Source organism: Betta splendens, chromosome 8 (assembly GCF_900634795.4).
Source record: "Betta splendens chromosome 8, fBetSpl5.4, whole genome shotgun sequence".
Taxonomy (NCBI): Eukaryota; Metazoa; Chordata; class Actinopteri; order Anabantiformes; family Osphronemidae; genus Betta; species Betta splendens.
The window spans coordinates 5,599,303-5,662,189 of NC_040888.2; the positions used below are offsets into that span (position 1 = coordinate 5,599,303).

The 62,887-nt window shown below is 45.9% G+C and overlaps 4 protein-coding genes and 3 long non-coding RNA genes across 8 annotated transcripts; 4 read left to right on the forward strand and 3 right to left on the reverse strand.

Annotated features, from left to right (window-relative positions):
- Positions 1–2,451: 2,451 nt before the first annotated feature.
- LOC114861056 (dexamethasone-induced Ras-related protein 1-like) lies at positions 2,452–4,331 on the forward strand. The gene is made up of 2 exons (XM_029160042.3): positions 2,452–3,330; positions 3,448–4,331. Exons 1-2 carry the CDS (start codon positions 3,060–3,062, stop codon positions 3,969–3,971), a joined length of 795 nt encoding a protein of 264 aa, XP_029015875.1. The 5' UTR covers positions 2,452–3,059; the 3' UTR covers positions 3,972–4,331.
- A 200-nt stretch (positions 4,332–4,531) lies between these two features.
- med9 (mediator complex subunit 9) lies at positions 4,532–5,328 on the reverse strand. The gene is made up of 2 exons (XM_029160043.2): positions 5,174–5,328; positions 4,532–4,987 (listed from the first exon to the last, which is right to left on the reverse strand). The coding sequence occupies exons 1-2, from the start codon at positions 5,296–5,298 to the stop codon at positions 4,768–4,770; spliced, it is 345 nt and encodes a 114-aa protein (XP_029015876.1). The 5' UTR covers positions 5,299–5,328; the 3' UTR covers positions 4,532–4,767.
- Positions 5,329–11,961: 6,633 nt separating this feature from the next.
- LOC114860059 (ubiquitin carboxyl-terminal hydrolase 22-like) lies at positions 11,962–31,427 on the forward strand. 2 transcript variants are annotated; one of them, XM_029158330.3, is made up of 14 exons: positions 11,962–12,469; positions 13,369–13,401; positions 20,915–21,047; positions 22,452–22,565; positions 22,667–22,768; positions 23,655–23,821; positions 24,946–25,105; positions 25,741–25,846; positions 26,942–27,100; positions 28,080–28,206; positions 28,737–28,828; positions 29,193–29,255; positions 29,335–29,484; positions 29,585–31,427. In XM_029158330.3, exons 1-14 carry the CDS (start codon positions 12,350–12,352, stop codon positions 29,625–29,627), a joined length of 1,569 nt encoding a protein of 522 aa, XP_029014163.1. In that variant the 5' UTR covers positions 11,962–12,349; the 3' UTR covers positions 29,628–31,427. The 2 variants fall into 2 exon arrangements, with proteins under 2 accessions (XP_029014163.1, XP_029014164.1); XM_029158331.3 differs by lacking the exon at positions 13,369–13,401 and having other exon boundaries at positions 11,964–12,469.
- Positions 16,203–29,790, reverse strand: LOC129604465 (uncharacterized). Its single transcript, XR_008695362.1, has 3 exons — positions 29,720–29,790; positions 19,584–19,685; positions 16,203–16,460 (listed from the first exon to the last, which is right to left on the reverse strand). It is a non-coding gene; the product is annotated as an uncharacterized LOC129604465 (long non-coding RNA).
- A 344-nt stretch (positions 31,428–31,771) lies between the features above and the next one.
- Positions 31,772–35,932, reverse strand: LOC114860060 (somatostatin receptor type 2-like). Its single transcript, XM_029158332.3, has 2 exons — positions 35,609–35,932; positions 31,772–34,459 (listed from the first exon to the last, which is right to left on the reverse strand). Exon 2 carries the CDS (start codon positions 34,425–34,427, stop codon positions 33,315–33,317), a length of 1,113 nt encoding a protein of 370 aa, XP_029014165.1. The 5' UTR covers positions 34,428–34,459; positions 35,609–35,932; the 3' UTR covers positions 31,772–33,314.
- Positions 35,933–35,988: 56 nt separating this feature from the next.
- LOC114861074 (uncharacterized) lies at positions 35,989–41,414 on the forward strand. The gene is made up of 3 exons (XR_003786707.3): positions 35,989–36,664; positions 38,748–39,021; positions 41,253–41,414. It is a non-coding gene; the product is annotated as an uncharacterized LOC114861074 (long non-coding RNA).
- A 1,958-nt stretch (positions 41,415–43,372) lies between these two features.
- LOC129604490 (uncharacterized) lies at positions 43,373–51,492 on the forward strand. Its single transcript, XR_008695408.1, has 3 exons — positions 43,373–44,651; positions 45,291–49,691; positions 49,795–51,492. It is a non-coding gene; the product is annotated as an uncharacterized LOC129604490 (long non-coding RNA).
- Positions 51,493–62,887: the final 11,395 nt, after the last annotated feature.

Here is a 62,887-nt window from a genome sequence, read left to right on the forward strand (position 1 = left end):
GTTGGACTTAGAGAGTTTCGTGCTGTTTGAATCCAGTTGGTTGCATTAATATGAACATACAGTATAAAGTGTCCTATCTACAGAAACGTTGCCTTTGTCCTGGATGAACTGCCCAAGCTCAAATCTGTGGTATCAACTAGCATGCAAGAATAAAAAAAAACAATAAAAGCTTTAAAAATACATAAAACAACATTCACTTTTAAGTGGTTGCATTATTTGTTAAATGTGAAATCAAAAATATTTTAGAACCGCTGCAGACACACACACTCAATTACCTGTGCTCCCGCTGGGCGTTAATTAGACCTTTCGCTTACCGACTGTGTGTTGAACACGTCACACACGCGTGGCTGTTCAACACAACGGAGGCCGTGACGCGACATCGAAAGCGTTGCCAGATTCATAGCGGATGCGATTTTATAGCCAATGCATGAGCGAAAGGAGCCAATCGCGCGGCCCGTCTGTTGGTCGTGAGCTTCGGCCGCTTATTGTTTCGTCCGTGACATTGCGAGCGATGTCGAGCCTCCTCTCCGCAGGCTGCAGCTGCTTCACCAGACCTTTGCAGCCTTTAACAGGATCGGCTCCTTCTCTATAAAACACGTTGTGCCTACACTGAAAGCCGAATGCAACGCACGCTCTGTTTTCACCACTGGTTCACTCAGTTCACCAGATCAAAACATGCTATTGCTCCTGCACATCAGCTGTGCAGAGCTGCTGTACATACTGTACAATAGCATCATCTTTTTTTTTAAACATCTCTTATGTCCTTGTTGCTAATTGATGAAGGCAAACACGGCTGAGAAGGAAATTAGTCTAATGTGAATGAGTGGCCATGGCCTGAGTGGGCTGCAGCCTGTGTTTACGCTGCTTGAGGGCCACGTTGCCAGGAGAGAGAGTGTGTCGAGGTCCAGCCGCGTAACAGAACAAACTGCAAACAGGCTGAAGGCAACGCTCTGGACGTCGGAGACACTGTTCGGCTTGTGTTTTCTTGGACTGAGTTGATTCAGCTGATGTGAGCTGGGTCTCAGGTGAGAGTTTGTGCGTTTTTGTCCTCGAGTCCTTGTGAGATTCAGCAAAGAACATGTTGATGTTTTCCTGCCTCGGGCCAAACAAAACAGACTCTGTTGGCCGGGTTCTCACCATGACCCGTTCCAACAACCACCACAAATTAAAGACATTTGTCAGACATCAATCGTAACCTTAATTGACGAGGCTCCTTTGACTTGTTGACCATATAACGTATTATATCAGGTCCATGTGGCACATGTCCAGGAACACACTGACATAGTTACTGACCGCAGGTCACTGGCCAATAGTTAAAGCTGGAGCATCGCTTCACTCCACCCAGATTACACAAGACTTGAACAACCAGGCTTAACACCTATCTGGTTTCAGCCTTGGTGCCCTGCAGACGGCTTAAAAGGTTATCCATGCCGGCAAGTTTTAAGTTTCACACAGAGTCAAGCTTAATAGTAAAACTTAGGACTATTTGTCTTTTACGGCTGCTGTGGATGTTGCGGCAAACAGGATTTTAAACAAAAAGGAAGGAAAGGAGGGCTGATGATTGAATTAGATACTGACCTTCTCAGTCGCGTTGTTGACATCTAGATTTTTAAAACATGTGTCCTTCCAAAACGCGCATTAGGTCGTATTTACCCAATGGCTTGTTTACGTCTGAACACGTAGAAGATCAAACAAACAGAGCACAGAGCTAATAAAGTCAGGTCAAATGTGAGTCATTGTTATACAATAGGCGGCTAATAAATGTTAACACAGATTCGATTTCCTTAATAGAGTTGGTTGAAGTGGGTGTTGACACCAACACTGATGAGGGTCACGAGACACGCAGTAATAATCGTCTCTTTCTGCACTGATGCACAGGTGAGGAGACAGGTGAGGCGGGTTGAGTCACGGGCGGTGGGCTCTATATTTAGACCCTCTGTGGCACTTTGATTAACACATCGGAGAAAGTCAATATAAACTGGATTGGCCCGCTTCCAGGCTCCGCTCCCACCCAGCTGTTCCTCACTCATTTTCCCTTGTGATGCTTGTACATTGTTACCGGCTTCTAAACTCGCAGAGATGAAACCCATTTGTATTTTAAAGGTAAAAGGAGAAAATATGATCTCATAGAAACGCACAGAACCTTCAATATTACTGTTTTCATTGTTACTTCAGGAACCTGCTATGTATATTCTGCCTATATATTAGGCAGAATAGGCATATACTGTTGTTGATATTATGGATGACACAAATAAATTAGTGTAAGACCAATGCATAAAAAATGTAAATAAGTGAGAGAATAAAGTAGCTATAGATAATAAGCAGCCTTTAGTGGAGTATGTGTGAGGCTGAGGATGTGAAAAGCATCTTTCGGAGACGCTCTTTCCCCCTTAGACGTGAATCGCGCGTGCGTGCGTGCGTACAGCTGCGCCCTCTTCGTCTTCATCACCAGCTGCTCGCTGTCTATTCGCTAATTACTAGTGATTGAGGAACCGAATGAAGCCCGTGTCCGTAGGTTATTTGACTTTTATTAGTGCTGCTGTAACTTCTACGGCGACTCAAAGCAAAAGCTGTCCGTGCGTAAAAGGTCATTATGTGACGTGTCCATGCCTGATTTTGTCTCATGCCCTCATAGTCTTTAGTTGAATATAGGTGAAAACTAATTTGTGGAAAACTAAATTGGCAACAGTTTTTTTTTATTTTTTTTATAATAAATCATATTTTTTTTATTATAGTTGTTGCCTTTCAACTAATCATGATACTGAAATCAGTGGACAATTAGATAGTTGATAGTTGTCCGTATCATTCCCGTTTAATTGTCGATGAGGACTGAACAGGGCTGACGCACAAAAACCAGCCATAGTAACGTTGTCATTTCGGGTCCTGCTCCCGGAGCCGGAGCGTAACGCGTGACGCACTGGGGAGGCGCGTCCAACCTCTCCCATAAATTCGCTGCCCGCTCCTCTTCGGGCTTCAAAGCGCAAGCGAGGTTTAAGACCCCTCACATCACTGAAGGGATATAAAGACACAGACCTGTCAGGGCACCGTCTGCTGCGGCTATGATTAAAAAAATGTCACCGTCCGAGAACGAGTTCGACATACCCGCCAAGAACTGCCACAGGATGGTGATTCTGGGCTCCACTAAAGTTGGAAAGACCGCGATCATCTCTCGGTTTCTCAACGAGAGGTTCGATGACCAGTACACGCCGACCATTGAGGACTTTCATAGAAAACTCTACAGCATCAGGGGGGACGTTTACCAGCTGGACATTTTGGACACATCTGGAAATCATCCGTTCCCTGCCATGAGGAGACTCTCGATTCTTACTGGTGAGTTAAAACTTTGAACCCACTTTAAGCCTCCCTAATGTTGGACTCTACGTAGTTTACTTGCTGTATTAATTCATGTTATTGGGCTCTAAACATACATGCCCTTTTGTTTTTCAGGTGATGTGTTCATCTTGGTGTTCAGCCTGGACAACAGAGACTCCTTCCAGGAGGTGCAGCGCCTGAAACGCCAGATTTACGAGACAAAGTTCTGCCTGCGCAACAAAACCAAGGAGAACGTGGACGTCCCGCTCGTCATCTGCGGGAACAAGTGCGACAGGGACGTTTACCGCGAGGTGCAGGAGGACGAGATCGAGCAGCTGGTGAGCGGGGACGAGCACTGCGCTTACTTTGAGATCTCGGCGAAGAAGAACACCAACGTCGACCAGATGTTTCAGACTCTCTTCACTATGGCCAAGCTGCCCGACGAGATGAGCCCCGACCGCCACTGCAAGGTTTCCCTGCAGTACTGCGAGGTTCTGCACAGAAAGTCATTCAGAAGCAAGAAGTGCAAAGACGGACACGCATATGGGATCGTGGCGCCGTTTGCACGGAGACCCAGCGTGCACAGCGACTTGATGTACATAAAGGAGAAAGCAGTAGGAGGCAGTCAGGCCAAAGAGAAAGGATGCGTCATATGCTGAGAACCTCTTTGGTCGAGACTTTCTGACAGACTCTGACACTCGTGCTGCAAGCAGGTGATCACAAACCTCAGACTTCAGTGCCGAAGGAGGCCGATCCAAGCTGTGCTGAGACACACGGGAGGAGCGGCTTAGCTTGTAGGCCCATCTCTGTATAGTGATGCAGTAGATGCTCTGAAAATGCTGTAAAATCTGCCTCTACATTAGCTTACAAAGACAAAACCAATGTTTACATTTTGCTATTTTTTTAAAACTTGGTGGAACTTGAACGCTTAAAGAACAAACATGGTTCTGAATGTGTATTTATTACATGTCTATGTCAATTTTGCATAGAACACTAAATAAAACCACTTGTTACATTCATACTTTGTCACTCTCTTTGCTTCTGTGGGAAACACAGCCCAGCATAAAGTGTTCGCTTTTATGCACATAAAGCCCAAATGTGCCAAAACACCCTGCACACCACTTTTAATCAAACCCATGCTATTAATAAGTCAAAAGATGCATAATTAATAAATGACTGACAGACAGCAGCCTGGTCAAACACTCCAAGTGAAGTCAAGTGATTCTTCATGTTGTAGCTTTTAATAAAAAAAATATAATTACATAGTAAGAAAATCTGACAGACAAAATTAAATATAAATGCCACATAAGCGTGCCTGCATTATTATGGCACATCTATAGGAAAGTCAGTTATATTCCTGAATATGAGCTCCACAGCTAAGGACGTAAACAGTCCCCCTGCAACTTGACTGTCTCTGAGCGTCTCCTCCTTTGAGCATTAATCCAGTTTGTATTGTCACGATGCTTTGGGCGCGTCAAACATGCACAGACTTTTGTACTTCTGAAGCAGCTGGTTCTTGGTGCGGACCTGCTCCCGCAGCGTGGCGAGCTGCTGCTGCTGGTCCACTGGGCTGCTGTCTATCCCGGGCATGTTGGCGATCTGCTCTCGAGCTTCTTGGATCTTTGTTTTCAGTTTGGCCAGTTCTTGGTGGACATCCTGGCTGTCTTTGTCCATGCTTTACAAAGGAGATATACAATCGAATTATATTCGTGTGTGCTGATGCTCCATTTCAAGCTGTGCTGTCGCCGCTAACGTTAGATTAGCTAACATGCCAACAACCGTGGCTTCAAGCGATGGTTTATGAGTAAACGTGATGCCACAGTTACGTGAATAAAATGTAACGTAATGTTACTAATCTTACCATTTGATAATGTCATGAACCAAAGGCAGCAAAGAGCACTCCTCTCGCTCTTTCTCTAGTTTTTGCTGAACCACCGCCATCGCTGCTTTGAGTCGCATGTATTTGACGTCACACGATGGCGTCATCAAACCGTGGCCTCGGTGATTACGTAGTTGCCTGAGGTTAAATATATTGTTTTATACTATACTACCAGCAATCATAAATTACAACAAATGGTCAATTTATTCATCTTGTAAAGTTCCACATATACAGATTCATTTTTAAAACCTGCCATCCTTTGAATTATTTAATATTGAAGTAGATAACTATATTAAATCTGTTAAATTGATAAAGAATAAAAAAAAACGCATCATACAATTGTATTCTATGAAGGAATTCAATATAACTTTTTTTTCTTTTTTGAAATGTTGTAATATTTTTCTGTCTCCTGTACACTGTCACATTAATATCTAAACATGATGTTACTTCCAAGTGTATATTGAACAGATTAATACAATTTGTTGTTATAATCAAGTTTAAAATAAAATTATTTTGGAATAACAAAACAATATAACAAGTTAAAACCGTGGCAACAAGCTGCTAATGGTTAACAAATGTATAGATGTATATGACATGGTGTCTGTGATGGGCAGCTGCGGATCCAACCATCCTGCCTGCATCCAGTCCCTGGTCCTACCATCCTGCCTGTGCTCTGTTGTTGCTTGTTGTTGCTTGTTGCTGTTGCTGTGCTTTTCTATGTCTCTATCCTCTCACCCCAACCGGTCAAGGCAGATGGCCGCCCACATCCAGTCTGGTTCTGCTGGAGGTTTCTTCCTCGTTAGAGAGGGAGTTTTTCCTCTCCACTGTTGCTGTCAAATTAAATGCTTGCTGTATGTTGGATTTGTTGGGTTTAGTTGTGTGAGGTTTTAAACCTTACTTTGTAAAGTGCCTTGAAATAACTTTGTTGTGATTTGGCACTATATAAATAAAATTGAATTGAATTGAATTGAATTGACATACAATAAGTTATATGTTAGTTGTGGAAATAGTACATAGCTATATAATGCTTTGATTTTTAGCTTTGTACATCACAAAAATTTATAATAATAACAAACAAAAACGCAGAAAGCTTTTTTCTGAACATTTTCATTATGGTTGTCTGGATCATGTCCAATAATTACACAGTTCAAGTCATATTTAATGTCAAACTCAAACCCAGCTGACCTGCAATGGTCTAGAATAAATGTTCTGAACCTACACTACATAGGCTTTATCTAAATTCAACATCCCAAGTCTGCAAGATTGACGCAGTTTGTCGTATACACGTACTGCGGTTAAACACGTTAACCTGTGTAAAGCATTTGTGTGCACTATGGCCTAGTTCTAATCTAATCGACCACCACAAGTCTGTATGTCTATCCTATAGATCCCTGAGGGGCATCGATAGACAGGTGTGACCTGGATAAAGTAATTCAGGTCATACTTGTCTATCTGGCTATTCCTTTTAATATTTGTCTGCGTGCACTGCTACCTCATGTTGGAATTAGGTTAATGACGGAAGATAAAAGAAAACCTCACAGCATATGGACAGGGAGCATCACTGGAGCTTCCTGTCCACTGCTTTTCTGAGCAACAGGGCACTGCCTCTCAAATACGCCTGATAACACGAACAAATCTCTCCTTGGCTATTACTATACCGCAAATAAGAACAGCGATACTATAGCTTGGCAAATATTAACCTAGCCTCCATCTTTTTCTCTTGCCTCTTTGACCTATATTCATGATGCATCTGACCTCAGTCCACCACAGGTTTTCATGCTTTTAAAGCCAGTTCTGACCCTCATCAATCTTGCAGCCTGAATGATTAAAGTGGCTCATGCAACGCTTGACTATACTGATAAGTTAGAGTTTATTAATAGTGATAATGGCTGTGTTCAGTGCAGTATCTGCTGAGTCACTTATCATTCCCCACCAAATGGAGGGATTATAAAGACAACTGCAATGGCTACTCATAGATTATATTGTGTTTGTAGTGTTAATTATTATATAAAATGATCTGCCAAATAACTCAGTGGTCTTTTAATGAATTCAAATGCAGATGTGAGTCTGTTTTTGCTTTTGTTTGCCTTTAATTGCATACTGATTTATTTGATTGAAGTAGTTTGAATGACATTTATCATTCTTCTTAATACAGCAGAGCTAAAACCTGCAGAGTCAGCGTACGTGACCTAGATCTGAGCTGGTATCGGATTATGTAGCACAGGTTTTTCACACACTTCAGGTCAGGGGACAATTTTTGACATCTGAAGACTTTTACAAATTGGGTCATTGTTTGACCCGCATCGTCACACACAACAACTTGACATGTTCAGCTTGAATAACATGCACATTATTACTGTAATTTGGATGATACTAGAAAATTATCCTACAAAATGTGTCATAGAGTAAAATGACGTGTGGGGGAAAAACTAAAGGTAATACAGTTACAGGTACAGTACATACTTTGTAAATCACGTTTGTTTTTATGCATAACAAATTCATTTCATTCAACAATACCTACACTTCTTTCATCCTGGTCCATTTGCACTTGGAGCATGGGCCAAAACACAGGAAGTAGCTTGTTATATGTCTTTCATCTCAATAGTTACGTTGGCTATTTTTATTTTTGTGTTTAATATCAAACATGTTGAAAAATATTTCTCAGGAGTCCAATACAGCTCCATCTATTAAACACACACGACAGATGTTCAACAGAGAATCAGTTGGAAGACAACATCTACATACTACGTACATATATATGTAAGTTTTATTAATTTAGATTCTGTGAACATTTCTCTTCACACTTGATGTCTTTTTCACAGTTGTCACATCTTTCCAAATTCATTATTTTTTATCACAGTGTATTAATATAATGGTTATAGTATATAATATATAGTTTCGTCTTTATTTATATCTTTATTTATATCTGTGATATACTGTACAGCACTTCCCCTAGTTATTATTTGTTTATTTTTATCATTGCAGCAACTTTCCATTCAATTCAATTCAATTCAATTCAATTCAATTCAATTCAATTCAATTCAATTCAATTCAATTCAATTCAATTCAATTCAATTCAATTCAATTCAATTCAATTCAATTTTATTTGTATAGTGCCAAATCATAACAAGGTACTTTACAAAGTAAGTTTAAGAACTTACACAAGTAAACAACTAAACCTAACAGATCCCAACACACAGCAAGCCTTTAATTACAATTTGACAGCAACAGCGGAAAGGAAAAACTCCCTCTCTAACGAGGAAGAAACCTCTAGAAGAACCAGGCTGAATGTGGGCGACCATCTGCCCCGACTGGTTGGGGTGAGGGGAGTGAGAGAGAGAAATGCACAGCAACAACAACAAGCAGCAACAGAGCACAGGCAGGATGGTTGGACCAGGGACTAAACACAGGCAGGATGGTTTGATCAGCAGCTGTCCATCACAGACACACAACTTTGAGTCTGATAATACCTGTAGGTGAGGACAGAGTGGGAGAAAGAGGGGGGTAGGCACAACTACTGGAAAGAAAGAGACAAGGTTAGTTAAACATGGAACGATGATGGGAGGTTATTGGACAGAAGAGGTAGAAGGAAACAGAGGAGCTCAGTGTATAAATGAAGTCCCACAACAGTCTATGTCTATTGTAACTTAACTAAGAGATGGTTTCTGTGACTAACAATCATTGCCAGTGACCTGAAACATCTCTAACTATAAGCTTTATAAAAAAGGAAGGTTTTAAGCCTAATCTTAAAGGTAGCGAGTGTGTCAGCTTCTCAAACCTGAAGAGGGAGCTGGTTCCAGAGGAGAGGAGCTTGGTAGCTCTAGGAGGTAAGACTCTAGGAACCACAAGTAGCCCAGCTCTCTGAGAACTAAGTGTTCTGCTGGGATCATAAGGAACTATGAGGTCTTTAAGATAAGAAGGAGCTTTATCATTAAGCGCTTTGTTGGTGAGTAGGAGAATTTTAAATTCTATCCTACATTTTACAGGCAGCCAGTGCAGAGAGGCTAATGTGGGAGAAATGTGATCTCTCTTTCTAAGTCCTGTCAGAACTCTGGCTGCAGCAGTTTAAATTAGCTATAGGCTTTTTAAGGAGCTGCTAGGACATCCTATGAGTAAGGAGTTACAGAGGTAACAAATGCATGGATTAGTTTCTCTGCATCGCTCTGAAAGGATGCTTCTAGTTTTAACTATATTTCTAAGATGAAAGTAGGCAGTTCTGGAAATTTGTTTAATGTATGATGTAAGAACAACTATAGAAGAGAAGAATAGAAAGAAAGAAGGACCATCAAACTTTGTTTTCATTATACTTCAATCAAAAAGAGTAAAATAGGTGAGAAAGGCCAAAAGTGCAGGGTTTGTATAAACTCTAGTTCCTGTCTGATATTCCCCTGTGACCTGAGACGTGATGGACCAAGATCTTTCTGGAAAACTTCGCGTGCATAACTCAAAATAAACTTGTGGTTTATGACTGACAAGGGAATTGTGCATATCTCTTGGTTCTGGGAGTCTTCTTCGGGACACGCGAGCAGCACCCAAGCCCGGACCAGCCTCTCCCAGGCTCTGTGGTGATGTAACGGGGCTGCTGACAATTTGCAGTAGACGTCTCATCCCTGATGGGCTCTGGCAGAGACCTGGCAGGATGCAGATGCCCTCCCTGATGATCTGGCCTCTATTCTTAGCAAATTCATCACATCAACTTTAACATTACATAATCAATCACTGAGCCTGTATTTCATTTTAATTGCTTAAACTGAAATGTAACACACAACCTTTTCTTTTGTATCATCACTGTGTTTAATAAGAATAATAAATACTGAGCATTAGGGAACTTCTGATCGCCTACAAACAAGGAAGAATGTATTTGAGAGGGAATGTTTTTCCATCATGTGAGCTCAGAGCTGGCAAAAATTTCTTGGAAATCCTCTTTCATAATTTGACTTTATTGGAAGTGAAAATAAAGTAGCTTATCAACTGCTGATAATCTTTCTTCCACAGTCACACTTCATTTATTAAATAATGCTCCCTAGTCAGATATTGAAGGTCGTTCAGTCATGACATCCTTGGGGAAGTTGACCAAGAGTTAAATGCCATAACTGGGTCCACTGTGGTGGTTTGTCCTGTGGAGCTTTTCTTTACTTGACCTCCACTTTGTTTTATGAGTTAATAACATCCCCTTTCAACCTTGGTTTGGTCAGTTGAGCAGCTAGTCGAAGCCTTTCTGCAGCAGATGTCTGTGTGTTTGGTTGTCATTCAATGCAAAAAAAGTGAGAATTGCTAAATGAATAGGTTTGATAACTGTACGCTATAAGACTAAATGACTGCACAAATTTCACATTACACAGAACAGTGTTGGCTACTAATTAATTACAAAGAAGCCAACCCTGATAGCAGGCCGTTGGGGGATTTCCTAGAAGGCGTACTCTTGGAGCCTTGACAATATTGTGGTTTTAGAACCTTAATTCCATTACAGCCAGTGTTATTGCTCCAAAGGGTTCTTGCAGGCTTTGAACAAACAATGCAGTTAATGTCAGTTAAACTCAATCTGCCAAACACTACAGGCTGTGACTATAAACACTCAGTGTGTTGTGTGGACTAAAAATCTTTCAGTCATGAAAGTAAGTCAGGATAACCTGATAACATTGTGTCATTTTTATCATCCTATTTTATAGGTTTGTCGTTATGTTATTATAGTATGTTTACTTATATCTCCCCTCCACGAACGACTGACGAGTTCATCAGTAATTCTAATGACATTTCGACCTACAGTAAAAGAATGATTTGTATAATTTGTATATTTGCTTTTACTGCTTAATACATAACCATCATATTTACAAACCACAAAATAAAATGAAAGGATTCCTTATTGGAGAATCACTATTTAAAACTTAAACAATTCAGACAGACAGACCCATACTGCCCCCAGGTGCAAAATCAGGATGAAATGAGTAAGAAAGGAGAATTAAAGTAAATCCACTCTTACAACTGCCATCTGACGATTAACAGGTGGATGCCCAGGAAATTATGTTACACATACCGACTTATAGGAAAAATCAAACAAACAAGATGAAATTATATTAAATTAGTTCAGTTCACAGCAAATTTCTTTTTGAGGTGATTTACAGATTACGTATACTAAAAATCCAACAAACCCTTTTTAAAGCAGAACAATAGTGCATAGGAAATAAACAGGAAAAAAATATCTTCATGATATGAAGTCTCAAGTAGAACCAAACTCAAGGTGGCCTCAAGCCACAAGGAACATACAGCTAGTATTTATAGCCACACGTTCCTTCATGTACATGCAATGTTTGACCACTAGATGTCAGGCTTTAACTGATGATCCTGAAAGGTAGGACAAAACACTATAACACCGAATTCTGTTAGGTTTATATGTTTAAATCATGCCGATTTAAATACCAAACCTAATACTTTCGAGTGTAACTAATGAATGTATTGAAACTGCATCACACAGAGAGCAGGCGTCTGTCATAAATAGCCCTCAACAATAGCATATAGTATAAGACATATAGTAAAAGCAATAACAAATGCGTTCCTATTTAAAATACAACAATATTCAGAATGCGAATCTATTTTTATCGTAGATAACGGTCCCAGACCACCTCAGTCGGACCTGGTTTAATCGAGGCAACAACATCGATGCACCCCGTGGTTCCAAACCAGAACCTGCTCGTACGGAACACCCTGGGCTGGAAACGAAGCGCACCCGACGTGCTCCAACGCCGACGTGATGACGCAACGCCTTTGTGTTGGCAAATCACGGTGTGCGCTGGGCGGGCATTGTAAAGCTGTAGTTGAGTGTTAGCAGCTAACTAGAGAAAGAAAGCTAACTAATCGTGAGAGTGGAAGTGCAGCTAACGTTGAAGGAAAAGGCAACTGTCAAAACAGTAAAAAGGGGAACAGGAATTTTAGCCAAGTCAAAACTGTCTTAGATGGTTACATGAAAGTACTTGTAGCTAGTTAATGAAAGACCGTGTTTGTCAGATGCCTGAGGAGCATTTTGGATACTTCTCCGCTTGTCCCATTTCCAAACGGAAACCATTTCTGGACATACAGTTCGTGCTAGCTTGCTAGCTTAGTAAATCATCCAGGAGACTTTTTATTGTCACCTAAAAACCCAAACTGAATGTTTTGTCTGTCATGAGTCCGGCCGGGTGCTCCCATGTGAACGGTTATAAGGTGGATAATTGGAAACAAAATCTTCGAGTCATATACCAATGCTTTGTTTGGAGTGGTACTGCTGAGACCAGGAGACGCAAGGTAAAAACACAGGAACTGCAACGTTAGCTTCGGCAACCTAAAGTGAAATAATGTGAATGTGGCACAGACAGACACTGAACCGGGCTGTAACTCGGGTCCCGCACAAGCACTGAACGCGCTGAATAAAAGTGTGGCGCTACAGAAAGTGTTCTCCTCAGCAGCACGGCTGCTAGGACTGCTTAGCTAGCTAGGTTATCGCCGGTAAGTTAGCTAGCAGGACCCTTTTAGGGAACTTATGTGACCGATCGTTTCTTTTGCGATTCGAGATGCAACTCTTTTGTGTGTGTGTGTGTTTTTCCTTTAAATCGTGCGAGCACGAACGGCGGCTCGTCGGTATTTCTGTCGTGAGTCAGTGGGTTCGATCGTGCGAGCGGGTCTGGTCCGCGGATGCGGAACCTCGATCCGAACGGCTAAACTTGGGTTTGATGAAGTTGTGGCTAACGTTGTCACGCCAAGTCGACCCATTGTGTGTCTACACACGCACACGCCAGGCTCGCAGACGACTTTTCCCACCGGGCAACGCGGGTTTCTGCGTTCTTTTACCCCCCGTGCTGTTCTTTCTGTCACGAGTTCGGGCGCCGGGACGCCGCGTCGTTACCGTCATTGCCAAATTGTCTCTCTCTCGGTTCACCCCACACCTGCTCGGCCTACACTACGAATAGCCCTCAGCGATGATGTCATCAGTGCACTGCCTTGCAGTTTCTCTCACTTTCCCACCGTTTCCCCTCGGTTTTGTCAACTGAGACCTGTTTTGTTTCCGTTCTGTGCCATACTGTTCATTTATGGGGGGGGCAGTAAATGCACAAATGTTAGTTAGTTATTGTCATATTGCAGATTGTCTTAAGATCCATGCTTGTCTTATATATGTCATACGTGTTTATGTCGTTATGATAAAATAGGTACTTCAGGGTGATGCAGGATGGACAGAGCTGGTAAGTTGAAGCTTTTGTTTTTTTTCCTCCCCCATCATCTTCACTGACCTAGGTAGTTCCGATTGCTGGCTTGCTTTCTCTCTCTCCTCTTGCTCATGTACCTTTGTGCCTCAGCGCCTCTTCATTGAATGGACTGAATGTTCGATTAAAACCTGTGCAGTGGAGGAGGTCAGGCAGCCTGTTGTTTTTCTGTAAGATCACCTGGTGGAAGGAGGAGCGCAGCGTAGGACACGCCAACGCAAATGCCTGGTGTATGATGGGTGATGACCCCGTTTAGAGTCTCAGAGTTCATTTAATGCTTTATCCGTTGTGAAGTGCACGGAATTTAAAGTGCAGGAATTCTCCAACAACATATGAGGCAGCAACAAAGACTGTCACAAGTATATTCACAGTGCAGCATGAATGAATTTTTCATTCAACTGTCTAGTGCCTGTCTATCACTTTACCTGAAGAGCGTAATCAGTGGCAGCTCAGTCAGCACCATCTGTGCCAGCTTCACACCTCTGCCTTATTTTGCCAAGATGACGTCTTCCACAAGTTTCTCAGCAGCAATCAAACACACACACACTAGCCTGGAATAAAAACTCTTACGTCTCCGTCTTGTCGGGAGGATCATGATGTCATAGGATTTGGTTAAGGTTCTCCATCATAACGCAAGCTTTAGCATGTTCTGTCATCAGACAGGTGTTTGCATGGATTGGATTTTTATGCTCTTTTCTCCACTGGTCCATGTTGTCTGCCAGTGCTTTTAATATATTAATGCAAGAATTACCATTGAGTTCCCCCTCACATTCCACAGCATGACAATCTGCCTGTGGTCTTGGGATCTTGAGTTAATCTTGCATAAATTCCATAAAATATTGAGGTGTGATGCTTGTACTGTATGTTTAGATATGGAAATTAATTGGTTATTTTTAAACAAATAGATGGTGTCATCTCAGACATCTCAAGAGTTAGCAAATAGCAATTAAAACTAGCTTTCCTGACAAGTTTATTAACAGCTGTCTAACATCTGTTACGCTGTGAACCTAGTGTTTCTGCTCTGCGCCTATGGAACCTGGCACCGATGGTGCAGGTGACTAATGCAGCATAAATGGAGACACATTGCACCCCTGGACAGCTACTGTATATGGGAGGGTGGGTTTTCACTGATCCTCCTTTCCAGCCAACTAATGTAACATGCAGAACAGGTGTTGTCCTGCTTCAGTGGTGCAGTGTATTCCCATGAGGTGAGACGAAAGCGTCTTTCATTTAGCTTTGAAATGTGAGTTAATTAGCTAAGACTCTAGACTTTTGCACCACAGGCTGGTCTCTTAATCATTTTAGCAGTATTTAATGTAAGTTAACATGCCAATTAAACATCTGCCCATGTAACCTGTATGATGAAATGATTATTTGAATGAATTGTGTTGAGTTTTACTTTGATTCTAAGCATGGAGGATAAACTGACTCATTATCACTGCACTGCTTTGTGCAAACTATTCTTACACTGTAATATAAGAAGTGTAGTGTTTACTATCCTTGTCAAATTTCTTTCCCCGTTTTTGTAGTTTGTCTGCCCTCCAAGTTGAACCCCCCCCCTTTGCTTGCATGCATGCCAAAATCATTTCCCAGGTCATGTGCAAGAACAGTGGCGTAAAATCTGTAACCTGCTCTGCACGCACCAAAGCGAATGTTTAAGAGTTGTATGGGATAACGCTGCAGTCAGTGCTCAATAAAATGCCCTATTATTTCAGAATGCAAACGTGAGCGAGCTACAATACACTACAGTATTTTTGGATGATTGCTAGACTGAAAATCCAGCCTGTTTGAGTATGGCACATAGAATTAGTGTGAAAAATTGTCTTCCACTCTGTGTAAATTCATAATCCACCGGATCGTGAGCACTATTTGTGGATAGAATGGGTGTGGGTATTTTTTTTCATAGCTAAATTCATTCTTTTTTAGGCCCCATCTCCCGACATATTCATAATTTATATTTTATGAATGGCTGTGGTGGTGGAGGGATAGTTTCTGCCTTATTTATGAGGGCCGTGCTTTTTGATTGTATGTGCTGCTTCCAGCATCCATCCAGCAAGATCGCCTCTGTGTCTAAAATTAAGGGTCTTTGTGTCCTAAAATAAAGAACTCTGCTTTCCCGTAAAGCAGCTTGATTATGACATAGGAGCAGCGCGGGTGTAACTGTCTGAGTTTTCCAGCCAAAACTACTTTGAAGAATTCTTCCCTCGTTGATTAAAGGGGTTTGTGACGAGACAGTTGACTGATCTTGCTTCCAGTCTTGTCAAATCACACGCTCGGACGAATCATAGCCCCACTTTCCCACAAGATCAACCCCCCTCGCTGTTTGTGAAGAGAAAGTCATCGCCTTTTTACCATTGTCAAATCCACTTCTTTCTGTTGCTCTTTCCTCCCACTTCCCATTTGCATGCCCTCCCATATGAAATGCGCTGGTGCATGGCCCATCCCAGGGAGCAGCTGATCGTTGTGTAGCGAGCAGATCTCGTTGTCAGGTCTGTCTCCATCACATCTCAGACGCACTCCCTGACTTATCAGCGTACGCTTGTAGCATCAGGAGCCGATCCGAGCTCTTGCTTGTTTGTTTTCTGCGCTCACTCCCACACGCCTTCCTTTCGCTTGCTTTGGCTTTTTCTATTCAAAAACCTGCTACATTATGGTTCTTGCTGCTTTCAGAATATTTTATGGCATATATGTCACAACGTAGCATTTCATCAAGCGACATTTAAAACCTCTTCTGAATGTTCTTGCCGAATCTGAAATCGCTTAGTTTGATATTTGGAAAATTAACTGTTTTATTATAAAGCCATGTAATAACGTAACATTTCAACAGTTTTACATAAAAAATATATGAAATGAGAATAAAAACCTCTTCTGAGCAGGTTAACACCAGAAGAATGGTGCAGTAGTTTACCATGAAGCCAGAACAACTGTAGGACTTCAGCTATATTTTATCACTGCTGTCATTACCCGGCCCTGATTCATTTCCTTCAGCTTTATATCCTGACTGGGCGACTGCACTGCAGCTGCAGAAACCATGGAATCTAAAGCAAAAGCCACACACAGTTAAATAAAATGACTTTATCATCCAATAAAAATCAGTTCAATAAATCTGTCCCGTCTAGAAATATGTGATGTTGCAGAGATTTGCACTTGGCTTTTGTGACGTTTACAGCACAGCCAGTAACCCCCCCCCCCCCCCCCCCCCCCCCCCCCCCCCCACTACAGTCTGCCTATCACCCAGGTCTTGTTTAATGTGGTTTTTGGTCAGTCAGTCAATCTGACCAGAGTCCGGTGACTCAGCCTACAGAACTGGTACCAGGCCCCTTGTAGCCACCTCCTTCAGTATGGATGATGTCCACATTTTTTTTGTTTGTTTGCATATTAAGCAAACATGAGTTATAAAATTTTAACTTGTGAGCATGACTTTGCAATTTGTAGATCCTCATACTAAGCTGTGTCCAGCTCTGCTCTCAGCCCTTCCTCCTCCTCTTCCTCAGATGAGTTCACTTTGACTGATTCCCTCTTCCATTTCTCCTTCCTAGTGATCATTCCTCTTCTTCCCCCTCCCTTCTAGCTATAAAGGGCTCTTCTCATTTGACAGTCCAGCAGCCTTTGAAAGGACGTCAGTGGGGCAAACGCACTGGTCACGGCCTGAGCCAGCCAATAAGTCTGCTGTCCAGCCCTCCCCTAATACTACCATCTGGCTAATGAGCTGTCAGTCACTCTCCAGGGGCCGATCGAGCCTAAAACCACAATGCAATCAATCTCTGGTGTGGACACTCGGTTATTTCCTTTTGTTAAAGCCTCACACCCATGTGACAGCTTTCCCTCAGACTACGCACTTGTTCTGGAAATGGCCCCGTCCTTGTGAAGAAGGGGAATATTGTGACATTAGACCCACACCAGATAATTTATTGGTTACTAATTTTTAAAGATTAGCCCATTAATCAAGCTCATTATTATGTATTTCTCATAGATATTACAGAAGTCATTTGTGCAGTCTCTTTAGACTGATTTGCACCAAAGGGATAAAGAAATTCACTTGTGATCAGAAGGGGGGTTCTGAAGCTCAGCTCAGTGCTGTGTGTTGGTCACATGAGCAGTTTCTGTGTGTGTGTGTGTGTGTGTGTGTGTGTGTGTGTGTGTGTGTGTGTGTGTGTGTGTGTGTGTGTGTGGGGGGGCATCTGGTGGCTCCAAGGTTTGACAAATGATCACGCCGTCCTTTGTTAGACTGGTAACCATCTGTGCAGTCAAACACAAAACACAAACACCCTGTTGTCTCCACAATCTCCTTTTTGCCGCACATTTCATGCTTATCACTGTAACTTGTTGGATGTTTTTTTTTTTGCGTCCTCTGTCAGTCCACACAGTGTCAGATTGGAGAAATGTTGGCATGGAATCATTCCTTATTCAGACAGAGCTGGTTTATAGGCTTGTGTTTATTCCACTATTCTCTCTTGCACAGTTATTCTACATAACCACAATTTCAAACTGTCCATTTATATGCAGCCATTTGTTGCCTCCTATTTTTCCCACTGCCTCATCTCTAGAAATCCACATAAACAAGCAGCCCGTCTTCTCCCTTGAGTGATCTTATTTAGATTCACACATGTAGAGCCAACTGCTGCGCTAGCATAACAAAATGCAAAACAAACCCCTATGTTGATCATTGCAGCAGAGCTACTGTATCACAGTTTAGTTCCTCTCCCTCATCATTTCATTTAGTTTTATTTCCTGCCGTGGAGAGGGGGAAATCCAGCGTGGCAAAGGCTGGGCTTTGGCTTCAGCTGGTATGTTTTTGAGGCACTGTGTGACAGTATGAGGCCAAACAGCACACACCACAGTCCTTCATCTCTACAACCAGTCTGGCTCATTTGGGAGGAGGTGGGATTTCATTATCACGCACAGACCACACAGCGTGTCCTTTTTTTTAAACGGAGGTTTCGATAACCTGATGGAGGACGAAAGTGAGACAAGGAAAGTGAAAGAACCGTGTTGTGTCTATGGAGCTGCTTGCTGAGATTGCGTACTGCAGGCCAGACGTCGTCATGTATAGATAGGCGGGATGGGGGGGGGGGTCTGACAATAACAAGATCACGCTGCCAAAGCGCAGACAGCCTGCAGCCCCATGGGGTCATTCTGCAGCACGATCTGGAACATCGCCATAGGTCCATTTCCCCAGCTTCCTCCAGCCAGTTCATATAAAATATACAATTAGAAATGACTGTGTGATAATTAGAAGTGCACGAGTTGGATTACCGATAGCAAATGTCTTCACATTTTCGTCCTCTCTCTGGAGAGATGAACCATGCCTGTGATGAGTCTGTCCTGCAGGGCAGCCGTTGTTGCCTCTCTTGCCGTATTGTGCACATGTGTGTGGAGGGCTATGCAGCGGCTGAGTAGGAGGCAGCGTAGTGAGTCATTCCAGCAGCCAGCGCTCTGCACCGACACACTCTCTCTCTCTCTCTCTCTCTCTCTCTCTTTCTCTCCCCCCTCCCCGGCTTGTTCCTTGCAGCAGCACACCTTGGTCCACGCCACAATCGCCATTGCGATCTGCCTCCCCCTTTTCTCGCACCTTGTTTCTATCAGGCTGCAGCGTTGTACATTACCATTCCCTGGACACTGAGCCCCCCCCCCCCCCCCCCCCCCCCCCAGATAGGGGATGCAGTCTAGCCCAGCATGACTGCGAGCTTGTACCTGTACAGCATTTGTTCCAGTCATCTGTGCCAGCAGCTGATCAATAGTAGATCTAATAGAACATTAGAAGCCCTGGGCCTGGATAGGTGCAGGGCTGCTGACGCTGAGGTACAGACGGCCTGTGAAATAGATTTTCTGCCCGCTAAGGGCGTGTTGAGGCAGAGGAGTACGAGGAGGAGGGCAAGGCGTGGCACTGGCAGAGTTTCTTAATTTTGATGTGGAGTTCTGCTGCAGTGGGGATTACCAGCATCCCTCTTAGCGTTTTTGCTAGTTCTTGTTCAGTTTCTGTGACAGTCGCGGGGTTCTGCAGGCTGTTCGCGGTACGTTTCATGTTAAACCCATCCTTAGCATCTTTAGTAAAAGGATGCCAACACATGAAGAAGTGAATATTGACTCACTGGTCCTCTGTCATCTGGTCCCTACAAATAGAGGACAGCATGGGACTGTTATTTCAATCGTGCACCCACCTGCTCATCCAAACCTTTTCCACTCACTCCCACAGATGAACCATCTCAGTTGTGCAGAAACTCAGTTTATTTTCCTTCGTTTTCAAGTCTGTGAGACTTTTCCTGCAAGAAAAATGTTACACTTTCTAACAGAATGCAACTGGGTCTGTGTTTATGAAAACAAGCCTCATTAAGCATTAAAATGTAAAAGCATCAGGCGTCAGATCCCCGTGTTCTGTTGTGACGCCCAGGGAGGAGGAAGTGAAACTGACCGGCGAAAACCAGTTACCCGCTTTGTTGTACTTCTAATGGTATCACGTAGTACTATTGTACCTGACGATGTGGTGCACAGGCGTTGATATTATGTCCCATAGCTGCAGGTTATGCAGGTGTGGGTGAGTCTGTCTTTTGAGCTAGTTTCACACTGTGTGTAAGAAAGTGAAAGTTGGCCGCTCGGTTGCTTTCTGACGTTGTGTCTCTCTGCTTTCGCCTCACATTTCCGCTCCTCCTGTCCTCTTTCCATGAGTGGGCGACTGGTAGTGGCAGGTCTGCACCCTCGGTCTTCGATCAGATAGCTATGAACTCCTTTTTTTTTAAATTATTCACGTATTCCAATAACAGGTGTGGGGAAAATATAAAAGTCTTGGGGCATTTTCTTATCATTTCATAATGCTTTTCTTTCTTTCAGTAGCTCATAAACCACTGAATCACCCACCATATAGCTCTGACGTTATCAGCTCTGCACGTGATTATCGTTTACGGGGTTGTACGTTACAGTAGGACGTCAAAGCTCCAGGGAGCGGCGCTGCCTGGTGAGGACGTGCTCCGTTTCACGTTGGCTCAGCGTTGCCTCCAAACGCAGCCGGTGTCGTGGGCGGCGGAGGTCTGTGCACCTGTAGGGCTAATTCTTTTGGCAGATTCGCCACAGATGTCAGGCCTTGTAAAGCGCACTCACCCCAGTCAGCCGCTGAGTGCTGCAGTGAAACCAGTTACACACACTCCAGCTGTTGCTAATGTGTGCTTTAGACAGATTCTGCTTGCCGCTCGCAGTCCGCCTGCCAAGCATTAAATCCCGTCACTCCCTGCGTGTTAGAGACGGAGCGTTTCAGTGTGGAATTGCATTGGATTTGTCAACAGGCCCAACAATCCTCATCCTCTCTGCATAGCGGGCCTTTTCTAGCGCCATGTTTGTGGGCCTGGAGGATAGACTTTTTCCGTGGCGGGGAGTTGGCAGGTGTTCCGCTCTGTCTGTGCCACTCAACATTACAGCTCAGGACTGTCCTGCAGCAAAAAGGTTTTCTCATCCTTCTCCTTTCCCGTTCCCGACTCCTCTTCCTCCTCCTCTTTTACAGGCCAAGTCGTGCATCTGTCACATGTGTGGCGCCCATCTGAACCGGCTCCACTCTTGTCTCTACTGCGTCTTTTTCGGCTGTTTCACGAAGAAACACATCCACGAGCACGCGAAAAACAAGAGGCATAATCTAGGTAAGATGGCCCAGTCTCACACACACAAACACACGTTGGTAATTTTAGAAATTACTGCTTTACTTTAATTCATTAGCTCAACAAACACATAATGAGAAATCTAAATACTTATTTGAAAGACCTTTAAATGATAGTTCATTGCTATGCCGTGGTGCAGAATCAGCTGTTATCCGCGATGGATTATCGCATTACTCTGGGCACCATCCTCCCCCGAGCAGCCAGGGATCTGAACCTCACATTATCATTCTGGTGGTAAGCCAGTCAAATGTCATGGGTTTAAGCTACTACACTTGCCTTTATACAACAACAAGGGAGGGGCAGACGTTGCTAATCCGCAGCTAGCAGCAAACCCTCGCTTCAGCCGCACATGCTAATTATGCCTAATAAGCCAATGACACTAATGAAAGAGATTTTGCTATTACCCTGTCATGAACAGCTATATATGGAAACTGGAGAGGGATTCTTGGTCGATGTCTCAATGGCTTGATTACATTTAGTGCATTTGGTTACACACATACGCAGGACTACAGGCTTAATTAGCTTTGAGCCTCTCTGACATTAGCCCTCTGTTCTTCTCCACTTCTAATCAAATTAATCCAAACTCCCCTGTCTGTTAACCCCCCCCCCCCCTTCTATTCATATCGTCACTCCACTTGGGACTCCATATATGTTCCCCTTTCATTTCTTTTTCCACTTCTGTTCCACCTCCTTGTCCTTTCATTATTTGTGCTTGCCCTTCACTAAAATGGACAGCATCATTCATGAATCCCTGGCCATCTTCACGGTCCATAGTCTGCAGCATCCCTCTTTTTTTCTGCCGTATCTGGGTTGCTGGTTGGCCACAGAGGAGCAAGCATTGTACAATCAGCAAAATGACTGTTTTACCATTAAAAGATGATGATTTTTTCTTCATTATTCATTTGCATCTATTCTTAACCCATCCATAGCCTTAACCAAACACCCACTAGAGCACGAATCAGGTTTTCTACACGTTGTGGTAGCTCACTTTTCAGTACGGGTAGCGCCAAAAACAGAAAAATGTCCGATTAAGCTAAAAATAGGTTGTCACGGCAACAGAGCTGAGGTATTGCTGCTGCAGAGTTTGAAAATGGAAGAGGTTGTGTTAGTTGAAAGCGCGGGTGGGGGGTGGGAGACAAATACACCTATTTCATCGCTGTTTCCCCTCACATCTAGAATTGTTCAGTGCAGGCAATGAGATGGAAACATATTGTGTTGGCTGAAAAATTTGGTCTTGAGAAGCCGCTTGTCTTCAGGCTGGCACTGCCAGTGATGCTGAACAGTAATAAAAATCCAATGTGTTTTACTGTGCTGGAGATTCTATTTGTCTTTATGATGCCATCTACCTTTATCCCTCTCTTTTTGTGTTCTTTTTTCCGCTTGTAGCGATAGATCTATTATACGGTGGAATATATTGTTTTGTGTGTCAAGACTACATATACGACAAAGAAATGGAACAAATTGCCAAAGAGGAACAGAGGAAAGCCTGGAAATTGCAAGGTATACTATTTTGATTCCTGTCAGGGCTTAATGCAGCGTTTAAACCCATTTGATATCTCACTGTCGTCACATTTCTGTGTGTGTGTGTTTTTTTGCCCCAGGCATTGGAGAGAAATACACAACATGGGAGCCAACCAAGAGGGAGCTAGAATTACTACGACACAATCCAAAGCGGAGGAAAATCACTACCAACTGTACCATAGGTGGGTGACAGACTGCACTGTTCCGCCTGCACATCCTAATCAGTGCGGCTTTTGCACACTTTTTGGTTTTTGTGCACACAAACCTGGGGTTGGTCATGAATTAAAGTTTGATTCCCAAGGTAGTCACACCGTACCCACACTAGGGGAGACAGAGCACAGGAATAACTCTGTAGCAAATTCGTCTGTTTTCATTGATCCTGTTTTCTCTGTTGAGTTTTTATTTGATTTATTTCCCCTGCTATCTTAGTTTCCTCTGATTCTGTACATGTACTTCCCTGATTTTGAGCGCTCTCTTTAGCCACTGTTGTCACTCTTGCCTATTTCAGCTCTTTTATATATTCAAACAAGTTGCTTGGTACCTCTAAATGGCCAGTAGACTGTGTATTAATAGGACCAGTCTGGTGTTTAAGCCCTCACTGAGCGCTTTTTTCCCAAACCAATGCTTGCTGAGTTGAACGACGCCCAAAAGCTCGCTGCGTTTCACCTGTTCAACTGGCCGTCGCTGCAGGACAGTAGCTTCACTCCCTCTCTAAGTGAATCCATTCACCACTTTAGGGTTTGCTCCAGGATCCACGCCGCTTTGCTGGCAGACATGACCATTCACAAAAACAGCGTGTGTGACTCTTTGTGTAATTATCACCCACGTGTGGTTCTGTCATTACAGACTGGAGTATCAGTCATTTTTGATTGTTTCGTTTAAAGCAGCTTTGTGTGTAATAAGTAAGTCAACCACAGCTAAGAATCAGTCAGCCCCCAAACGCAGAATGGTCCGGTTTAGTGGTGATTCAGTCCCCCCACGTTTCAAGCCGTATGAATCAGACGCGCTGTCATGTTTAATCTTCGTAGCCGTTGCTGTGCTCACTCTTCCTCTCTTTTTGTCCCACAGGTTTACGAGGCCTAATAAACCTGGGCAATACGTGTTTCATGAACTGCATTGTTCAGGCTCTAACACACACGCCACTGCTGCGGGACTTCTTCCTCTCGGACAGGCACAAGTGCGAGATGCAATCAAACTCCTGTCTGGTGTGTGAGATGTCGCAGCTTTTTCAGGAGGTATGATGCATGTGAGAACGTTTGACAGTAGCACGCGAGTGCGTGTGTGGTGACAATCCAGCAAGAAGAAGAAGAACTTGATGATTCTGGTTAAAACTGGGCCATAAGCCTTTCATATAGATTTGAAGCCACTGCAGAACGCTGAGTCACTGCGCTCTTTTGTTGAGTCTAAAGACGGAGGCAGAGAGGAGGGAATGTACACAGCAGCTGCTCCTAAATGAATGAACCCGCTACAGCACTTACTTATTTTTTAAACCAGTCTATGTGGATCATTCTAAGAAGCTGCAAAGAGTCTTTCAATTGCTGCTCTCTGATACAGAAGGTAAGCGCTGTGCATCCACTAAACTCACTGGCCCTGAGTTATGTAATGCTGGTCTGCTCCCACACTGCCTTCGCTTTCCTTACACCCTCACACATATAAGGGTGCACAGAAGAGAAGCTGTGCTATAATGGGTTGAGTAATCACTGATACCCCCCCCTCCCCAACGACACACATGCGCACCCTGAGCTGTGCAGCTATATAACATATGAAGAAGGCGACCGTTCATCTAGAGAGACGCTGATTGACTGATCAAAAACAAATGAAGCCGTTTATTCACACATACAGTTATGTGTCGAAGCATCTCCACCTTGGCTATTTCTGATCTCGTGTTGCTTATTTCCAGCTAACCTTTACATTGTTACTCAAAGCTGTCTCGCGCATAGCTTTTTAGTCGTCAAGGCTAGAGGCATCGCCCGCTTTGATCAGCCACTTTCTCTCTCCTTCCCCCGTTTCTACTTCATCCTGTAGCGTCTTTCATTTGCCAGCCACCTTCAAACCGCCGGTAAGGAGCAGAAGCTGTACGATTCAAGCGAGGCGTCAGGCTAGCGTGTTTTCTCCTCTGTCAGCTCAGTCAGGCTTCAGAGAGAAGTGGAGAATAAAGTGAGGTGTGCACGACATGTACATGTTGAGATATAAAAGCTCTCTCTAGCCTTGATGACCTCTGATTGAGACTTCAATACAGTGTTGGCATTTAAGCTTTCTGCTAAGCTTTAAGTTACCTACACCACCTCACCCTGATTTGGATTGGCAAAAACTTCCCATCTCTCCTTTTGACCCTTTACCATTTCTCTCTCTGTTCTAGTTCTACTCGGGCCACCGTTCGCCCCACATTCCCTTCCGGCTGCTGCACCTGGTGTGGACCCATGCACGTCATCTCGCAGGCTACGAGCAGCAAGATGCCCACGAGTTTCTTATTGCAGCGCTGGACGTACTACATAGGCACTGCAAAGGGGACACCATCAGTAAGTCCTGTCTTTTCTGAATTTTGTGATTTGTTCATTTGCGTTATAAACGCAATATGATATATATGCGATATGCAATAACGTTATATGTTCCATATTCATTTGATTTTATATTTCAAAAACAGCATAGTGTGTGTTTATTGTATAATCCCAGGCTTCCATATCGATTTTACAATTACTCCACAAATTCTCCAGAACACAATTTTATCGCTCTCTCAATTGTGTTGTGTAAAAATCTGACCATTATAACAAGTTCATGTCTGAATGCTTGAAAGCATGAAGCGATTCGTTTACAGTTTCTAAGCTGTACCTTAGAAAAACACACTGTTCCCTACTTCAGTGCAGGCTGAAGGAGACTTTCAATGGTGTGCACCTAAGGGGCAGCTGGAAAGCACTGTGATGAATGTCAATAGGCTTTGCTGCAATGCAATGACAGGGTGACTCACGCAAAGACTCTGCAGTGAGGCCTGCTCCGATTGGCTTCGGAGGATTCAGATAGTCGTAGCAGGGAGACTTTGCTGCAGGGGAGTGTTTAAGTGAGAAACGGAGCCGGACTAAGTCCTTCACAGGTGATAAAGAGGCTGTTAGTGTTGTCTGCATGTGTATTTATGCCTTCTGCTGTCTGTGGTTCTCAGGAGATGACAATGGGAAGAAGGCCAACAATCCAAACCACTGTAACTGTATCATTGACCAAATCTTCACCGGGGGCCTGCAATCAGACGTTACCTGTCAAGTTTGCCAGTAAGTTGGTTTGTGACTACAGATGTAAAAGAAAGCAAGTCTCACATAGGACTGTCAGTTCATCTCAATGGGGTATGACCCCTCCTAGTTTCCCCTTTTGACCTTGCATCAGTCATCTTCCACCTCTTTTTTTTTCTCTGTGATGCTGTAATTGCCTCTCACTCCTGAGCCGATCGATTTGGACACCACCCGTGGTCCCAGAGTGGGCGCACCACTTCCTACGTCCTCTCCACTTCTTTATTAAAGGTCCTTTCCCTGCAGATCTGCTGTAAGGGGGGTTGTCTAGACAGCAGCACAGCCCAAGCGTTGCCTGCCCGCCCGCTTGCCCCTTAGAGCTGTCCTGTCACATTAGCACTAGCACGTTGCACTGAACTGCAAAGCACCTTGCACCAAGTAGCAGGCAAGCCAAGCCTGAGTCAGTGCGATGTTGCCTGTGAAAGGCAAACAGAGGAGCGGCTCATGCTGCCTTGTGGATCCTTCTGCCATAAATTGAAGCCCCTCATAGCCATTAAACCAAACTTGTGTTGACATAAGTTTATTTATGGATGAAGACTTAACCAACAGACACTGCTTCGCCTAAAGCTGTAACAAAATGGGACCATATTGTGACTGCAGGGTTGCCCCACCATCATAATGTGAAACGTGCTCGGCCACCTGGTGGTAACACTGGCTACTGCAGCACAATGACTCATCTAATTGACAACAAAACACCCTGTGCCCTGTGCATTTGTGTGTTATATACTGGCCATCGCCATTTTGCCCATTCTGTCGTCCGTTGCAGTTATTGGGTAGTAATAATACAAATCCTTTATACAAAGCAAATCTCTGATGTAAGACTTAATTGAATTGCAAATGGCCCTGGAAGAGCAGTGTGGATGTTATGCATATGCACACAGTCAATCTCCCAGCAGGCTTAACCCAAAACATGACCAGAATCTACACACGCTGTGAACTCAAGCATGTGTTGCTGCTCATGTCATCATCCTTGCATCATGACCTCTATTTAGTGACACACAAGCATACACACGACAACACTAAACACTGCATTCACACTGCTCTCTCTTTTTTTTTTTTTTTTTTTTTTTTTGTCTGTAGTGGGGTTTCCACGACGATAGATCCATTCTGGGACATCAGTCTGGACCTGCCAGGCTCATCCACGCCTTTCTGGCCCCTCAGTCCTGGAGGGGACGGCAGCGCAGTCAATGGGGAGAGCCACCTGTCCGGGTCTACCACGCTCACAGACTGCCTGCGCAGGTACCTTTTGTTCTTGGCTGAAAGGCGTTTTCATCCTTGAGCGTCTACTGCATCCGATCCAATAGAAATAAAAACTATTATCTGAGTTTTGTAATATTCAGACGCCCTAAATCTGTGTGGCTTTTTCAAAAAACCCAGAGGTCCAACGTCTTTGATGTACAGTCTGACTGCCAGCTATAATAAATAAGCAACAACACGATATTGGTAAAACTTTGATTAAACATTAATCAAGCTCATGAAATCTTTACAACAGAAGAAGTATTGCTCGTCAGTATCCATATTTTCCCGAATCTATTCTTCCATCTTTTAAATTCACGGGCGTCAAATGTCTCCCCTTGTAGTCAAATCAATTTCATTTGTTCCACCACTTGTACAAAGGGGCATCTGCTCCCAGTTATCCCTCGATCTCATCTTTTCCCATCACCAGGTTGTCAGAGCAGGTGTGACCTCACATATCTTGTCTAGTGCCTCTTCATTCTTGCCATTTCTTTTCCTCTCCTTATCTTATTTCATTCCCTCCCCTCTCCGTCTAATTCTTTCCCCCCCGTGCCCTCACAGTCTACCTCTTGGATTTATCTCTCCCTCCCTCTCTCCCTCTTGCTTGCTGTCCTTCTGATGTGTTTTGCTGCAGCTTCTCACACACCCCAATGTACTGCAGCCAGTCTCTTAAAGCTACAGGCCTGCTCGGTGCCGTTGCTGTGGTTATAGAGGTGTTGGCGGTGGCAGCAGGGCTCTGGTTTGTGTGAAGTGACACGCTGACCGCTCTGGTCCGTTACCCTGACTTGAAACTAAGGCCACCGCATGCCCTTAGATTAACTTTCATACAGAGCTCTATGATGAGAAAATGTGATGTTTTATTTCTAACAACATCCTTCCTCTTTCCATCATCTTTCACTTCTTGTCTCTATTTTTACCCACATGCTGCTTTCTACTACACACTCATGTTCTCATCGCTATTATTCCAATCCCCACTCTGCAGGTTCACGCGGCCTGAGCATCTAGGAAGCAGTGCCAAAATCAAGTGCGGTGGTTGCCATAGTTACCAGGAGTCCACCAAACAGCTGACAATGAAGAAGCTCCCAATTGTAGCATGTTTCCATCTCAAAGTGAGTTACCCAGTGACAACGGGCAGCCAATTAACACCTACATTATTTCTCCCTGACCTTTGTGTCACACTCAATGTTACATTTTGTGTTGTAGATGAATAAAATAGTGTTTTTATGACCTAACCATGGTGATGAAGTGTATCTGCATATATGATGAAGCCAGAGTTCAGCTTATGCAGCTGGTATGTAGCGCACGCGTAGGTGTGTTGGATTGGAGTCAGCAGTTGACGTCCCCGGAACCTTTGACTTTAATGAGTCGTACAGTCCTTCAGTCTGCATGTTTTATTTAACATATAGAATTGGAAGCTATAATGTATTTATGATATTCATGGGAACAATCAGCCAGAAGATTGTCTTAAGCCTGCTTTTATGAAATCCTAAGTATGTGACAGGCAGAGTGCTGATTGTGCACTGATGATGTTATTCCTAAATATGTTTCCTCCCCCATCCCCCCACTCTATCTATCTCTATCTCCATTTTTCTTCCCCTTCCCCCCTCTCCTCTCATCCTCCCTCTCTGGCCTTCTCCAGCGCTTTGAGCACTCTGCTAAACTGCGGCGGAAGATCACTACATACGTTTCTTTTCCTCTAGAATTGGACATGACGCCATTCATGGCATCCAGGTGAGATATTCACATTTGTTATATTTCCTCAGAGGCACATGTGCTTGAAGATTTTACAAAATAAAAAAATATATTTGCACACCCTTCATAGGATGTGTGGTTGCACATATCTGCATCTACTCCTTTTAATAAATGCTCACTGTGAGCGTGTGTGTGTGTCAGTAGAGCATGCAGCAGTAGTCCTGCCCCACCCCTGTTAGTAGCATCCATTCAGCTCTGTTCAGAGATCATTAGCAGTACAGCTAGAGGACATAGCTGCTTTCATAAATGTGACAATCCTGCCACCTAGTGGATATATGTGCCAGTGCAGCATGGTTCCACCTGCGTGCAGGTCTAACAAATGCCGTTGTCCTGTCATCCACAGTAAAGAGAGCAGAATGAATGGGCAGTATCAACAGACAGTTGACGTATTAAACAACGACAATAAGTGAGTAGTTTTTTAAAACCAAATTAGAAATAGTAGTTTGAGTCAGAAAAGAGCTCAACACAGCTCTCCACCTTTGCAGGTATTCCTTGTTTGCAGTGGTGAACCACCAAGGCACACTGGAAAGTGGCCACTACACCAGCTTCATTCGCCAGCACAAAGACCAGTGGTTCAAATGTGACGACGCCATTATAACCAAGGCCAGCATTAAGGATGTTCTCGATAGTGAAGGGTAATAATGATACTCATAAAGAGACTGTTCTCAGTAGCTTTGATTGTGGTCTAATATTTGAGGATGTCAGATGAACCAGATGTTTGTTTTCCCCTTGTAGGTATCTCTTATTCTACCATAAACAGTTCCTTGAGTACGAGTAGTCTTTGTAACCACTTGACCATGAAGAACCACTGCTTCTAATGAGCGAGCCAAGGGACTGGGGACAAGATGAAACACAAACACACAAACCTACCTGAAACTCTTTGACTACCAGTCTACGTCTCCAGCTCTGGAGGACAGAAACAAAAAGACGTGTGAAATCATGCAACTTTTCAAAAGAGGAAAAAAAAATACATCAGGCACTGAGGTACTTCTCGGCATCTACTTGACAAAACTGAATGAAGAGGAGAGGAAGAGTCGGGATCCGGCGGTTCCAGGCCGGGAGCGAGGCAGGAGGCCTCTCCGTCCCCTCGCCGTGCTGCTGCAGGGGCAGAGTCTGAGCATGACTGAGCGCTACGTTGTTCGGGCACATCTGGGTTTTTCTTACGGTGTTCTGACCCCTCCACTCCACTACACCCCCCCATCTCTCTCTCCCACGGTGCTCTTGTTTCAACTGACCAAGCATTTAACTTAGTCACGATTGAAGACAGTTCGTTGTCATATGCATATGGGACTGAATGCAAAAAAAAGAAAAAAGAATCAACGTATTATGAACTTTGCAAGAACATTTGTAAAGGTATGATTCTTATCATTTGTGAATTTAGTTATGAAATACTGTTCAAAGCTAGTATATGTTTATTTTTAAACAGCAAAAAAAACATGGAGAGGATAGAGATGCTGCCTTTGCCCGTTGCTGGGGAAGCGCTGCCATGGAAACTAAACAGATTTGGACCTGAGTGTGCTCATGTTCCATTATTTACTGTGTTAATTGTTTTATTTTTACGTCTGGTTGAGGGCAGGGAATATCTATTTTTTTTTTTTAGCAACTCATTGAATTTTCAAATTTTGTTTACCGTTCTTTCAGTGTCTTCTTTTTTAATTCAGTACAGTCATTTGTCCCTCGCTGTTCTAGTACTGGAAATGTTTTTGGTCGTGTTATCTTTTCATTCTTGTGGACTTGTTGGTAACGATGGTAATGATTAAATTGGCTCACCTTCGCTGTTTATGAATTGCAAGTTGAATGTGAGCCTTGGGTTTTGTACGGCATCCGGAGGAGCAGACTCGACACATGATGACGTCTTGTATTTATTGAAAATGCTGTGGTCTCTTCCCATTCATCACCTTGAATGCTCTGTTTAAAAAAAAAAAAAAAAAAAACAAACACGTCTCTTTGACAACACTGCATGCGGCCAGGCTCGTGATCCTATAACGTGAACAATTTCTCCTCCGCACTGTCTCGAGGCCTGCTGCCTGTCATGATTCTCTTATAATTTGGGCTTTGGAAGGTGATCATATGAGACTTCTACTGAGGCGAAAACGCATTACACGTATATGGGCGCTGCGACCACAGCGTAGCTAAGAATCCATCAGTGTTAATCTTCTCCATGGCAACCGTGCGGCTGGTGTAGACCGGCGCGGTTCCGTGGTGTGTCTTGCTTCTGGAGTGCAGGAAACCCAGTGCTCTATTCAATCCGTATGCTGTCAAGTAAGACTTGGGTAATGCACATACACATCAGCGTGTTGTGGTTTATGGATTTGAATGTCACTGATTGTGTAAGTATAAAAAGTTACTCGTGTATAAGATGAGGGCCCTAACCCGTCACAAATAATGCCACATTAAACCACAAGCTGCTGCCGAACTCGGCCGGAGGACAGTGAAAGCGAAGACTATGGTTTTAGTGCATCACGGAGCAGTTGAGACCACCTAAGGACATTCAGGGAAGCAGCTGAAACGACAAGGAAGAGGAGAGCTTCATTATCCGTTTCAGTGAATAAACTCAGAACAAAACTGGAAAACAAAAGTGCGTCTGCTGCCTTTGTTTCTGCTAATTACTCAGTTCACTGTGTTAAAAGGCTGCAGTGCATCAAGGCCAAGTAAAAGCAGCGGGTATATCGGCGTCATGGCAAATTAACAACAAGCATTTGGCTTCAGAGCAGGTGTAGCTATGGCGACGCTCTGTGGTCATGTGAAGAAGTACAATGCAGTCTGGGAAAACTAGAGGCCATTCAACGCGGATGTAAACACAACCTGCAAATGATTTAATGAAGATTAACGTAGAAAACACAAATCTTTACTATTACAAATGTCTTGATTTCATCTTCTCTTGGTTCAGGTCTTTCAGAGACTTTCCACAAAATTGCGCCAAAAGTTTTATTCTTTATTTAGTTTCAGCACAGGCTTTACATCAAACTCTAGGTTTCACTCATAACAAACCGAGGAGAAACTATGAGAACGCAACAAATGCAAACCTTTTGTGTAGAACTGAACAGTGGCTGTAACGTTGTTTCCCCAAAACACAGCAACGTTGAAACATAAACAGCTTCATAACAACACAAACAACAACCACAGTGGACGATTAGATATTATTACAACAACAAAGGAACAAGTGCGCTGGTGTCCGGTCTGCTCCGGTCTTCAGCCACTGAGCTGCTCGGCGGACAGCGAACCTGATGTGAGCGATGTCTACATTCATAATTCATGTCCCGAGGCACCTCTTTGTTATTATTATGCTAATGAGCGTAGCCACAGGACCAACACTCACGGTCACTGTTGCTATGGCGATGCAGGACACTAGAGGTCTGTCTGTTGGCGGCATTAAGATGTTGCAGGCGATGTCACAAACTCAGCAGGACTTCATAGAAACTGCGTCGTATGGATTTTGATGAGTCACTATGATCGTGCTTGGCTCGTGCTGGGATCAGTGCACAAACAAGGACGCATCCCAGTTTGACCCGCGGCTCTGCACATGTCGGGTAAAAGTTAAACCAACACGGACTGTTTGACCACAGCAACGGGCAGGAGGTCGCAGGATGAACTGTGGACTCTGTGTCTTTAATAAATGTAAAGTGTTATAGCCCTTCGCAAGTTAATGCCTTTTAGACACCTGGGATCAGAAGTACTGCTTGAAGCGTGGCCTCCCAGATGTCCTGGGTGGAGCACGGAGGACCCCCGCCCGTAAGAAGGTGGGAGGAGGCGTGAACACGAGCCTCAAAAGACCAACAAGCAGTTTGAGATGATTTAAAAACATGAATCGCTCTTCGTCTTCGTGGTCAATAATATAAATGCAGTCTGGCATTTCTGATAAAAGCAACAACAGTAAGATCCTAATAGAAAATAACCCATATCACAACAGAACCTGGCTCCAGCTCGGTCCAGCACTTTATACATAACAGCTCTGTACATGCTAGCAGCACTTTGGTTAGACGTTAGCTCAGTTTCTTGAAATGGTGAAAAATGACACGCAGCCACACATTCACCCATTCACTGAACAGCGCTGCTCACATCTACACAAAATGAAACCAATGGTTCCATCATTCAACATGTGCATGTGAGGAACTTCAAAACTACATGGGACTAAATATAAAACGTGCTCTGTTGAGCTATTTACGGCCCAACACCTCAGCAGAGACAGAAGTAGAGGAATCATGGTGTCGACTCCAGCTCGTCTTGTCTCCTCTCACGGCGGACGATCGGTTATTTTTAGACAACGCACAAAAGGAAGTCGATGTCCGTCAAACTGTGAAGCTCCGTGACTGCAATAGATTTGTTCACGCCCAGTGCGCCTTGACTCCTGCTGGTGCTCTGCCTCCTTGAAAGGTCCTCCTTCAATATTTGATAACGCGCTGTGGCCCCGACGAGCGCCGGCCGCTTCCTGCCTCCGCCAGGCGTCCGTCCGCCCGCGTCAGGCTCAGATGCTGGTCTGCAGGTCGCCGTTGAGCAGCGTGCTCTGCGTCTCCGTCGGGTCGCTCACCGCGCGGGACTTGTCCTGCCGGCTGTCGCTGCGCTCCGCCTCGTCCGGGCCGCCCGCCCTCTGCAGGCACAGCACGTTCTGGAAGCTCTTCTTGAAGTTCTCCGACAGGAAGGCGTAGAGGATGGGGTTGGCGCAGCTGTTGGCGTAGCCCAGCACCACCACGAAGGCGAAGGTGCTCCTCAGCGCGGGCGTGGTGCTGATGCTGCCCGTCACCGAGGTGACGTTGAAGACGTAGAACGGCAGCCAGCAGAGGACGAACACCGCCACCACCACCGACACCATGCGCGTCACCTTGCGCTCGGAGTGCTTCCTCTTGGAGGAGCCCACGCGGATGCCGGACGACTTCACCTTGACGATGATGAACAGGTAGCAGAGGCAGATGACCATGAGCGGCAGGAAGAAGCCCAGGATGAAGGTGTAGAACATGAAGGCCGTGTAGTAGGCCTCCTGGGGCTCGGGCCACACGATGGTGCAGAAGGACATGTCGTGCTTGGTGATGATGCCGCTGTAGATGACGATGGGCAGGTTGACCATCAGGGACACGCCCCACACCGCCAGGTTGATGCTCTTGGCCACGCGGGGCCGGCGCCACTTCGTGGACCTGATGGGGTGCACCACGGCCAGGTAGCGGTCGATGCTCATCACCATCAGGCAGAAGATGGAGGTGAACTGGTTGAGCGAGTCCACGGTCATCACCACGCGGCACAGCACCGGCCCGAACGGCCAGTGGACCAGCGCCAGCTGGATGGCGATGAACGGCAGGCCCAGCATGAACAGCACGTCGGCCACGGCCAGGTTGAGGATGTAGATGTTGGTGACCGTCTTCATCTTGGCGTAGCGCAGGATGACGTAGATGACCAGGGCGTTGCCGCACAGCCCCACCGCGCACACCAGGAAGTACATGCAGGTGATGACCACGGTGCTGGTTCTGGTGAAGCTGTGGTTGGTGTAATTCCCATGCGGCTCGGATCCGTTGCCCGGCAGGAAGCTGTCGTAGATGAAGCTCTCCGACAGGTTCAGAGGGGACGTGGGGAAGATCCAGGAGTCCATGGTCCCCGTCGCCCCCGGTTACGGCATCCCACCTGCAGACGGAGACAAGGATCTGTGACATCACACATTCACAAAGCGCTTCCTGTGGGAAATTTATACATCCTACATCGTGATCTCCCTCCGTGACAACAGCGCTGATTGATAGTATGTGTAAAGAAGAGCACCTCGGGATAAGAAGCAGAGGTCTCCAGCTGAAGCCAGATGCATGGATTTCTTTTGTGGCGTGGCACCGGTACCGAGGGAAATCACTGTTCACCCTGCAGGCATCAGCTCCCCTTGGGGAAATTTCTGACATTCACATGCAGCGAAATGATGGCGCCACAATAGCTCACGCACAATGCTGTGCAGGGAGCTGTTTTTTCTGTTTTTTTTCAATTTACTAGGGGGTGGGCACCAATGTAAATGAACCCCAGCCTAAGTAATTGAACAGCAATGTCCTGCCAGAGTCGGGATGAAGTGCTGGCAACGCGCAGGAGGGAATCGTGGTCTGACAACTTCGCCTGGACAGGTTTTATTACGCCAGTGGATCATTTTCACAGTGGCAGCAGGAGACGATTGCTTCTGTTGAACAGGAGACTAAACGTTGGAGCTCAGCGACGGAGCAGCTTGTTTATACTGGAAATGTCCCTTATCTGAGTCAGACGGAAGGACAGAATATTGCATAATGCAACAGTTGGACACACAATGGGAGAACCGTGTTGTGTATCTCTTGCATAAGAGAAAGGTACATATGATAATTATGCATTCATACAACACCCCGTACGAAGCATCGAACCCTCTAAAAGCACTGAATTTAAAAGATCCCGAATCACTGCTGCAGTTAGTAGTGTTTCACAGTTAAAGGTTAAAGCCTTGTGCACCATTACACCAACATGTCAGACTGTTTTTAAAGTCATCTCAGTATTTTCCTCCTCGGCGTCTCAAGGCCATGAATTCAGTTCTGCAACTTTATACTAACGAGCAGTTAGTAAGTAAGTGAATACACGGCCTCAGGTAATCATGCAAATCCAGCTCCACGGGAATAAAACGGCCCAAATCAGGAATTTCTGCATCTGCAGCACTTTGGATTTTGAGACGCAGTTAAATGCTGTGGTTTATATTTTACGCACGGTTGACGGTTGCAATTACCCCTGTAGCAAATGTGCATGTTTGACAACTTATGAATAGAATTAGCGTCTTACCTGTATCTGGTTCTATTTCCACACTCCTCTGTGCCGGTGAAAGTCCTTCAGCGTTTATGCCTTCTTCATCTTCCTCAGCTCCAAATATTCCTCAAGTTTGATGCCCGCAGTGTGAACGTCCACCTCCTTCCATCCCATGTCGTCTGAGTCGCATTCGACGGGAAGGAGCCGCTGAGAAGTAAAAGTGAATGGAAATAAAGCGCTTGGCCGAGCTCCGCTCTCCGATGACGCGCTCGCGGCGCGGCGCGCGTGCCTACTGTCTGGAGCCGGAGAGCGCGAGGGCGCTAAAGGACGCGCGCGAACGGGGGCGAGGAGGCGCTCACCCCACAGAGGCCGCCCCCCGTGACACGGAAATCCAGCCCTCCACGCACGCGCTCCCACGGCACCGTCACGTTTCATGACGCGCGCGGAGAAAGTAAACGCTTGATGAAAAGGCAGAGGAACGCTCGGATATGGTTATAATTAGCAACACGTGAAATTAACAGTTAATTATTGAAAACACCGGATGAGAACGGTCCAACTTCTTAATTAAAGCGGGGATCTTGTTCGCAGCTCTGGCCAAATTCACACCGACGAGAAAGAATGGTTTAATGAAACTGTCTCTGTTTCCACTAAACGATTACGCACGACGGTTAAACTGATTTAAGTTGGTCAGTTTCACACATTTCTGCACAAATCCAAATAAATGAGTACGTGGAGTCGGTTCGATTCACTTAATTTACCTTCCACCCAGCAGAGGCAGCACTGGGCGAACTGTGCGCAAAGTAGCGCAAATTACGCGCCACGAAACACCGCGCTCTAGAACGAGAGGGGGGCGTTTTATATTAGCAATTAGGAATGAAAGATAACGCGTTGTCCCGAAGGCCACTTTGCCCCTAACTTAATTACTCGTCTACCGCTCCACGCTGTTTTGGCACCTCGCACCAAGTTTGCGCCAAACTAGTTTCCGCCAACATTGTCCAAAGAACCATTTATGAAGGTGAACGATGAACCCAAATCCATGCTCCCAAACCTCGGACTGCAGCTTCAGGACGCCAGTGAGAGCGTCTCCTTCAGGTAGGAAACGTCATTCAAACCATGATAACAGGAACTTGGCGAGTGTTTTTGTGCTTTTGTGGTTTGGGGAGAGTCCCGGCCACGTGCGACTCAGCGCCTCCGTCGCAGACTTCAAAAGTGAGTGGTTATAAGGAAAGTGAAAAGTTCAGATCATTCAAGCTGCAGGTCAAAAACCAAAAGGCTCGAGTTGGCAACATTATCAAATGTGGTGCATTTAGGGCCTGTCATGTGTCCATTGAAGCCAGGCAACTGTTCCTTCATTCAGTCGTACAATAGCAATTTGCAAGCTTAAATAGTAATTCAGTCATTACAATAAATTCCATTTATTGTAATGACATGTTGTAGAGAAAGATGAGGGCCGGCACTGAAAAGGTCACGAGGGCGGAACACATTAAGCAGGGAAAGCAGTCATCCATTATACAGTCACATGGAAAAAAAATCAATGTCTTCATACTGTGCTAAATGTAATATGTGTAAACTAAAGCGGTGCCAGATTCCCTCTCTCCCTTTCTCTCGTCAGATTTTATTCGCGGTGTGAATTAAAATCTCTGCGTTGACGCTGAGTGATGTGGTCGATGGGGGTCTGCGTTGGAGGCGAGCGCTTGAAGCAGCTCTCTACTTGATCTCTAATCACTGGGGCCTGATCAAGCACCTCGCTGGCGGTCGCCCCGAATTGAACAGCATTGATTATACATCCGGCGCGGCTGAAGTGATGAACAGGTCCGTCGCCTGAAGACGGCTGCAAAATATCCGCTGAATACTGACGCGCTTGTGCTTTTGGCAGTTTGGAAATGATTTTTTTCTTTTTATGGAAAAAGTGAATTATTAGTGTAAGGTGAAGGGTTCAGTCGCTTTAAGCGAAACCTTTGTCATTTCCAGTTTCATTACGAGGAAAGCAAAACTTTATTGATTGAGTCGTTCATTCAGTGACCTGTGTTTGTTTGTCCTGGATCAGAGATCTGCTAAAAGAGTTATGTCTGTGTTTTACAGCAAGAGCTGGAAATAGAGTGGAAGTTATATGATGATCAAAACAGTTCAGTGAATTGATATCAGTCAACTGTGTGTTTTCCTACGAACCTCTGACACAATCTGATTGTGACACCTTTCAAAAAATGTGAGCCTCCATCGCAATCCTCAGCCAGTTCTGAGTCCTGAGTCTGAGTTCAGATGAGATGAACCTCGTCGAGCGCTTCTGGGACTGCGTTCCTTCCATTCTGAAGGAGGAAGTGGGTGCTAAAACACACCATCATATTCTCATGCCACGCTGTTGTAGTAAACGGTAAATAATTCAGGCTTCGTGCAGAAACAAACACATGATCCCATGTTTCCTATAATAGAGGCACTAATGGCGTTTGACAAATTAGCTTCTAAATCCAATAATTACGCATGAATCTGCAGGGTCGTGCGTTTTCATGGACTGGATTTCTTGGGTAAAATTGGTATCGAGTGCTGCAGCAGTTGAAATGTGCTTAAAGCATGGCTGATATTACTATTACTCATTACTAGTTTCTGTCTCAGCTGCAGCTCACAGGGTTTTCGTTAGTGATGAGAGGCTGCTGCTTCGGCCCTCGTCCCCTTTTCGCTGACAGCCGGTCGCTTCGGGGCCCCGTGCAGCCTGTACTCTGGCGCCGCCGCTCTCTTCGGGTCGACGCGTTGCAGACGGTGCCGTCAGACAGAAGCCTTGGCCTTGGAGACGACTCATTAGCGGCCGGAACACTGGATTTCTGCTTATTCTCGTCTTTCCCTCGTGGACCCTTGATCTTATTTTGGTGGTTTTGTTTGTCACTATGTTAATTTTCTAGTTATGTGAGAGTGCAGTAATTAATGTAAATGAATGATCAGTTCTATTTTCATATTTTAAGCTCAGTGGCTGCCATTAGACGCATCTCATGCTTTACCTCATTGAACCTCATCTTTCTCCTATTATATCACTGTTGGGTCCTTGCTACACTTATTTTTCACAGACGCGTCCTTCTGGGTCCATCGCTGCCGATGAGCCTGTAAGCTGCGTCATGACGCACGCTTTCTAATCTCATCAAATAGGAATTGTCTTTTAAGCTGCTCTCCTTTTTTTTGTTTCCAGAGTGAGGAGTTGAAGGATAACGTAGCTCATGGAGGGAGGCGGGCGCCGCCTCCCATTTCTCAGGTGAGCTCCGTCTCAATGAGCCGACTGTGACTCACCGGCGGCGTCTGGCAAAATCCCCTCTCAGGAGATGAAGTCTTAGATCGCTGAGAAACAAACACCGTGGCGGTTTCTATTTCACGCGTAATTCTTCCAGCAAACAATGGAAGAGCTACAGTTTCGAACCTGCACCCAGAACATCAGCAGGATTTCCTCTTCGTACACAGACACATGGGTAAAAGATTTTCCTCCTTCTGGACTCTTTGTACAGTTGAGTGAATCTGAAATGAAGAAGCTTTCTGTGTATATTTTATTTATGACTTGCCTCAGGATTGCAGTAATGGAAGTAATGGAGCCAAAAAGGGATCATGAACTGAATATGTAAAATAATAAATTAAGGATTAATCTGTTCGATCTCAATCAGAAACCCATTCTTTTCTCTCTGAGCCGAGCGTTAAAGTTTCTGTGAATCGGGCCGGTCCGTGCGCTCGCGCCTGGTACATGAGCCTCCAGACTGGGGCAGGGGAGGCTGAGCTGGCTTCAGCCCTGTTCTGGAGGAGAGGTGTAAACAGAATGCACAGCCATCTGCCCAACGCCGGCCTCTCATATACCAACTACTACTGAATTACCGCTAAAAGCGGCGTCAGCTTCACAGCGGGACTTTGAGCTGCGTTATATAACGAGGTAGAATCAGAACACCGACCCTCTGTCTATTGTTCTAATGAAGCATATGCATGTAGGTGTGTGGGCCGAAGCCTTTTACCACCTGGACGTGTTGGATATTCTCATTTAAACTTCATTTGTTAGATTTATTGTTTTGCACCGAGAGAAGAAATTAATACCCAGAGTTAATACGTTTGCCAGCTTCGCTTTATTTATTAATCTGTTCCACTTCTACGCAGTCTGTGCCAGTAGCAGCGTTGCTCCTCACTGGACGCTGACTCCACAACAAGAATAGAAATACGAAACTAATTTAAAATCATGTGCAGTAAATGGAATAAAGGGTCGAAATGCAATAGAAAGAGTTTATATAAGTCGCTGGATGCTTCCAAGGTTTAAAACCTTTTGTAGCATCAACTTTATGAAAAGAAGCTTTAAACTCACGTTAATCCTTTGTTAGAACTGATATCTCCATGCTCCATTTTTCCAACAGCCTTGGTCGACCTTAGCTTTTTATTCTTTTTTTTTTTTTTTTTTTTTGCTTTTAATGGAACGGCTCCACAGCTTTCATCTTTTCTTAATTCAGGGTGAACGCTGCAGACGTCTCTGGATTTACAAACTCTAAAGCCGCGTCTGCGTGACCGACCGCTGACTAAACAGTCGGTCGTATCATTTCCAGCTGTGACAGATGTGTCAGACACGTTGAACATACATCGGCATCAGACTCTTATGGCAGAGCTCCGGAGGGGGGGTGTGTGGTCCAGTGGGGATCATCCCCAGTAGCATGGATGTGCATATTCATCCTGCCTAAATGTGGCTGCCTTGAGGATCTCCAACACAACAGTCAGTTCCTGCGTCTTCAGGGACGGTGGACTTCACCACCAGCGGCAGCTGCTTCTCCAAATCCCTGTCGGCAGCTGTCCATCCCACCGCGCTGCTGTCGCCGTATGAGAGACGCTGGGAGTTAACATCGTTAGTCGTCTCGCTGAGTGATATGAAGAGGGTGCCAATGTGTCGCTTTGGCTGTAAACTGAAGTCTGTAGAAAGCAACCATCTGTCTGCAGGAGGAGCCACTTTGTGCCAAAACCTTCAGCCTCAGACATGCTTTTATTTTTATTGACTTCACGGAGGAGAAGGAATAAGTTGATTATTTACACGCGACCGATGACTAACCGTTCAGGCTTTTGCATTTGAAACCTGCACCGCGTTCGCTCAGCAGCACTCGGTGTGGGGGGGACAGATGGCCGTGAAAGGAGATACAGAAACATGACAAGCAGCAAAGTGAGACAGGGAGCGAGAAGCAGGCCTCCCTGTGGCACAACCCCAGCCCCGGTGACAGTGATGGAGATCTCTGCTAACTCCTGCTGCTGCAACAAATCCTGTTTGAACGAAGCAGCTCCTGCTCCTTAATGAATTTTTAATAGTAAACAGACCAAGACTGTGCCGAGAATGTGTAATTCATAAGCTGATTAGTGAACGTTCCCTTAATGAAATGTAAACAACCGGAAAATATTGTGAAGCAGGCAGATTACGAACCCTGAGTCTTAGTAGCTGCGGTGTCACTTTTCCAGCTTTCCAGCTTTGAGTCATTAGCATGAATTTGATTGCATTGCAGTCATTGTGGTTCTCTCTCTCTCTCTCTCCTGATCGTTGCTCATGCTCTCGTCAGTATTTGTCACTGTTTTGAGTTACTGATGGATCCTCGGACTAATTCGACGGCTCGTTTCTCACGTCTCCCCCTTGTGTCCGTTTGGCCAAGCGTCGGCCTCGCTGCTCAGTAAAATCCATGTTATTTGTCCTTTTCAGTTCAATCAGACACCTGCCGCTGCCGAGGCGACCTGATGTGGACAGATGTGTTCCAGTGCCTCTGCCTCTGTGGAGTTAACGATGTGCGCCGGCCTCACTCCCATGACTTTGACACGAGGCTTCGTCTGTGACACACTTCAGGTATAATATTGTGATTCCAGGTGCAGGGAGTGGACACCAGGTTATGTGCTGTTGCAATTTCTGCTGCTATGAATCATGCAACCACTCAGCATTGAGGATTCTACAGTAATGAAGACAGTCCTTGTTTGTGGAGGATTCATAGCCAATTTCCAACAGACCCTGTAGCATTTATGCATATTTATACGAATGGGACCATATAGATATGAAATCAGATGGATTATTACTCTGCTCAAACATCTTTAGGTCATATAGAAAGCTTCATGTGAGATCCGACTACATAGAGAACTGGTGTTTTTGTTTCAAGCGTTCACAAATAATGATAAAGACCCTCTGAGCATGTGCAGATGGGACGCGTAGAGCGGCGGCGCCGAGTCGAGCGACTGCAGTCGTCATTAAGCAGCAAAAATGTGGTTTCCAGCAGAATAACCAGTGTTGGCGTTATGTAGCTGGAACAGCATGCAGAGCTTAATGGTCGGCCGCGTCGAGCTGGAACTGACGCGGCTCTAATGCTGATGTATTTGCAGCGGGAGGGTTTGCAGGGCTTATTGAACCTCCTGTGCCTTTAGTGGGAGGTTTATGGACCCGGTGGCTTAGAAAGATGCTGCTGCCGAACGCTGCTATGTTTACGACTGTTTATGCGTTTACTGTATAACATATTAGTTTATATGTTTACATTTATAAAACAGAATTCCCTCGTCGTCATGTTACATCATATGTTAACGATGTGCTGTAATCTTCTCAGTATGATGACTAGTGGTGGCAATGAAACATTTTATGTGTATTTGATTGCATCTGAAACCCTCTGCTGTGCTGCTGCATTTCCACCTCGTCCTCGCGGACCCCATTACTCCTCTCGCCACCGCTTTTCTAATGGCCTGATAAATGATCCACCTCACGCAGAACATTTCTCACGCAGTGCTCTGTGCGACCAGGCCCGGCTCCACCGGGTGCCGCAGGCGCCATTTAGCTGTAAATGAACGCCGGAAGGCTCGTCTAGAATCCACCTGTGGATCAGAAGCATTAGATCCCAAATAGGACGTTTGCATGGAGGTCCGCCTGTGTTTTGTATTAGTAACGGCATGTTCCTACTGCTGGATGTGTCTGGGGGAGACGTGATAATTGTCTGTTTATTATGACACTGCAACCATCAGACCAGGCTCTAATTCCACTGATTAGAACAGCAGCATGTGGCCGTAGAAGGCGTCTGTGGGCATTCAGGAGTTTTTGGTTGGTGTGAAAACAGCTTTTGTCTATGAGTCCGCTGGAATGTGACAGAGCTGCAAGGTTTTCCTACCAGAGCATCCACGTGTAGCTTGGATCACTTTTAACCATTTAGGGAGTTTCTTTGCTTCTCTAATGGCAGTTTGGGGCTTTTGAGACCTTCAGGGACGTAACAGTTTGTCATTCTATTCACAGCTTTAATTAGTTGAGTCTGTCATCCATTGTATATTATCAGGGGGGCTATTTTTCATATCTACACACACACACACACTGCAGCGTGTCAGCAGCACAAGCACGCACATATCACAGATCAGAGGACCGAGGAGACGGATATTGGCCGTGCAGACCTGAGCTGCTCAGCGACAAACAGGCTTTGTTCCCAAGAGCAATGACAGCGGTTTCCTCTTAGCACATATGAAAGGTGAAGGGTTAACGGCGTGCTCCTTGACACCCATTACGAGAGCAGATGGGAGGCCCGATGCTAATCACCCTCGTTGGAGCCTCTGCTGCAGCAGCGGGCCGTGATGTTCAGCCCCAGAGAGATAAGGGATTCGATAGCATTGTGCCCCTTTTGTGTTATTATGCTTATAATAATTCTCTCTTTCAAGCTGATAAGCAGCCGGTCGACGGCATGTGGAATAAAATTGATAGATGTTCGTCAGGGCCTAGACTAGTAATCCAGATGTTTCCAGAATTATAATAAAAATAAGTGAAGCCCTAATAATAGGCATGATGCCTGTGTCTGTGCGTGTACTGTACGTGGCAGTGTGGTACATCCAGTACAACGGGTCTGGAGCTGTCTGAGGAAACCAGTGGCTTCAACCAGACTGTGTCCACGTCTGCTGGCTTCCGGAGGCGCGTGGTGCGGCCCGATCTCGGTTTGGTGACTGATCTCGGTGACCCAGCTGTCGCTCTCCCTCTGTGGCCAATGAATCCTCAGCCCCAGCTCTCGCACTGCATCCGTCAACAGTCAGTGTGACTGAAAGACAGCTTGACAGCGGGCGAGCCACTGCATCGCCGGGCGCAGTGGCGGCAACGCTGAATCACACTTCTTCATTCGGAAACCAGCAGCTTTGTAAAAGGACTCGTCCTTTGTGGTTTATTTTTTCTTTTGCCTCATCACCAGATTATGAACAATGAAAGCTTAGGTGCTGCATGGTCCTGACTTGCTGTCATTATGGCCATTCTCCTATTGTGCTGTGTGTGTCCTCACAGACTTGTTACTGCTCCAGCCTCCTGGCTTCGCATGGTCATCACCTTGGTAACTTGATGACATCCACAATCGTGTGTGTGTGTGTGTGTGTGTGTGTGTGTGTGTGTGTGTGTGTGTGTGTGTGTGTGTGTGTGTGTGTGTGTGTGTGTGTGTGTGTGTGTGTGTGTGTGTGTGTGTGTGTGTGTGTGTGTGTGTGTGTGTGTGTGTGTGTGTGTGTGTGTGTGCGCACCTGTCAGATGTGACAGACTGTACTGTACCCGAGTCAGTCAGGAACAGCATGAATTTCTAGTGAGCTTCATTTTCCATGTACTTCTAGTCAATTACAGTTTCCATGCTCGTGTGGAGGCATCTACCTATTGGGAAACAGCATCCAAAGGAAAATGTAATCAAGCTGATGAATTCATCATATTTGACAACCGCACAACACTCGAAAGCATAGCTGCCAATATTAGAAATATTGTTTTCCTCTGATCTAATCTATCTAATATCTAATATATGTTGCAGATACAAGTATGATTATGGTTGATTGATGTCAACACTCTGCGTGCGCCTTTTGATTTGTTCTCATCAGAGTCATAAAAGCTCCTTTTTTAAATGTAATCGCCTTGCTTCCAACCTTGGGCGTGAGCGGATGCAGGGATATAGTGAACTCAGTAGACGTTCAACCATCGAGTTGTCTTTCTCTTTCTTTAGATTAAGCTCTGCTCGTCTCCAGCTCCGGCTCCTGCTGTCTCCTCACCTTCTCGGAATGCGATGTGTGTTTGCCACCTTCCCTGGTAATTACCTGGTGATGAAGCATGTGGGCAGGAGATGAAGGAGATAAGGTGGAGCTGAGTTTGTTTCCTGTTATTTATTGGTATAATACACAAATAAGTGAACACGTCATCATAAATTCTTTGTTGACGTCCAGGGACCTTTCTACGTATGAGTACATCTAGCACCTTTTACTTTTTTTTTTTTTTTTTAATTAATAGACCAGAGAAGTAATTTGTCTTGACTTCAGATTAATGCAATTGGATGAACCTTGTTATACTGCAGGGATCATGATTAACGCATTTAGCTTTGCTGCGAGAGCTGAGCTGTAATGAACAAATTAGCCACCTTCAGATATTTTCCTGTGGGATTTAACCTTCACACTCATCCACATATGTTTTATGAGTCGCAACAAAGACGTGAATAAAGACCGAGACTTGTAAATGCAGCGTCTGTGGGCATGTCGCTGCTTTGCAATTAGCTGGCTCGATAGAAGCTAAAATGCCAGACAAGAAAGGAGGCAGATCATTAAAATAAAAGTCTGCTCATTAGCTTTTGTTGAATACCACAGGTCTGGCCTGTTGCTCTTTATTCTTCCTGAGGATGAATAATCAAGAATAAGAATCTACAACAACATGTCGACTGTAGGTTGTTTTTCTACTTCACTGAAGTCTCTTGTAAATTTAAAAGCTGTCCATTATGTATTTCAGCCTGGACCAGACTGGCTCAGGTCACCAGACCTTCACAACGTCCTGCAGAGCTTTGTGGACGATTCACAAATCTTCGACTGAGAGCTGAGAAACGGCCGACGTCTGCAAAAATGAACAAAGAGGGCAGTAATTTGACAGAATCGACTTTGAGAAAATCAACACGGCTCATTGTGTGGACTTGAAGTGTTAGAATCAATGAAATGAATGGGAGACGAGAGTTGGATGGGGAGACGCAGATGGTGGTTTTGGCTGCGTCAGTCGAGGGCTGCAGAGACGATAATGGCTCCAGCCCGCATCATTTACAGCTTGTTAAAATCTGCTGTTCCTCAAACTGTCTCCATATGGGTCGTATAAGATATTCCTAACAAAAGCAGCTTTCTCCTGAAGACTGTCATATGTCATCAGTGGCACAGTGCGTATGAACGCGTTCCTCCACGAACGCAGTTGTTGCTGTAACCACTAATATACTGCTTCTCTCGTTGTGTTTAGGTTAGAGCATAATCCCTCGCTGATAATCGCTGATCTCTGAATATGAAGTGGATTTCATGACTGCATTCATGAACGTTGTCCTTCCACGTCTGTGTTGTTCTAAGAAGTGGTCCGGAGGCGGTAATTCATCCTAAACAAAGCAGGATGTTGGCGAGTGGCTTTAGAGCTCCTGCAGCCGAGCCCGGTTTATCAGAGGGGGGGGCACGACGCTGATGATGCAGAAGTGAGGAAACACAGAGATCAGAGCACCGGTCCAGAGAAAAATGGAGGCCTCTGAAGAAAGATGGATGTTGGCGTGATGGAGGAGACCGCACAGCTGGAGAGCTGATTCTTCTAAAGGTGTAATGATTCTGAGGCAGAAAGTCAACTATGACCGCTGCTGAAAGAGCCTTTTGTGCCTGTTGTGTGTCGCTCGATGTTTGTCTGTGTCTGCTGTGTGCTGACGCCACCTACTGGATAAATTCTTGCCTTGCACTGCTTTATCGACATGTTGTCTCTATGCACTGAACAACACTTTCCTTTTGTCCCAGCGATTTATAGCACTTTGCAATAACTGCTGCCTCTGTGGACACATACGGTGAAGACAATATCCTGCAACACAATGGGCTCCAGTTCTAAATTTGCCCACACCGCTGATGTTTTGACTGGGGCCCAGATCAGCTGATAAGTCAGCAGGGCCAAACAGGTGGTGGGTGTCCTTTCACAGCCGCACACCTGCCCGTCTCTCGGATTCCGAACGAATCGCACCCGCGCGTACTTCACCCGTGTCGGTGTCCGTTCTTGGCCGTCCCGCGTTTTTGAAAAGGCAAATCTAAACGCGGAGGGAACAAAGGGCGCACTGTGTCGGCTGGGGATGTTCGTCACCTGCGGTAACACTATGATGTAGTGGAGCTGGGATTACATGGGTTCAGGAATGTGAAGGGTGACAGCTCGGACAAGATGACTATTGTTGAGGGTAACACCTGAACTGGTAGCAGAGGTGAAAAGTGATCAGGACGTGGGGAAACGGCCAATCTCTGTCTGAGAAGTCTGTCAATATTTGATTTTTCTGTCTTAAAAGGGTCAAATGAATAATATATAGAACATAGACGCCACAGCGGAGGTGGTTACTACAGGTCATCTATTATGTAGGTGTTTATAGTTGCATGTGCAAGTTGTAAGTTTTGTATAACTGATATACACGTTCTTCAAAAGTTCTTGCAGCTGTTCCCCCGAAATCAGCCCCACAGATCTAGGCAGAAACTTTATGAGGACTGAATAGTATGTCTGTCTTTATTTCCAGGCCAGATGGGACACATTAGGGAGTGGACCTGGTTAAATATACAGAACCGCTCCTTGCAGCAGGTTGGTGCCCTGTGCTTTAGGTGGGCAGCTGCCGGGTGCTTCAGATCTTTCTATTTTAAAAACACGGAAAACCGCGGAATAACATTCAGAGGCCTGAGAAATGTCCTTCACACATATGTAAGGTGCACGCCGCGCCGGCCGTTAAAGGGGAGCGTGAATAGAGCAATTGAGAGACGGGAGAAACCTGTGGAATGCACTGGTAAACCACTGTCCAGATGTTGAGTGGCAGGACAGGAGTGATATGGGCAGCGGCGTGTGGAGGACGGCGGACTTTGATGTGGCGAGGACATAGAGGGAAACAAACGACGACATGATTATCTGCTTTACTGCATAAACGGGTCCTGAAATGTTTATATGTTAATGTCAAGCTTCTATTCAACACAGATGAGACGTCGCCTGTACACACAGAACGTGTGTGTGTGTGTGTGTGTGTGTGTGTGTGTCTGTGTGTGTGTGTGTGTGTGTCCATCCATGTTTTCTTTAACAAGTAGTTGCTTGTGCGTTGCTTTGCGGCGTATTGTAGTTATTAAAGTCAGCAAGAAAGGAGTCTTTGTCACGGTCATCATCTAAACCCAGTCACACGGGCCATCTTGTGCCAGAGATCCCGACTCGTTTTCACCACGGCATTCCTGGGCTGTTTGGTAGGCCCATAGGGGTCGGTTCCCTCCCTCCAGCTACTCGTGTCTGGATTCTTCCTTCCAACTTCCTGCGTCCTGATCATTCATCTCCCGTCGAGGTTGAGGAATTTGTAATATAATGGGGTGAAGCCCTGTCCAGGTGGTTTTATATGAAATTCAAAATTTCCGTCCACACTCTGTTCACTTTCCCATTTTTCTGTGAATGTGGTGTTGCTCCCTGCAATGTTTCATTGACTGACAAACAAACAGGCCATTCATGGGACAGCGAGTCTTCCCAAGAAACTCAACCTTATGTTTATGCATTCTTCCAGTCAAAGAGCCCGTTTGCGGTCGAGCTATTTCAATTTCCCATGTTTCACTCTCTCTCTCTCTCTCGTTGTTTGTCTCAAATATTTTTCCAAGCTTCTTCCTCCTCACTCCTGCTTCCGTCTCGTGTGTCGTCCTGGTTCACGTACCCTGTATCCTAATGCATTCGTTAGGCTATAAGTCATAATCCATGGGTAGATGGGTTGTAATTGATCCTGGGGCAGGCTAAATTACAGCCCACCTGGGGAACGCGGCTGACTGGGTTTAGCGCGCTCGAGGCCTGTTATTTTTAGATTTACCTTGTCCTGAAGCCGGTGTCAGTCATTGTCAGTTTAAAAGCTGGGCGTGCCTGCTGCACATAATGCTCATGTTTGTTAAACGAGTCAGATGCGATACCACAGTTACGACAGCATGTTTGTTTGATTTCTTCAGTGTTTTAATTGCAGGCGAGCGAGCAAACACACGGAGGAGACGGACCGCGTCAGGGACCAGGCAGCTTGGTTTGTCGGTGATCATCACCACCCCTGATCACTGCCTGTGCTTTCAGTTTGTAGAAACATGACTAAGTTAGATGGCATTTTTAAGGCACAGAGGCTGCACTACCTGGAAGGGCGATATGAGGACGCTATCAAGTTCTGCCCACAGATTTCTGAATGGGCAGGTGGATGGAAGCCCTCAAGCTTCGAAGTTTCAGGTTGCACACGAGGACTCCACTCTGCACCACAACTGATTTAAAAAGAGATGCCTCCAAATGTTAAAAACCCTGTATGTGGGTGACTAAGGTTTTGTTCTGTGGAAAACTGTCGCTCATTATGTCTGGCGGTGGGGAAAAAAAAGGGGACCCGGCTGGTGGTGGTGGCTCGGTGATGCTCTGGGGCGGATTTTTTTTTTTTTTTTTTTTTTTTTTTTTTTTTTTTGTCATTCATAATCCATTTTCTCGAATTATGTCTTAGCATTTCTATCAATTCTGTCTGTTTTCTAGCCAGACCTAATCTATGGATCTGACTTAATCCGGGGGGGGGGGGTTAGCTCCTGCCTCAGCACGCTAGCTTCTGGTAGGGCCTGGGCAAATGGCACACATCCTTGTGACGCGCTGACTCCCTCGTGTGTTTGTCTTGGCAGATACAGATCTTCTTGGCTTCTGTTTGCTTTTTGTCTTCACGATAAACTCCTTCACCTCCTGGTTAAGCGTGTCCATACAATAAAACACCTACATACTGGTACGGGTCTTACCTACTGAGCCTTCTACTGTATTGGTATTGTAATTCACATGTCAGTACGATCACATATTTGGCCTTTTACAAATGTTTTGCTGGGTAAAAAGCGATGGTTGCTTTCTCCCTTTTTTCCGTTCGTCTGACTAATCTACAGAGGTCACAGAGAAAACATGTCTTCCTTGGACTCCTCTACTGTGTTACTTCCTTAATTCTTCTGTGGAAATATCTTGACAAACCTGGCTCCACAACTGCCAAGGCACATTCTGTACTACAACAAGTAATGTGCTGTGCCGTATTTGAGTCTGGTTCAGCAGAAACAGGGAGACTCAGTTCCCCCGGCTGTGCAGGTGCTGGGAGAACACCTGCTGGGAGTCCTGGCCGATCCACGCTGGGCCGGGCTTGTCTGGGTAGGTGACACGCTGTCTGGATTCTCACCTGTTAGCGAGTCAACTAACAGATGAGTTAATGTCCTTTTGGCTTTTACAGAACCTTTTGCTTGACCTTTTGCAGTGGAAATCAGCACTCTATCAGAATTCAAATTCGGCTTTTCCTTCCGTGAACCAGTGAGCTCACTCTGAACGCTCCAGCCACAGCTCCGGTCCCAGCTCCAGCCGCAACCTCCCCTAAGCCTCAGCCCCAACCTGGGCGTCAACCCTTTGACAGTTTAGAGAGCAAAAGGACTGCGCGAGCTGACCCAAACTTCCCAGGATGAGAAAACTTTAAATCTAAATGTTATTCTTCTGGCTCCTCAAAGGATACATTGTGTGGGGATCCAGAAGGACATACCAGGCTGTGAAAGAGGCTCTTTCTTGTTTTCTGCCCATTGGCCCCCTCCCAGCCTCTCCGGGTCGGCCTGTCTCTCTCTGACAACAGCTGCTTGCTGCTTGTGGAGACTGGGGGTGAGCGGCGCAGCTCCAGACATCTGTAGGCTCCGGGCCGCCTAGCTCTGGCTTTCTTTTTTGCGCACACATACATTGGAGCCCACAGTCTGTCCAGCACAAAGGACTACATTCATCCCCCTCATACAGTCCACTGGTGAAGAGGTCGCCTGACGCTCCCGAGCTTTGCTGCTTTCTCTCCCTTTCTACATCTCCCACCGTCCTCTCGGATACTCCCTCGCTGCTCAGACTCTCTCCGTCCCGTTTCTTTCTTTCCGAGCAGCGGCCGTTCTTCCATTCATGCCGTTCAGAATCAAATAATCAGCTGTGGTTAACCAGAAAGACAGCGAGGGCCACAGGTCTCAATTATAGGAGACATATTCTCCATTCGAGGAAGCTCACTGACCTGCCTCTGGCTTTCGTTTGCGTCTAAACGTGGGTGTCTTTGAATAATATGTGGGAAAGTGAACGCTTGTGTGTCTCACTGTGTGAGTTTTACCTCCTAACCCTGAGAACGGGCATTCCAGTGCAGAGGACTTGCCGACTAAGTTCACAAAGGGATACTGAGAGAGGCCTGAGCGAACAGAGATCCTTTGTACAGAATGAATGTGGCCATGAGAAGTTTGGGAACGACGTGGGTTCAGAAGCATCACAAAGTTGCCTGTAAAACCGCATCCACTGATAGGAAGCGGGCCGCTTTTAAGGCAAGAACCTCAGTTTGGCCTTTAAAACATAGGCAGCATCTGTCGCTACAGTGTTGCTGTGGGAGCTCAACTAAAATGGTGTTTAAATCAGCGTTACGGTCATCGTTCATACTGTATAAACGTGTGATTGTGAAGAGTTTGTTCATTTAACCTGCCTCCACTGTTTGTTTTTTTTAAATGTTTCCTCTCAGACCTTTCAAAGTAGCTACGACTCTAGTTAAGTCCATACTTGGGGACATTTTTTGGATGTTCTTGCTGGAGGACAAAACCTCCTTCAACTGCTTGTGCAATAAAATCTTGGGTTCCATAAGCTGACCTGCCCTTTTACTTCTTTCTTCTGTTCCTACAGCACTATAGTATCTGTACTGTTGTTGTTGTTGTTCCTCATCCGACCCATAGGTGGCAGATGTCTATATTTTATGTTCCCTCAGGACTTTGGCTCCATTGCAACTATTTGAACTGGATGACATCAAAAGCCATCACTTGTCTTCCAGTGTATAATGTCTGACTCACAGCAGTTGTACTTATAGTTTACAAAGCTGGAGCACACTGACTCGCCTTTTAACTCTTGCTTCAGACTCACTTAGTGACCATGACGGCGCTGCAGTAAACGCAAACACGGCATGACATTTGACATTTGCATGTTTTACATTAGCTTGCCTTGATCGCTTCTTTATGGTCCATCGCTCGGCAGAAAGCTCCGTGATATACACACACACACACACACACACACACACACACACACACACACACACACACACACACCGTCAGGCAGAGACACAACTTGTCTCCTCATCTGCATCCGATTAGTGACGACATGAGCGATGCCAAATGGGAGATATGGATCTCATTCCTCTGCAGACAAAGCCTCATTCATTGGCAGAAATCTCAGATGTAGGAAGATAATTTGTGTGACTTGGACGCGGGCCGGTTCGATCCTTCTGGATTTCATCCCGTCCTGTGAACAGGGGGTTGTGCCATGTGTTTTAATGGATCCCGCTGTAGCAAGGTGGACGGTTAAAGTCTGCTACAGTACATCCACATCTGACTACATGTCGCATAGACAGTGGGTTGTTTGATTCTTAGCACCCTTTGACTGATTTATTCATATTTAACATTAGGACCCTATAAAAATAATTATATACACAATAGTAATTGTGCATGTATAACTATAAACAGGAAACAGCATACGACTAATCAGGCCCAACAAGAAAGTCAAACTGAAGTTTAAATTTCTGAATTTCTTTATCATTTGGAGATTGAATCCACGTACAATTGATCTGTTCTGTTCTTATGTCAGCAGTCGTGCGTGTCTTGGATCACTCGCAATACCAGTGTTATGCTTGGCCAGCCGCCGGGTGTGTTTGAGCCCTATGCCAGGCGTCGGTGACCTGCAGACACATCCATGATAGATGTGAAGGTGGTGGCGCGCCTTGACGAGACAGACGAGCTATTGATGATGCTCTGCCCACAAAGCCTCGCAACTGCTCCGTGCGTGACTCATTGTTCCATAAACAGAAAAAAAGGCAGGTGCCAAGGTTTGGGTGAAACCTTTGAGCTGCAGTTATACTGATGAATAACTGAGACATCAGAAGAATAACAGTCCACGCGTTAAGCAAAGCCGTCGTTTCCCCCTCACTTACAGAATGATGTCACATGAAGTGGGCACGGCATCAGAACAGTTCCAACAATTCCATGTCCCGGAGTGAGGAAGTCCAACAGGTCATATGCCTCAGTCCCAACAATAGTCATCACCTGAACAGAACAATGGCTGTAAAGCTATTTGCTGTGGCCGCCTCTGGTTTATAGATGCTCTGGACTAAATATTAACTACGACACATAACACTTTGTGTTTTAAATAATTGTTATTATTCATCCATGAGGTACAGTACTTAGACAGATAACATGGAGTAGTGAACTGAATTGCCATGGTAACCTGACATATGGACTGGTCCCTTCTTTTCCTCTACTCCGTCTCTCTTCTTCTCTGCCCTCAGAAGTTTTGGTTCAGGGCATGACAAAGTCATCGTTTGGTAATTTCCCCTCCATCGTATTGAGTTCACGTTTCTGAGGGGGGAAAAGGTCACAGCCAGATGTGTTGCAGACCGGAGAGGCCGTTTGGGTGATTTTGGGCCGTGCTGCAAACCTCAACCCCTGTTGGACAGTTGGGAACTCGTGGCGATGGGTGTGTGGAGGTTTTCTCTGTTTGTGTAGAACGTGGCTGTGTTTTTATTGGTTGGTCTGTCCTGATCAACAAAACCAACAAAGTTGGTGATGCGGCGCATTTCTGTATGTCAGTAGGTTTACTTAGCGTTGCTCTCTATCTTAACTTTTGGTCTGCAGTGTTATACTATTGTCTTAAGGTGTTAACTCTGTGTTGATATTATTTCTGTTCTTTTAAGGGATGGGCAAAATTAGCATATGTTCTGTTTATATTGAGATGTACTGTAAACGCCTTGCTCCAGTTGCAGTATGAACTTCTTTAGTGCATCCTGGTGCTGCCTCTTTCACACACAATGCTCTTTCATCATCATCATCATCATCAGACCAGGCCCAGCGGCTTTCATCTGGCATCCTAGTGGAGTTCTCCAAGTTTCCAGACACATCAGATAACCTTTTATAAATGGTTTAATTACAGTGAAATCATTGACGTGACTAGAGTCAACAGAGGCTGTATGAGTGTCTCCGTTACACATGGACTCTCGGTCTCACGGCAAACAGGAAGCGGTGGTGTGGCGAGTCAACTTGACAAGATCCGAGTACCGCACCACCAGGTTCCCCGTAATCTGTGAAAACAAGCGAACGCTCAGCGCTTTCTTTTCCCGGGCTCTACCCTCCCGCTGCACCGCATGGTGCAGGGTTCATTTGAAAGGCGCTGTTTGTTAAGGTTTTAGTGGTTTGTAAGTGCTTCCTTTGTTTGGTAGGAGTGTGAAGACGGGGGGTTAATATCTCCCAGGGAGCGCACACAAAGAGGGCCTTCAGCTCCCCTGGCCGGAGAGGGGTGGCGAGATGGATGAGGCCGGGCCGCGGGGCAAAGGTGCCAGGGAGGGCACCGGATGGTGGGGAGGAGCGAGGGGCAGGCGATGGTACGGTGGGTCACGGCAGGGACTCGATGCTGTGGGTGGAAGGTGGAGAGAAGAAGAATGGTTAGACTTGAACCTCTCTTATGTGAGAACAATTAAAACTACGCAAGTGGCGACCACACGATTCCCAACGCGGCACATGGAGAATGGGAAGCTTGTGGGAACGTTCACGTAAACATTAACGCTGAGGAGATTCCAAGTATGCTCTTGGGTATATTGCAACCATCTCCTCTTCTCTGTGACCTCTCGGCGCCTTTGAGTGTGTGTTGGTGTTTTTCTTCAGTGTGTGTGTGTGAACTGAATAAAACGGTGGAGCTCGATTCTGGAGGGTCAGAGTTCAGAGAACAATGGGATTTTTGTAGTGGTTTTGGATCAGATGGATGGTTTTATGTCATGGGAATTGTGTGGTGTGTGCTTTGGATTGCAACACGTGTTGGCTTCAGTCATGATACAGATAAAATTAAGAGAGAACTTGGCCAAAGTGAGCCAGTCTTATTTTTTTGGATAAACATGTGCCAGAGGAAACTTTTCCATGTGTTGATACAGTAGAGTTCACTTATTAAAAACACCACAGTTATTTTCCAGGTTGTGTCATTACAGATACAGACATTACTGATAATTACGACATGTTAATACTATAATTACACCAGTAGAGGTTTCTCTTTTTTCATGTTCTACGTTATAAAGTATGTGTTTGATTATTTTGCTGCACCACCAGCCAAATTCTAATGGTGCATATTACATGGCCACATGTGAAGACTTTGTTGTGTTCTTGGGAGGTCACTAGGTCACACATACAACGGTAAAGAAATCAGTTACAGATCTTTGTTCCCGACTAATCTAATTTGAGCCTGTTTGGCTCAAAGGGCCTAATCCAAAACAACAGAAAAGGAGAACAATGCTGAACACCAGCCTGCGGAAACATTTGAATCACTGTGCCCTCAGTATGATAGGAGTTTAGGGAGGTCCATCTTTTTTTTTTTTTTTTTCTCTCCAACCCCTTCTTTTTGACTGACAGGTCCCGGCTTTATAGTATACGGATGCTGCTACCGGCTGCATGAAGCTGTTCAGCCATCGTGTAATTACCAGCCTCTCAGGCAAAACAAACCTTGTCATTTGTGGTGGATAGTAGCCACTTACACTAACTATTATCATTTCCACTTTTGCTTCGACTTAACCGCTCACGCTTTCAATCCTTACTTTCGTTACTGAGAAACGTCTTGTTTTTCCAGCACATAAACGCGACTGCATCTCTGAAATCAGGATTTAGCAGTGAATATTGCCGGAATGGTTCTGACAGACAGGGACTTGTTGAAAGATCGATCTCCCTTTGGGACTCATTTTGTGATAACCTCCTCCAGCTCTAACAGCTGAACACATTTAGAAAAAAAAGTACATTCGACAGTTCGCAGCTTTATGACAACTGGGCAAATTCCACGTACTGATAAAGACAACGTAATAAGTCATAGAACAGTTGTGATCTCACAGTGGGACTGTTTGCTCAACGGGAAGAATAATTCTTCTGTATGCACAGATAACATTCAATATTTATCTATTATTATTATTATTAGGAAAGAACATTCCTTTGAGCCCAATCATAGTCAAAACTTAAATTAAAGAACATGTTGAATCATTTTAAAGTCTGGAGTTGTGGCTTATTGTTTGTGCCTTTTACACCTTTGAGTATGTGTTTGTGTCTTTTTCTGTTGTTCTCTTTTTTTCTATCCAGTATTTTCACTAAATGATCTCAACAGCTTCACACGACTTTCAAAGGGGGCTCCAGCTCGGACTCAGCGCCGTTCTGCGAAGGAATAATATTTACCCTCTTTAATCCCCTTCTCCACCTCGACATATTCCCCAGCCTGCACAAGCTGCAGGAGCGTGCCAACAACAGCACCGCTCCCACCGCACCGCCCACTCAGCTCACGGCCTGGTCCAGTCAGCAGAATGGGTGGCAGGTGTTTGCCAATGTATAGGACTGGGCTGAAGGAAAGGGGGGGTCCTGAACAGTGATATACTGTATCTGCCTGGGACGCGAGGCTTCAAGATCTCACAGCTGTGCACGTGTGTGAAACAGCACAGTCTGCCGGAAAGGAGCCGCCGGCTTGGACTGTTTCGCTTCCTCCAGGTGCACAACGTGTTGGGTTCTATCCGGATTTGTCGAGTGACTTGACGTGCGGCGCGCAGACCAATGGGCCTCCAGTGTTATCATTAAGCGCTGGCATGAGAAGACCATTCCGCACAGCAGTGTTTCATCGCGACCCAAGGCGCGTGAGCTGAATTGGGCGCTCGTTTTCCGCTCGTCTGGCTGAAAATCCTCCCAACTCTGCTTCGTCCTTGCGGTCGCCGTCGCCCGGCACCGCGAAACGGAGCCTCTCACCGCACGTTCCGATGCAGGAATCCAGTAACGTAAACAGCTCTAAAGACCCACACGCTCGCTCTCTCCTCTCTGGCTCGTCGTGCGAGCTTTCCTCACGCACGGCGAGTGCCTTGGGTACTCGTAAAATGCGTGAGGTCATCGGGAAACGAGAGTAGAGGAGAGTGAGTTCACCGTGGCCCGGATTCACCCCGGACCTTTGGGGTTTGTTCCTGCAGAACACTAGCAGAGGCAAAGCAACGAGCTCGGTGAGGATTCGCCCATTGTTCAGCTGTCATCACAGGACGGGACGTCTAGACTCTAACCGAGCAGCCAATCAGCAGCTGTGTAATGGGCGGCTTCTCACCTTTCCCAGAATTTGACCGAGGCCATCGTAGGTGGAGGAGCAGGGTGAGGTTTGGGAGTTAAGTGGCTGTCAGGGTGGGATTAGGATGAGGAAATGAAAGGACGAGCACTGAGGAATCCCGGGGGTTGCGTTAATCTGTTTTCGTGCTCGGCTCTGTTTTGAATCGCACACAGTCAACCACCGAGTTTCCTCACCTTTTGTTTCCCTCCCTCCCTCCCCCGCGTCTTCCCTATCCCGCTCCAGTCCTCCCCTTTTCTCTCTCCGCCGCTCCAAAGCCTCTCCGTGACTAGCTGTCATTAATCTTCCCTCTGGAGGGGCAGGATCTTGACTTCGTGCCAGCGAGCGCTCGCACAGAGCCAAGGCAGCCGATCCGCGGAGCGGGGCCGCTTTCTCCCGTTCGCAGAGCGGCCGCGGAGCTCCCGCCGCGTCGCACGACAAAGGAGTGACTGGACGCTGCCTGGCGTCACAGCTGCGCTAACGGCGTGCGGGTCGGCGCGCATGACGCCGGTCCCGAGTTCCGCTAATGGTTCTGTTCTGGCGGTTCCGCTGGGCGGGGCCTGCGGATGGCCGTGCCGCCGTTTCTAAAAATTGCACGAGTCAGTCAGCCGTTGTTGACATTTCAGCCTGATATCATCAACTATGCAGCAAGAATAAACATCTGCGTAGAGTAAAAATGCCTGGAATTTCTCCACTTGTGTTTTTCGTTTACATGTTTACTTGTTGATCTGCTCCTGTGAGTTGCTTGACCCACAGCAGCCGGGGGTCACCTGACCGTCCCACCGTCCCAGTAACGTGATCCGCCTGCCGTTCAGTCGCTGCACCAGCGCTCCGCGTCATCCCCTGTGCGTTGGCAGCAGACTCTGGACTTTGTGTCTCAGGCAGAACTCGCACAATGCGGCTCTAAAGGTGGTGGGGGCCGAGACCGAGCAGCAATTCCAACAGTGGCCCGTCATAAAAATGCCAAAGCCGCTCCATCATAAAGAGTTAGTGTGAGCTTAACGACCAATTCTGTGGAGGTTGAGTCACGGCAGCTGGACTTTCTTTCTCTCCGCTCATCTGAGGAAAGTGGCTCAGAGAATCTCAGATTTCTCCACCCTGGAGAATAAATAACCCCACAATAACTCGCGAGCGGTGACTTACAGTTACCATCAGTCACTTCACACAAAGGACAATGAAAACCTGGCAGCAGCTGCAGCTTGTGCTCGCGTGCTGTACGCGTTGTCCTTCAGGCACCTCCTGTTTCCTGATGCAGGTGATTCCCCTCATCCAGAACCGTACGTTCTGTGAGCAGGTCGAACGTTGTCGTCGTTGGCCCGTGTATTTTAGATGCTGAACAGCCTTCACTATGCTGAGGCCGACTTACACAGCTGCTGTTGGCCTCCAACGTCAGACTCGCCTGTTATTGTTTGCACAACCTGTCATCAATTAACAATACTTGTACCCTTAAGCTTTATCTTCCAACATCTGCGCGTCTTTGAAGTTTGAACTCGGCACAAGCTCAAGATTAGGCTTGTCAAAGTGACTTGTTTGAAAAGGGCCTTTGAGCAGCTGAGCGCGTATGTCATGTATGGTTAGCATTGACATCAAGGTCAAGAGTGGGCTGCAGTTGCCGCCTCTGACGTGTCCAATAATATGCATACGGTGGATTATAGTGACCGCTCTGACTCCTTGTAGCACAGCACCAGCGTATAATTGCGTTTCTAGTAACGAGCTCGAAAAAGCCCGCAGAATTTCCAGCCATTCTTTCCTCCGCGGGTCACGTCCCCTCCCTCGAGGCAGGAATCCGCTCGTATTCCAAGTGTCTACCTGCCTCGGCTGTCACGCCAGCTCACGGTGGAGTTACTCAGCATCAGGAGTAGAAGCGTCAGCATGGCGTCCTCGCACATCAAAGGCAAGTTAAAGCACATCCATAGGCGGCATACAGTGCGCTGGGAATTCACTCCTCGGCGGCGCCTCTGAGCCGAGGCCCTGAAACGTTGGTACCTCATTGTGTTTATGAGGACCCAAAATGGCAACAAGGACAATTTACCAGTTAATTGTGTTTACGCTGGATTTGCCCGTCGGAGGAGCTACTCGTCGCTCCTTTGAAGTGGTTGCTGGAAGTGTTGCGGCACCTACGCCCTCCGTCATAGCACATGTACCGTATATGAAAATAAGATGTCACAGTGTTTCTAAACTGCTGTAAATCAGTTTTATCTCTGGTTTCACAAGAAATGCTGTTCTTCCTGTTGATGTTGATTTTTCATCTGTGTTTTCAGATTTGTTACAACTCGACCCAGAGCTGCTGTAAACTTATAATACTTAAACATAAAAAAATTATGGCTAATCTACAGTATATATTTCTTCACATACATGAATGTGGGTTCTTGAGTTTCCATTATTAGACACAATGGACTAAATATATATTTAATGGGAGAATTATGGCCCGTGTTTTCAGGAACCTGTTTGTCAGTGCTGCTCTTTTCTCTGCTAGAGCGCTTCCAGGAAGCAGCCATTGTACTCTGGCACCTCAACCCTGTCATTATGTGACTTGGGTGTGGGGAGCACTGTTTACCGACAGCTGCCAGATACGACCATAGGGAAAGTGACACACACACACGCACGCACAGGCTCGCTGCGCTTCAGTGGCGGGATGAGATTGTTATGTTGATAAAGCACAACGTTCAATTGCGCTGGAGCACTGGACCGAACCAGTAACATCCGCATTTAAGAACAACAACGCGTTCGAAACTGCGGTGAAGCCGACAAATATCAGGAAACGGCTGCAGCAGTCACGCGAATCCCAAACGGCATCATCTACAGTGTTTCGCTGCCATTTTGATGGATCAACCCCCGAAAAATGTTATTACCCCCTTGAACAATGGGTCCTTCAGCCGCCATGTGGTACGTATTTACAGACAGACGTGCTTCATTGTTAGCATACCACGCCGCTGGTCGGCCTCCAAACACACCTTTTGGTGTTGGGAGCCAAGACGGGTCTGACCCGACTGTTACATCCAGTGTGTGGAGTGTAAAATGTATCCTATGGAAATATGGCAAAAGTGAAGTTCCAGAGACGCGTGATTGACTGAGGCTCCTTCTGCCGCCGCCTGCGTCCAAGGTTCCGGTGACACACGGCGACGCTGAGAGAGGTATCCCTTTATCCCAACACGCCACTTGCTTCATATTCCCAATCAAACGGCCCCTTTGTCTGAGCACAGCGAACAGTGCGCTACATTGAGGAGACGCAGACAGATTATCTTGTTTGAATGGCTTTCGCCGAGCAGCAGAGGGGGGCGGCACAACAATAGGTAACTTGTTGTAGGCGCAGCGAGTCTAAAATTAATGTAACGTAGCCTCGGTGCCGGCTGCCGCTGGGGGCTGCTCGCTGCTGCAGTATTTGCATATGGCACCTCACCTCAGCGGGGCCACTGATGGGCAACTGGAGCTGGAGGGGGGATGTAATCATCAGCAGCCACAATCATGATGGGAAGGGGTTAAAATAATTTACTTTATGGCTCATCATGGATGTTCTGGACCTTAACGTGTTAAGGGTTTGGTGCTACCTGCAGTTAATTGAATTTTATTGTCATGTAATGTGATCTGAGACGGTCCGAACCCTGTGTATACTAGATGTTGGATGGATGTGTATGGGTTAGGGTTGGCCAGGAGACGTTTCCTCTGCCCATAAATAAATTTTTTTGCAGCCGGTACCGTTTGCGCTCCTCCGTTTGGACCCGTGATGCCTCGGTCCTGCACCGGTCTCCCGATCCGCCAGGGTTTGTGCCGGAGCGCGGCTCCAGGGATGTTGCGTGACTGAGGCTGGCATTGTTCGCAGCGCTGGAGTTCACCGACCAGATTTGGGCTTGTTTTATTACCTCCCTTCAGACTTCAACATCTGCTAGGTCGCAATCATTCACACGCAACAATAAATATTTTGGGTGTTAATCACACATGTTGCCTTAGAATAAGCTTTGTTCAAAGCCCTGTGGCAACAGCACATGTACCACCAACCCATAAATGTTTTACCCTTGTAGGATGCAGAAGTTAAATGAAGCCAATGCCTTTTATTGGCCATTATTTAATGTAGAATTCCTTTGTATGATGCATATTTTAATATGTAAACCCAAACAAATTCCTTCTAAGCAGCATCAGGCCACAGAGAGGAAACAAACCCCCAGAATCAGGCCATCTGCCCTGACCGGCTGGACTCAGGGGGAGTTCTTCAATTAGACAGATGTTGACTGGACAGACACTAAATCAGGTCAACCTAGAAGAGGAAGCTAAAATGTTTTCAGTCAATCTGAATCTCAGCCAGTCACTCTGCAGCCGAGCGAGAGAATGGTTTTATATTCATAGGAAACAGGTGCTGAGTCAGAGAGGAGAGAAATGTCAGAAGAATGGGGAGGGAAGGGCATCGCGTGTGTGTGTGTGTGTGTGTGTGTGTGTGTGTGTGTGTGTGTGTGTGTGTGTGTGTGTGTGTGTGTGTGTGTGTGTGTGTGTGCGTGTGTGTGTGTGTGTGCGTGTGTGTGCGTGTGTGTGCGTGTGTGTGTGTGTGTGTCGCGAGCGAAACAGAAAGAGAGCGAACGGGAGGTGTGTGTGTGTGTGTGTGTGTGTGTGTGTGTGTGTGCTGAGTGAGTTACAGAGTGTGAGTAACAAGGGGAGGAGACTCTCTGGAGATTGCGTGCGGACATCAAATGTTTACCTGTAACAAAAAGAAAGGGGAAGGTGTAGAAGGAAAAAAGGGAGAGGAAAAAAAGGCCGTGGTTTACAGGGGGGGGCGGGGCCCCGAGCCCAAAGCATGAGCTTCGCACGCAACTTAACAATACCACCTTTATGAAGACTGTATTGCGTTAGTGATCACACACAGACATGTTCGTCTTGGATACACACACACACACACACACACAAAGAGTTTACCAGGAATTGATAATTGACTGATGACATTTGCACCACAGCACCACAAACCAAAAGGCCCAGTGACCGTTTGGGCTTTGATCAAACGGCTCTGACCCCACGTGTGGAGCACGTGGACCTTCTGTCCGTCCGACGCGTCCGAGCGCACACGTTCAGCGCTCCCCTCGCATCCCTGACCCTCGGTGCCGGCGCCGGCCGCGTTCATCTTTCATCATAATGGGCCAAATGAGAGGCGGCCTTTGTTGTGGAAACCGCAGGCTGATTTACCGGCAGGCGTGTTTGCTCTCCGGCGCTCTGCTTGTCTTTGAATCTGCAGCGTTCAGGTTGTCTTATCTGCACGCGGAGCAAAAATAGATTTCTTAACAGCAGACCCGTCACAGGTTCATATTCGTGCTCTCTCACTATGATAGATCTTGGATTAAGACCTCGTGTATGGGGTCATAGTTCACTGTTATAAACTAGTCTGATTTGTTTGTATCCGACAATATGTGATCTTTAAGATATTATAAAGCCTTCCTCATTTTGCCACGCTTCCTATGATTAGGTGTAAAAACATCAGTCATCTCCTCGATTGGCAGCTTGCGTGTAAAAGGCAGCGTTACTGGGATTTAGCCCGGGGCGCCTGCGGTCAGCGCAATATGTGTACTATAAATAATTTCCCTGTGTATGGCGTGTGATTGTTTGAAGGGAGGGAGAGAGAGCGAGCGGGCGAGCGAGCGAGCTACGCACACACTGGGCTTTGGGGCTTCCTCTCCTGCGAGCGTCTGCAGCCGGAGCGCAGGTACAATAGGGAGCATTGTTCGGGCCGGCAGGTCCCTGCGTGCCGACTGCAACCCCCCCACCCCCACCCCCCCCGTTCTACCTGAGCTCAGAGACAGGTGTATTTCTCCTAGTCACGCATAGCCCCGCCACACTCCCGGCCGCCTGCGCCGATAACGCGCTCGCCTCCGCATGCGGTCGGCCTCGGGATGCGCTTGCGTGTGCCTTGGGTGCTTGAACCCACGCGGCCATTTGGGCGCGTCCCTCCGAGGATTATTCATGTTTTAATATGGATTCACAAACCAACCAAGAAATGATCTGGATTAAATCTCAAATCTGCCCTGTGTCAGCTACAGAGAATAAAGGAAGCCACATACTGATATATTTATAATGAACAACCTCTAATGTGAGTAATACCACTGTTAGAGGGTCTTTGATTTCATGGGAGCCTCCTTTTCACAGATCTTACTTCCTGAGGGGCTGGAGTGAGTCCAGGCCTACCGGGCTCATGGCACAAGAGGATTAGCTCCTTATCCTGGCTGATTCTGGAGAGAGGAGCT

Bases quoted from the DNA above. Each gene is read 5' to 3' on its own strand.
- LOC114861056 (XM_029160042.3), top strand. From the start codon at position 3,060: ATGATTAAAAAAATGTCACCGTCCGAGAACGAGTTCGACATACCCGCC. The intron at 3,331-3,447 runs GTGAGTTAAAAC...TTTGTTTTTCAG, and splicing joins GAGACTCTCGATTCTTACTG to GTGATGTGTTCATCTTGGTG.
- LOC114860060 (XM_029158332.3), bottom strand. From the start codon at position 34,427: ATGGACTCCTGGATCTTCCCCACGTCCCCTCTGAACCTGTCGGAGAGC.
- med9 (XM_029160043.2), bottom strand. From the start codon at position 5,298: ATGACGCCATCGTGTGACGTCAAATACATGCGACTCAAAGCAGCGATG. The intron at 4,988-5,173 runs GTAAGATTAGTA...TCCTTTGTAAAG, and splicing joins GTTCATGACATTATCAAATG to CATGGACAAAGACAGCCAGG.
- LOC114860059 (XM_029158330.3), top strand. From the start codon at position 12,350: ATGAGTCCGGCCGGGTGCTCCCATGTGAACGGTTATAAGGTGGATAAT. The intron at 12,470-13,368 runs GTAAAAACACAG...ATGATAAAATAG, and splicing joins CTGAGACCAGGAGACGCAAG to GTACTTCAGGGTGATGCAGG. The intron at 29,485-29,584 runs GTAATAATGATA...TTCCCCTTGTAG, and splicing joins GATGTTCTCGATAGTGAAGG to GTATCTCTTATTCTACCATA.